The sequence below is a fragment of the Lygodium microphyllum genome, chromosome 10 (assembly GCF_053477565.2).
Source record: "Lygodium microphyllum isolate KBCC chromosome 10, Lygodium_microphyllum_v1.1.10, whole genome shotgun sequence".
In the NCBI taxonomy this organism is placed as follows: domain Eukaryota; kingdom Viridiplantae; phylum Streptophyta; class Polypodiopsida; order Schizaeales; family Lygodiaceae; genus Lygodium; species Lygodium microphyllum.
The window spans coordinates 112,045,603-112,117,691 of record NC_141144.1 but is presented as its reverse complement, the minus strand read 5'-3'; the positions used below and the strand labels follow the sequence as shown (position 1 = coordinate 112,117,691).

The 72,089-nt window shown below is 42.7% G+C and overlaps 2 protein-coding genes and 2 pseudogenes across 4 annotated transcripts; 2 read left to right on the top strand and 2 right to left on the bottom strand.

The window, feature by feature from the left end:
- Positions 1 to 22,019: 22,019 nt before the first annotated feature.
- BLOS2 (biogenesis of lysosome organelles complex 1 subunit-like protein) lies at positions 22,020 to 46,638 on the top strand. Of its 3 annotated transcripts, XM_087687257.1 has the most exons (3): positions 22,020 to 22,167; positions 22,274 to 22,448; positions 46,287 to 46,638. In XM_087687257.1, exons 2-3 carry the CDS (start codon positions 22,275 to 22,277, stop codon positions 46,572 to 46,574), a joined length of 462 nt encoding a protein of 153 aa, XP_087543383.1. In that variant the 5' UTR covers positions 22,020 to 22,167; position 22,274; the 3' UTR covers positions 46,575 to 46,638. The 3 variants fall into 3 exon arrangements, with proteins under 3 accessions (XP_087543383.1, XP_087543384.1, XP_087543382.1); XM_087687258.1 differs by lacking the exon at positions 22,020 to 22,167 and having other exon boundaries at positions 22,174 to 22,448; positions 46,305 to 46,638; XM_087687256.1 differs by lacking the exon at positions 22,020 to 22,167 and having other exon boundaries at positions 22,174 to 22,448.
- Positions 36,115 to 42,623, bottom strand: LOC148030442 (uncharacterized; annotated as a pseudogene).
- Positions 38,977 to 41,394, top strand: LOC148030443 (uncharacterized; annotated as a pseudogene).
- Positions 46,639 to 50,216: 3,578 nt separating the features above from the next.
- LOC148030440 (pentatricopeptide repeat-containing protein At4g21065-like) lies at positions 50,217 to 50,576 on the bottom strand. Its single transcript, XM_087687386.1, has one exon. It carries the CDS (start codon positions 50,574 to 50,576, stop codon positions 50,217 to 50,219), a length of 360 nt encoding a protein of 119 aa, XP_087543512.1.
- Positions 50,577 to 72,089: the final 21,513 nt, after the last annotated feature.

Here is a 72,089-nt window from a genome sequence, read left to right as displayed (position 1 = left end):
GGCATAAGATAGCATCTATGACAGAATGGGGCATGTTTGTCTACATAGTCATGCCATTTGGGTTGACGAATGCACCAGCTACCTTTCAGCACCTCATGTGTACCATCTTCAAAGGCATGCTTAGATGAGAACTGGAGGTGTCTGTTGATGATCTATGCATTCACTCTAGTCAAACAAAACACCTAGATAAACTTTGTGTAGTCCTTAAGCAATGTAGGCGCTGTATAGCCTCTCCTTAAACCCCTAAGGTGCTAGTTCTAGGTGACGCACAGATGTATCTTAGGGCACGTGATATCTAAGAATAGCTTTGCTACCAACTTCTCCAAAGTCAGAGTCATTGTTGATCTACCACCACCCACGAACTATAAGGGAGTTTAGTGCTTCCTAGGATACATAGGGTACTATTGGCAATTCATTTTGAACTATGCATTGATCGCTAGGTCCCTTTACAAATTTTGGATCGTATTCAAGTGGATCGAGGAAAATGCCAATGCCTCTATAAGGAACTAAAAAAGACTCTCACGACTGCATTGATTCTATGAGCCCCAAATTGGAACCTAACATTCCACGTGCATGTTGATGCCTCGAAGTTCACCGTGGGAATTGTTTTGTGTTAACCTAGTGAACATAATCTCGAATATCCTCTGAGCTTTGCTAGCAGACAACTCATAGATACGGAGATGAATTACTCCACAAAGGAAAGGGAAGGCCTAGCCATGGTATTTGATGTAAAGAAGTTTTATCATTATCTTTTGGCTATGCCCTTTGTCTTCTTCGTTGACCATCAAGCCTTGCTTTACCTAGTGAACAAACCTTGCGCTATAGGATGCATAGATAGGTGGTTGCTTACCCTTGCATACAACTACAGAGAAGTCAAATTCTAGAAGTGGCACATTAGTTGAAGTGGCAATGTAGAGCTCAAGACCCTAGAAGAAGAGGGCATAGGCTTCTTCAATGGCAGTTGCCTCAAGAAGTACTATCCCCCAACGCATTCGTTGCACGAGCCTTCAATGCTAGAAACCCTTGTAAATGTGAGAGTTGCCACTATCACCAAGATTGAGGAAGAGGATGAGGAAACGATAGAACCTGCCTATCTACGCATACTAGTGACTGCCTAGAAGACACATATCTTTGATGCACTTGTTGACGAGGGAGCTGACTGTAATATCCTTACACATAACCATTGGACCCTCATTGGTGAGCCCCCCAATTGCAACCTACTAGTACCAAACTCAACCCATTTGGAAGACAGTCCTACTCACTACTAGCGAAATGCAAAATAGCAGTCTCTATCGAGTCTGAAAGCCTACCTATGATCTTCTATGTGATGTCTAACACCAAGGCCATTTGTAAGGAATCGTTATTAGGACGTGCATTCAAAAAATAAGCACACTGTAATGTCGACTATGACTCGCAACACATTCACCTCGCCATTAGCAATGTTCGAATAGTGACAGCTTTTAGCCAAAGGCAACGTGGCTCCATTGCAGCTTGCAGTGCCACCCGTAGAGGAACCAAGTGCAAGGTCTAAGGAGGGGGGTCGTGACTTGTCACACCCTGCCAAGACAAACCACCCACAACCCAGAGGAGACACATCCAAGACCACTGAGCAACAGCTCAAATGGGTGTCCAAATGCCAACTGTAGCCACCTAGAAGCCAAACTGCACGAAGCTGTAACCACAGAACCTCACTCCCTAGGCTGAGGAGGCAAAGCTGGTGCTACCAAAGAGCAGATAAATGGTCAAGTCGTGATGGGTGCCCAAAGACGTATGGCACATTCAAGGCTACTATAAAGGCAATAATTGGATTTGATTGCCCGACTATGAGCAACATGCATGCCCTGCAATCCAAGCTCTCCAACCCATCTCCACCAAAAGATAAGCACGGTGGAAAGAAAGCATGACTTGAACTTCAAAACTTCAAACTGGAAAATGTTCAAAAGCAAAAAAGGAGAATAAATGGAACGTGTACTTGAAGAAAAGCTTTTATGAAATTTATGTTGAGATATCGAGCTCCACTCGTGATATGCCAGGGTGACCGTTGTGCATTTATGTCACCGACGTGTCAGTTACAGATGCGGTTGGTACACCGCCCATGAATAATAGATACATGATAGCTATCCTTATCTACTCTAGTTCGTGGCTCAGTTAGTATGCCACCTTAGTTAGTTGAGTTTGGTTTGAGACCCACATATAGGGTTCTTCTATTTCTTTGTAATAGAGTTCTTTTGGCTTACACAACTAAGAAGAGGAAAACTGTTTTCAGCCTCCACCTCTGTGTATATTCCCCCATTGTGCAAGCAAGAAAGCTACAAGTGAGACTCCTTCCTTCTCTCCCACAATCTTGACAATTTGTGCTTGGAATGTGTGGATTTCTTGAAGTATAAAAAGTTTCCATTCTTTACTGGAACATCGCACCATTTTATAATGTTTGTACTTACACTTTTTTCTTTTTCACAAAAGGTACTCTCAAATGAGCTAATTGTAAGCCGTTGTGCCATAACATAAACTTGAAATGGTAGGCCAACTTCCATTTTCAAAGAAAGAGCACAACAAGTACCGACGACTGGCCATTGCAACGCAAGTCTATAACTAGTTGAAGTACCGTAGCATCAACAATTTGGGAGAGCTGGTAAATAAGGAAGGAGTAGTAAGACAAATAGTCAACCAGTGCAACCTCCGTAGATACATAAAGAAGGGGGCCAAAAGATTGACCATGGCAAGTGTGCAGGGAATTCATGAGAACCTTCTACACAAGGAAGAATAGTGGTATGGTAACTATCAGGATGGAAGGCTCCCCTAAAAGATAGAGGTTGTGCTTAACCCAAAGATAGTGGAGAAGGCCTTAGGGTTGGCCAACACACAGGGGCAGAGACCTTAGAGGGACATTTATAGCATGTTGAAGATGCTGAAGACAAAGGTTCACACCAATGACGGGGTTAGTCTAGCAGACATCCCTGACCTTGCCGTCTAGCTACAGGCCAAGATGGTTCATGCCCTATTCTCTAGTCACCGATACAATACCCTCATGGCTCGGATTCCAGTGCCGATGCTGCTTGAAAGTATTGCAGCAAGGGCCCTAGATGAAGTAAACTTGAATGCCTATGACTGCAAGATGGCCAAGTGAAAGGGGTGCAGGAGACGCGGGAGAGAAGAGCACACACAATGTAGGTGCTGTCAACAATGTTAGAATAGCCTTATTGCACTTTCATATATATATATATATATATATATATATATATATATATATATATATATATATATATATATATATATATATATATATATGAATAAAGAATATGGGTAGTCATTGTACACGGGCAGGCCCAAGGGCCTTTTACCCCAATAACCTCCCACTAAAAGGCCAATGGGCCAGGGAGTGAAAAAAAAAACAAAACAAAACAAAAGAGACAGGGTGAGGAATCATGACATCTCACCCAACGCCCAATCGGAAAGTGAGCTGTGCAATAAGTGGCGGGAACCTCCTCACAAGAAGAGTCAATCATCCCTGAGTCCATGACATCCAGGAGATAAGCAATCCCATAGCTCTAGACAATAGAGCAATCCATGACTGCTTCCCATGAAGCAAGCAACACAACTCATAAGTGCATGGCTATAAAGCATCAGAGTGGTGGCCATAAAGATCAACTGCTCCCTGACATGCACGGGCAATAGTAGCCCAAATAGCATAGATGCCATACAACAGAGAAGCAGGACGGCCATAACTGTAAATCCCAAGCACTATCCAAGTCCACTGATCAGTAAGTATCCCGCATATCAAATGCAAACAAGCAATCACAGCTCAATAGGCAACTACCAAAACAAGGGAGCAGTTCATTGCTCAATACCTGTAATTTCATCCAAGTAATAGCCAAGATCCATAATCAGAGCATCAAATCCAATATAGCATCCAAGGTCGTAATGGAAAAAACCATCGTAATGAAAAAAGCCAAGTCAATGTCCAAGTGCTCAAGTTAATTCTCAAATGAATGTCGAGATGAGCTCAAACAACTACCATCCACAGCCAAAGCATAAAGCATTCACCAAGACATCATAACCCGTAGTACTGGGTAGCCTAGGCATAAACCATGTCATAGATGAAATACCAACTGCAAAGAAGTGACAGTCAAATCCAAATCGAGCTCTAAGCTCAACTCAAAATCATTCCGGAGCATAAACAAGACGTGGCATAGTCCAAATACATCATGACATCATACCAAGTAGTTGGGAGCACCCCGTGACCAATAGGCATAACCCAACTGTAGCATAAATAGCTTCAACCCTGAAGTTTCCAGTAGCAAATAATAGTCCAAATCTGAGTAAAATAATTCTCAAACCAAGCTCAAATCAAGTGCCAAAGCATATGCATACATTCCCTGACATATAGGCACCATTCGAGCATGATCATGCATCAAATGCCAAGACCTATAAGCATAAAATTGAAGTAATAGGTGGCTGCCCTATTTTGGACAGATCTAGGACTGTTCAAAATAGTCAATGGCTGAGCTAAATCTACTCCAAATGGCATCTCACATAAGAGGCATAATATCCACAAGTGATCCGGTACCAATAGACATCAGTAGAAGCATCACATAAGCTATAGGCATACAAATACATGCTGCCTCAGACCTGAAATCTATTGCAGGATATTCTATCATCAAAATTTGGCAAATCCAACATCACCATCACATTTGGAGCGTGCCAAAACCCCAACTTAGACTTACCTTGTTTGAATTGGGTTGCCCGAGATATGACAAAAAGAGTGATTTTTGAGCCATTTTTGCAAACAGGCACAAATAAAACGTAAGCATGCTGCTATACTTGAGGGGCCAAATCAGGATAGGTAGGGGATAAGCAAGAGCCCAATGAAGGCCTACAATAGGCCTACACAAGCCTAGGACAAGTCCAAGCAAGAGGTGAAGAGAACAAGCTTCAATGATGGAAGCTATGGCTGCCTCTTCATGAAACCCTGTTGTTCATGTCAAAGAATGGCTGAGAACCAAGTGAGAAGCAAGCTCTCATACCTCGTGTAGATGCCGAGGAAGGCCGAGAAGCGCTTGCGAAGGACCTGCTCTGATACCAATTGAAAGGGATGCAGGAGACACAGGAGAGAAGAGCACACACAATGTAGGTGCCGTCAACAACGTTATGACAGCCTTATTGCACTTTCATATATATATATGAATAAAGAATATGGGCAGTCACTATACACGGGTAGGCCCAAGGACCTTTTACCCCAACACCAAGGCATTGCCATCAAGCTAGAGACCTGTAGGAGGGGAATCACTAGCCACCATAGCTGAATCAGACCGAAAAACACCTGCATCAAAAGCATCCCTGATAGGGTTTGGAGGGGTGTTGACTGCCATCATCCAAGAAGCTGTGGGAGAGACAAGAAGGGAAGAGGAAGTAGAGGAAACTCCACAGAGATCTCCCATCCAAGAGCAACACCTCTCCCCAATCCCACAAAGCCCATCAACCTCTCCAAAAGTAAGAAAGGTGGGAAACAAAGAAGCGAGCAAGCCATAGAAAGAGAAGGCAGAGTGAGCCTCAAGAAAGAAGGGAGTTCAACCCTGAGCTCAACAACAATAGGAGGAGCCCAATGAAAGAACAATGACTGAGCAAGGTGGGGAGGGTTTGGTGCCATTAGGCCAGCGGTGAGAGGAGAATAAAATCTTGGTGAAATTTCCCAGCAAGAAGAAGAAGCAGGAAGAAGAGGAGGAATGCATGTGGAAGGCAGAGGAAGAATCTCGAAGGATACAGGAAGAACGAAGGAAGAAGCAATAAGAGGAGGAGGGAAGGCTAAGGAGAGAAGAGGATGAGCAAATGGCTCTTGCCATCAGGCTATTGGTCGAGCAACCCTCCTGCGCCAAAGAGCTTGCCAAAAGGAGCTTAGATGATGCACCTAGAACTAGCTCTACATCCAGCAGAAGTGGCTAGAGAGGACCCATGGTGGAAGGCAAATGGAAGGCCCCATTGGAACCACCCCTACTTGTCATGGTCACCATCGCTACTACCACCCAAGAAGAAACCATGGATGCCATAGTGGACCAAAGCAACGTGATGGCTTGGGTGCAATACCTAGTCAACATGGTACGTCTTGAACTAGCACCCAATGGAGGAGCCCCCATACCAGGAAAAGAGGCCCACTGCGATGTGGATGCTAAGTCCAGGAAGAACCCGAAGAAGGCCAGGGTGGAAGCCCCGACCATGTCCATACCCTCGGCCAAGCCACTCACAATACGATGAGTATGCCCAATAACTACTAGGCCAGCTGGAAAGAATAAAAGAGGATAGGAAAGCAGCACTGGCGGAGCTGAAAGCTGAAAAGAAAACATTCTCAGCCTGCTAACTTGAAAAAACACACCAAATAGCCATCCAGCAAAGGCAGATAAGTGACTTGAGGAAAGAGTTGGAAGCCGAATAGGCAATAGAAGGGAAAACGGAGGAGAAAGTCGCAAAAGAGTCCCATGTCAAGGGAAGTCGAGAATATGTGATGCTGGAGGAGGACTTTTTAGTCCTCCTGCAAAGTAGCAATAGGTAGAACGAGCAGATGCAAGAGTACCTCGACCAGCTAAAGAGAATTGGAGATGAGCTCGCTAAGGAGCTAGAAAGGGTTAGGACCCAAGCCTACGTAGAGTGTAAAAAGGAGAAACAACAAAAGGAAGAGCTGCTCAAGGAAGTGCGTGATGCTAGGGCACAAAGAGATGAAGTGGCTGCCAAAAAACTAGCAGACATGGAAAACCAACTTTAGGTGTCCCTCTTAGAACAAGAACGACTGGTAGAGCAGCCGAACCATCTCAAATAGCAGAAAGGGAAAATGCTCAAAATCTAGAAGAAGCAAGAGCAGGTGGTCATGATACTGTCTTAGTACTAGAATCAAGGCATAGAGAGGATGAGCGAAAAGGCCAAGGCATGGGAGGAATAGACCACTAGAAGACTCAGAGATCTCATTGAATGCCTTGCCTTGGCAAAAAGTGAATGAATCATGGCATTGGCAAAGGCGGAAGTAGTGGAGGCAAGTCTTGAGGTCCAACAACAGGCCTTTTTGAACACAATCCTAGATGTGACCCAACCCGAGGGTGAAGATACCATAAAAGGACTGCGGAGGAAGCTAGAACTTACAAGACGAGCCCTGAGATATGGCCTCCATGAAAGAGTACTAAAAGAGAGCACCAGCTTAAGCATGAAGAAAAAGCGACAATACCAGAGGCAGGTTGGGATCTTGATGAAGGAGCTGGAGGAGTTAAGGTTTGGAGAGCCAGAAAAACCAGCTCAACCTTCCACTGTAGCTCCAACAGAATCACCAAGAGAAGAAGGGGCAGACTTCAAACAAGGCCAAGACGAAGAAGAACAACTGCAAGTGCCGAACCCAGCACAACACATGCAAGCACAAATGGAAGAGCAAGGTGAGGAGGCCACCCCTGAGAGGTGTGAAAAGAAAGCGCAAGTAGAGAGAGTAGGTAGAGCTGGCACAAAGGAGACTCCAAGCAAGGCTGCAGCAAGTTCCTGAGGTCTAGGTCCCACAAAGAGAGGAACGCTACCTTGTAAACTGGGCCCAAGAATTGGTTGTTTGGGAGCAATGGGAAAACCAAAGCTGACCCTTTGAGTTCTCCTTCCACTACCCTCATTCTTTAGATAGAGTTCTATCTCTAAGGGTGGTGGACCTAGACAAATTGGGTCCTCAAGGGAGGTAGACACACCCCTAATTAGTGCACTTTCTCTTTCTTTTTCAAGTACACTCAACAACTGCGATCAACCATGTTGCTCGGAGGCCCCCATTACCCACTCAAATCTATCCTCGACCTCTGAAATTTCTCATCCAATTATGTGATGCTTCTTCTCCCCATCCAATCCCCATGAAGCCCCATCATCGATCCATAGGGTAACCCTCTGACTAGCCAAGCCCTCATCAACAAGTGCCCACAAGTGCCATGGGACTCGCACTCAGCTAGGAGGGGGATAATGTTAACCCCAATGTAAAGAAAGCAAAAAGAAAATTAAAAAGATGTAGGGCAAAGTAGAATAAGGTGGCCTGCAGGGTTGAAGTAATAGGAGGAAAATAGGCCAAAAGCGCAAGGACAACCTTAAAAGTTCAGGGCAAGTGCAAAAGAGAAAAGACGTAGTTTAAATGCAAAGGCGCATCCTAAATTTTGTAAGAGAGTGCTAGGCTCCCTCTTGTGCAATTTGTAAATGTAGACGAGCATGGGTGAAGGCACAATGCAAATAGGAAGGAAAGAGGAAAAGAGGACCTAGGCTAAAATGGCCGGGCATGTAAAAAAGGGATGGGTGCCCAAAGAGGATTAGGATTATGTATAAAAAGGCAAAAAGTGAATGAAGAAGCTCATTCTTGTGTGTGGCTAAAACTAGCTCTCTTCCTCTCTTCTTCTTCTTCTTGTTCATGCTTGCTTGAGCTTGTGCTTGAGAGAGGGAGTGTGAGGGAGTGAGTTTTTGAGGGTGAGGGACCGTGGTGGAGAAGCTCTCCATCTTCTCCTCTCTCCTTCTTCTTCTCTTCTCTTCTCTTATCCCATGCATGGCAATGAAGCATGGAGCTTGGAGCTTGAGGATCAAGCTTGCTTGAGTTTGCACCTTGGATCGTGGAGCTACTGGAGTGCTTAAGGGAGGAGGCAACTCGATCGAGCATGGAGGTAAGCTCTACACTCGTAGATGTGAGAGCATGTATGGCTATGTGAGAGGTAGCCATTATAATTGGCTTGAAACGCTTGAAACAATAAGCAGTCCGTGGGTCTTGGCGGTTGAGTGAGAAGCTCCCATAGTCCACAAAAAAATTTGTGTCATAACACTAATCTACCAATAACAATCACGATGGCCAAGGGGCATACAGTAGACTAGATTAGCAAACTTGAGAGAAGACAAGAGTTTAGGCCACCCACTCAAGAAACCTTATGTATACAATGTGTAAAATAAAAAACTCTTGTTCTTATGCATGCAAACTTGTACACTCTTCTTAGACAACATCCACTATGTCAATGTAGTGATTTTTGCTTACTATCTACTTGTTAGGACTTCCTACCCATCACCATGGATGAAATTTTGCAACATCTCATATAGGAATGTAGCACACTACTATAGGCAGCACAAAAAACACACCATATCATATCAGGTAATCAATCTAAAACTCAGAAATACTATCATAGAACTATGAGAATACATTCTAGAACACTCATAACAACAAAACAAAGAGAGAAATAAGAGAATATGTTAAGAATATATCAAAAACACAAATATGGAACATGGCACCAACTATCAAATATCATAGACAATAAAAAAATCTTCTCATATATTAGGTCATGGTCATGAACAAAGACATATGAAAAAGACACCTCTCCAGGCCATGCCTAAAACTGCATACATAACCATACTTTGAGGCATATAAAGTCTGCTCACATATGAAAATACTAAAGACAAAGGTAATGAAACGTGCTAAGGGTAAATATAATGTGTAATTGCACATGTCCTTTCCACCACACGATGAGGTTTCTCTTCCTCTTCTTTTTAGGTCTTCCTTCTACATCTTCTCCATCTTCATTGTTACAAGTTGCCATCTTCAATCTTTTAACCATGCTCCTTCAACTTCTTTTCTCCACAGGCATGAGCTACCATTCCTTTTGCTTCTTGCTAAAGGAGGGCATACTTCAAATTTGCTACTATTGGAACTCTAAAGGCTTCAAAAGAAAACATATTATTAGTTGGTAAACATGTTCTTCTAATCTACCATTGCTTGTGCTTTAAATAACACAAAATTGTTGTCATAGGAAATATTGCTAACAAGAGTGGACAAACAAGAGCCTTCCTCATTCATAATTCTTGAGCAAAAAAAATAGAATTCTCAAATAAAACATGACTATTTAGGCTATTCATCAAATCAATTCAACAGTGCATTCTGTGCATTACAAAAATTTGGCATATTTGTAGAATAGGTAAAAGGTAACGTTTCCTCTTCTCCACTATTTCCACAAAGATAATGTATTCTGAAAACTCTCTCTAGATAATTTGTGCTCATCCATGAATGAAGATTATCCTGCTTCTTCTCCTTCTTCTCCTTCTTTTTGCAATGATTGATGTTGTTGTTGCCCTGCTCACAATTCTTGTGATTCTATAGAATCCATTGCTTCAAGCTTTGTAGGAATTTTGAATAGTTGCATGAAACAATGTCATTTTTTACTGAAATTTTAAATAAAAAATACAAGGAAACATAACTGCATCATCCACGTGATAGAAATGTAGAATTAAGCATTTGAAATGTATATTCTTGCTTCAGGAAAGGTTTCACAGCTTTAAGTTTTATAGAAAATTTAGATTTCAACCTTGAAGGAGGGTTGTCTTTTATGGAGCTTTTAAAATAGAGATACAAGAAAGGATAACTGCATCATCCTACTTCAAGAAATATACCACTACTTCATGTTTCGCGGAAAAATTCAAATTTTGACCATAAAAGAGAGTATTTTTAGGTTACTTTTTAAACTAGAGGCTCAAGAAAGCAATGGTAGGGTACATACATAGAAAATCCTTTGAACTGCATACAAGAAATTTGGTTTTCTTCCATAAAACAATGTCATTTTTAATGGAGATTCAAACCAGAGGTTCGGGATGACAATGGTAAGATTCCTAAAGTGTTATTGCCCTAATCTATGTGGAACACATAATAGAATTGTAATGCCTCATACATGAATATAGCACATTGTTGTAAGCAGCACATAAAACACACCATACTGTATCAAGTAATCAACCTAAAACTTAGAAATACTACCATAGAACTATGAGAATACATTCGAGAACACTCATAACAGTAAAATAGAGAAAAAAACAGAGAATATATAATTTTAAAAAAAGATATGGAACATGGTGCCAACTATCAAAACTCATTGATAATCAGAAAATCCCCTCATGCATCAAGTTGTGATCATGAAAAATGACACATGAAAAAGATATCTCTTTAAGCTATGCCCAAAACTATATGCATAACCATACTTCATGAGGCATCTAAAGTTTACTCACATATGAAAATACTAAAGTCTAAGGTAATGAACCATGCTAAGGGTAAATATCATGTGTTAAGCCATTACTAACAGTACTTTTATGCAACTTCGTTCATGGCTTGTAGCTATAGATAGCTACTCGTGAGTATGGTCCATTCAATGTCTTGATGGCCTAATCATGGCTCGTGTATGGGAGCCCTTACGATCGTGGCTAATCAGTTGGGCGAAAGCTCACCACTCACGAATCAGTGTGAAGGATTAATGGCCAAAGTGCAACATTGGTGGCGGTTGTTGTGAAATATGGGAAAGAGAAGCGAGTTTACAATGAGCATTAGGTCACTTTCTCTCTTTTTGATAACTTTTCAAATTATTCCAATCAAAGGAGGAGCATTTCTAGCGTGAAAACAATCATAGTCCTAGCACAATCATCCACTTAAGAAATCTCTATACCATTGACCATCATGCATTTTCTGATCACAAGGTCTTTTAAATAACCATCCAACTAAGATAGACTGGTGCGCAGATCGGATGGTGTATACTCGCGTAGTGAATGCCGGAAGGTCCCCAAGAGCAAAAGAACTCTACTTTTTGCACAAAACTCAAGGTAAAAAGCATGCACGACATGAACAAGAGACCAATTGGGTGCAATCTCCCCCCATGCCTTGTGTGAGCGCTCCACAAAGCATGTATTTTATGTATTAATCATCTTCAAGCTCAAATAATAGCCCAAATTACAAAATAGCACGCTTTTGGCTTTTGAGTTTGCTTTAGCACAAAATAGAAATAAAGCTAATGGGCGGGCGCCCAAAGAGTCATGCGTACCCAATACAATGTCCAAATACAAATATCATAATCGTGCGCCCATGTGCATACAAAATAATAAATAAATATCCAACGCCTCAATAAATAGGCGCAACAAAATATAGGCGCCATGCCGCCTAAGGTATGCACCCATCAAAATATAAGTGATAACTCGAATACACGCTATCCTCCAATGCTTTCCTCCGCCACTGCTGCTATCTCTACACATCAACTGAAGCATTCACAATCGTTAGTAAAATAATACAATTAAACCGACAAAAGTGAATACCTAGCAGTCTTCAGCTACATAAATAAATCAACTAGTTAGAAATCAATCCTAACCTTAATTTATTACGAGTGCGCACTCTAAACTCATAAACGTTTATTAATTTAATATGTATTTTGCGGAATCACCCGCTATGGAATCACCCATGTACACACTAAATTAATGAAACGCCCGAAAAGGATAGGCGTCCCCATCAACTTCTCACACAAAGAATCCACTTTGTGTATGAGCCCCGGTCAACAAAGTTTACGGAATCCACCGTAAAACCTCATGGAATCCACCGTGAAATATGCCTCCTGGCATCATACCCCCGGGGTGGGATAGCAATTGACCTCAATTGCTATTAGCTCAATGTGGAGCTAACAAAGTGGGGAAAGCATTTAAGTCTCTAGCGTGCATCCATTGGGCTTCCTCTACAGGATGGTTTTTAAACTTGACTAAATATCTAGAATATCTTCGGCCAGTTCTAGTGGTCATAAACTCTGTATCTAGAATAGCTTCAGGTTCAAGTATTTCAGTCTCTTCATCTAACAAAGGTGGGTTTTCATAAACAGGGTGTACAGGTAATTGGCCTCTAAAGGGTCGTAATAGACTAATGCGAAATGTGTTGTGAATTTTTCAGTGAGGTGGTAATTCTAACTTGAATGCATTGTCATTGATTTTGTGAATGATCTTAAATGGTCCATAGAATCTAGGTGCTAATTTCACAACTGGGTGTTTATCTACACTTTGTAATCTACGTTTTTCTATTCTCAACCAAACATAGTCATCAACTTTGAAATTCATTGCTTGTCTTTTCTTATTGGCTTGTTTGGTATATGATTGCTGGGCTTTGGCAATCATGTCTTTAACCTCATCAAAAATAGTAGCGTGCATAGTAGCAATATCATCAGCACTCTGAATTCCATTTGATAAAGATGCAACAGGTGTAGACAATCTATAACCATAAATCACTTCAAACGGTGCTTTCTTTGTAGATGTGTGTGGTATATTGTTATATGCAAACTGTAGTAAATGCAAATGTATGTCCCATGTCTGTGGTTTAGAAATAGTGTAAGCACGTAAAAGATCTAAAATAGTATTGTTAGTGGCTTCTGTTTGTCCATTAGTTTCAGGATGAAATGCAGATGAGAAATCAATCTTTGTTCCTAGGTTAGCAAACAAAGTAATCCAAAAGTTGTTACAAAATCTAGAATCACGATCAGAAATAATAACTTTTGGTAATTCATGATTAGTGAAAACAATTTTCAAAAACAATTGTGCTACCTGAGATGCTGTTAAAGTTTTCTTACATGGGATGAAATATGCTTGTTTACTAAACCTGTCTACTACAGTCCAAATCATGTCATGGTTAGCTTTAGTATTAGGTAAACCAGTAATAAAATCCATAGAAATCTGTTCCCATGGTCTTGATGGAATAGATAAAGGCATAAGTAATCCATACTGTTTACCATGATGTCTCTTAACTCTTTGACAAATCAGACATTCAGAAACAAAGTTAGATACATCAGTATCCATATGTGGCCAATAAAAATCTTCAGTCAATGTATGCAAAGTAGATATGATACCTCTATGACCTTGATATGGAGGACAATGAATCTCATTCAAAACAAAAGATCTAAATGGAACTGTAACACATAATCTCTTTTCATAAAACATGAATCCATAATTATAAGACAGTGAATCAATATGAATCTAGTTATTTCCAACTAATTTATTCCAATCAGCATGAAAAGTAATGTCCTGGTGATAAGTATCTTTCATAGGAGTTAGAGAATCAAATGATATAACATAGATATTATGAATGGTGGGTCTTCTACTTAATGCATCGGCCACTACATTTTCTTAACCTGGTTGATATTGAATAATGGGATGAAAACTCTGAATAAAAGCTGCCCATTTGATATGTTGTTCAGATATTTGAGGTTGACTGAGTAAATGTCTAATACTTTGTTGATCAGTCTTAATCATAAACTCAGAACCCATTAAGTAATGTTTCCATTGTCTTAAAGCTTGTACCACATCTAATAATTCTTTATCATATGTAGAATATTTAAGTTCGGAGGGTTTCAATTTACAACTAGAATAGGCTATGGGATGATTGTCTTGCATAAGTACGGCTCCTATTCGAGATCCACTAGCATCAGTAACTACTAAAAAGAATGGTCTATTAAAATCAGGTAGTTGTAATACAGGAGCATGGGTTAATGCATGTTTCAATAAATCAAAGGATTTCTGTTGATTATCAGACCAATGATAAACAATACCTTTCTTTAAAAGTTTAGTCAAAGGCAAAGCAAGTAATGAAAAATTTCGCACAAATTTACTGTAAAAACTAGCAAGACCTAGAAAAGAACGTAACTCATGCACATTTTTAGGTATAGGCCAGTTCAATATTGCTTCTATCTTCTTAGGGTCAACCTTAATACCATCTGATGACACAATATGACCTAAATATTCAATTTCTGTTTGAAAGAACTCACTCTTTTCCAGATTAGCATACAATTGATTATCTTTCAACAATTTGAAAACCAAAGACAGATGTTCATAATGTTCTTTCTCATTTTTACTAAAGACCAAGATATCGTCAAAGAATACAATAACACAATGCTGATATTTCAAAAATATACGATTCATCATTCTACTAAATGTAGCACGTGCATTAGTCAATCCAAAAGGCATCACTAAAAATTCATAATGACCAAATTGTGTTCTAAATGCAGTCTTGAATATGTCAGACTTATCTAATCTCACCTGATGATAACCATATTTAAGATCTATTTTAGTAAATATAGCAGAACCTTACAGTTTATCCATAAGATCATCGACTCTAGGAATTGGATATCTATTCTTTATAGTAATCTTATTTAGAGCACGATAGTCAATGCACATACGATAAGTATTATTATTCTTCTTTACCAACAAAACAGGTGCACCAAATGGAAAACTACTAGGTCTAATCAATCCTCTATTTAGTAATTCCTCAACTTGATTTTGAAATTCTTTTTACTCTATCTGGTTATGTCTATATGGTGCTTTACAAGGTGGTTGTGTACCAGGAATTAAATCTATTTTGTGGTCTTCAGGACGTGAAGGAGGTAAGCCAGGTGGTAGATCTTCTGCAAAACAGTCTTTAAATTGTGCAAGAAATTCTTTATACCTAGTGTGCATATGTTTTTCTTTAGCTTGCAGTTTATTCACCCAAATTAGATAAGATTTACTACTTTTGCGTAATGCACGTTTAGCTTGAGTATGAGAAAGCAGTGGAAAAGCATTAGATGCATGCATACCATACAATGTAATATGTTTTCCTTGAAAATGAATATTAATTGAAAGCGTGGAATAATCTATATCAAGATTATGCTGATGACGCCAAGGCATACCTAAAATAATATCACTAGACTGTAATGGTACAACTAAAAAATTCATTCTTTCAGTGTATTCACCGATTTGAATTTCTAAGTCATGCACCTCTTGTGTTCCATTATACCTTGTGCCTAAGAATGCTGCTTTAATGCGATAATGCGTAGGAACAGTTTGTAATTTCAATTCTTTCACTAACTTTGCAGAAATAAAATCATGTGTACTACCATCATCATACAAAATGATCTTTTCTTTTCCATGCACTAAACATTTCATTGTCAACAAAGAATGTGGAGTTGGCATACCTGGTAAAGTATCCGAAGGAGTAGTAATGTCGTCTTCATCTTCCATGAAGTCAGGCATTTCTTCATGTTCTTCATCTTCCATTGCTCCAAGATAGTTGATATGTATAGGTGGCTTCTTCAATTGGCAATTGGCTGCTAGATGTCCAGGTTGACGGCATTTGTAACACACTATAGGTTTGGCTTTAGATACATTGTTTGCCATGGCAGGAAGTCTAGGAATATTAGGATTTGGTTGTGAAGTTGGCTTAGGGTTTTGATTGGTATTCGATGGCAAAGTAGGTGGTTTTGTCCAAGACTTACGGAAAGATGATGAAGGAAAGCGACCTTGATTGAATCTTCTAAAATTTGAATTGAATTGCTTAGATCCATAATTACCATTTGCTTGAAATTGTTGTGGACGCTTGTCTCTTCCTCGAAGCTTGTCTTCAGTGTCATGAGCTAAAGAAATTGCATCTTCACGAGTTGCAGGCTTGAACATATTGACTTCAGCGTAGTAATGCCCAAGTAATCCAGACATGTACTTGCGCTTGTGAGTCGCTTCAGGTACGTCTTCAAGCATGCGTAACTGGAGTAATGCATTCCAAAAGCATTTGGTGTACTGAGGAATAGGCTCACGATCTCTTTGCTGAAGAAGGTCCCATTGCTTTATGGCTTTTTCATGGAATTGTGGAGGAAGGAAATTCTGCATGAACTTCTTCTTGAAACTCTCCCAGGTAGTGGGACAATCTATACTCTTACGAACCACGGTCCACCAAAGAGATGCTCTATCCACTAAATGATTAGTGACACACTTGATTTTATCTTTTTCAGCGTATGTTTCCTCATGAAAGTAATCATCAAATTGACTGATGAATGCAAGAACAGTTTTTCCATCTCGAGTGCCATTGAAAGTACGAAATTTGAAATTTCTTTTACTTATCTTTGTTTCTTTGTGGATGGATTGAGCTTTGAGAGTCGCATCGATGGTACGTCGGATAAGGTCTTCAGATTGTGGTTCCTCTTTGTCGGTAGTCGATCTTTGTAAATTGGCCAATTGAACTTGCAATGCTTGCCGGGCCCTTCGTTCTTCGTCCAACTGCATCATAATTAAATCCAACTTTTGCTCCATCGTAGGTTCAGGAAGATCGCCTTCAGCCATCAAATCATCCATATTTTGTTCCGTCATCTTGCAAAACTTCAAAAGATCTCACACTCTCAAAATCCAATTAGCGGGATGAGCGTAGCTCAAGATCGGGTGTACAAGGCTTATATATTTTTGTGTGGCTTTCACAGTTCGTCTTTGGCAATTACGGGATTTGAAATCTTTGAAAAATCTACGTTTTGACCTTCTGCGTGTGCTGAAACTGGTTCAGCAAGTCTGTGTATGCGAACAGTACCTTCCAGGGAACAACTTTGCAGTTTGGTACTTCTGCGCAGGAACATTCCTTATAGGAGTTTTGTACACAAGTCAGTTCGTGACTTCAGGTTACTTGCCAGACTTGCAAAGTTGCAGACTTACGAAACTTGCAGAGTTTGTAAAGCTTTATGTGATTTAGGACTTAAGTGACTAAGCTTTAAGCTTAGTGATCAGCAAAATGTCGAATTGTAGGGGGGGCCGTTTTTTCTGACGCCGATTCCGCCCAGTACATGCTGCGATACCAGACGGAATAATTGAGGCCTCTTAAGCTTTTTAATTAAGCTTATTAAGCTTATTAAGCTTACTTAATCTTTTAAGCTTATGGAATTTTGAGACTTATCTTTGTGTATTGACGACTTGGAGAAGAGGATGTAGGAGTGGTCCTCTGCTGTTGCAGGCCGGTCCTTCGCGATCAGAGGCTGGAAACAGAGGTTCTTGATCGCCAGGAATCCACCCGTATCGACCGTTCGCGATGAGACTGACCGTAGAGCTCGATCGTTCCAGGAGCTCCGCCTTTGCACAAGATGAGTAGCGATTGGACGCTCTCGATCTCAGCTTAGCTTAATACCACTGGTGCGCAGATCGGATGTTGTATGCTCGCGTAGTGAATGCCGGAAGATCCCCAAGAACAAAAGAACTCTACTTTTTGCACAAAACTCAAGGTAAAAAGCATGCACGACATGAACAAGAGACCAATTGGGTGCAATCTCCCCCCATGCCTTGTGTGAGTGCTCCACAAAGCATGTATTTTATGTATTAATAATCTTCAAGCTCAAATAATAGCCCAAATTACAAAATAGCACGCTTTTGGCTTTTGAGTTTGCTTTAGTGCAAAATAGAAATAAAGCTAATGGGCGGGCGCCCAAAGAGTCATGCGTACCCAATACAATGTCCAAATACAAATATCATAATCGTACGCCCATGTGCATACAAAATAATAAACAAATATCCAACGCCTCAATAAATAGGCGCAACAAAATATAGGCGCCATGCCGCCTAAGGTATGCGCCCATCAAAATATAAGTGATAACTCGAATACACACTATCCTCCAATGCTTTCCTCCGCCACTACTGCTATCTCTACACATCAACTGAAGCATTCACAATCGTTAGTAAAATAATACAATTAAACCGACAAAAGTGAATACCTAGCAATCTTCAGCTACATAAATAAATCAACTAGTTAGAAATCAATCCTAACCTTAATTTATTACGAGTGCGCACTCTAAACTCATAAACGTTTATTAATTTAATATGTATTTTGCGGAATCACCCGCTATGGAATCACCCATGTACACACTAAATTAATGAAACGCTCGAAAAGGATAGGCGTCCCCATCAACTTCTCGCACAAAGAATCCACTTTGTGTATGAGCCCCGGTCAACAAAGTTTACGGAATCCACCGTAAAACCTCACGGAATCCACCGTGAAATATGCCTCCTGGCATCATAGACTCAGCCCAAATACATGCACTTGAATACACATGAAACATGACTAACCTAATGTACCAACCAATAAATTTTCAAGCACAACATTTTGCAAGGACTAGTGATTTTTTTTCTTTGGGAGTTTCTAGGATTTTCTCTTATTTCATAATCCCACTCTATCCTAGTTAGTCCCACTCAATCGCAAATCAAGCTTCGGATTGATTCCTCATGAATTCAATTTCCTTTTGTAGCCATGGGTGTTTCAAAGTGAGCGATACACATCTAAAGCGGGAGATTGATTCCTCACTACTCCATTTGACTCAAGTTGACAAGCCTTTTATTTTGCCACTCAGTGAGAATACAAGTAGTTTGGTGGGTTGATTTTATCCTTTGTCTTAACAATGGAACCAAAATGTTGGGTCCAATGATGGGATGTTGGATGGACTCTTATTCTTTTAAGAGGTTTAATCACACTATGGCTCAATTATTTCTTACCTAGTTGCCTTGCATTGTGAACTCTAAGGCATTGCATTGCTACCTTCTCGCACTCCTAGTGCAAGTAATAATAGTAAACAACTAAAGAGGGTATAGTAGACTCACATTCTCACCTTCACATGTTGTGGTTCAAATGCCATCAAAGGTTCATTGGTAGCTTCATGATTCATATGATGCTCCTTGATTTGCAACTCCACTGGTGCAAAAGAGGATGAGATAGAAATATGAAGAATGGTTGCTCTCAAGGTTGCATGCAACAAGAATGAGGTCTACATTTCCTTCTTTGGCTTTTATACATTAGGGTTAGGGTTAGGGAAACCACCCAAAGTTGGGGGTCTTACCTCTCTTTTGGACCTTATGTATGCATATCACTTAGTTAATTGGACCTAATCTAGAAAAAAGTGAATAGAAGTTGCATGCACACAACCCTCATATCCATTGCACATCTTCTAACGTATCTTTAGGAGATATTACAATTTGCACTGAGAGTGAGCGTGACTATCACAAAATGTACAATATGATTTATCATATGTAATGAATAAATGGGATAAAATACAACTACACTTTATGAATGGATAGTACTTAAAAATAACATTGAAGGCCTAAAAATAATCATATTTGAAAATAAATTCTAGCTCTTTGACTATGCATGATATTTCCTCCTTAAGCCCTCCTTAAGCTTAACGCATTACTTGTTTCCTTATATGGCATGTTAACAAATGGATATGGATAGGGTAGTTACAGACACTTCACAATAGGGCTTTGGCCTAACAATCCTAATTTCACTATTATTTCATTAGCACATTTCTTAAAGTATCTAGAAAGATTTGATAATAATTCGATTGGGGATATTATTCATGATGGTGTGCCATGTTTGCAATGTGGCTTGTTAAGTAGCTTGATGCCAAGGAAGGTCCTTGATCTTCACAATGCCTTAACGACAAATTTGACATGTTTACTGAAAAGTCTTTACTTCAAGATGGAGAAACAATACCATACAACCAACTCCCTATGAATTTACTGCTTCAACTTAACAATTGCAAGTTGAAGAACAACAGCAAATAAATTTTTGCTTACTTATCATTGTTAATATTTAGGGCAATATTCAAAACGATTCAGCTAGGGTTCTTAATGGTTGTCATCCTCACAACGAAGATATTGATATAATGTTTTAACACGTTTTTAACAAAAGATAAGAGCTATATAAACATTCACATTACCACATTTGAAGGATGTATTCCCCACATATAAGAATCCAGGATCAACCCCTTGTTTGATGACTTGAATCCCGTACTTTAATCAATATTGTTGGTTACCTTTGTGAAGACTTAGATTGGACATTCAAAGCCAAAATACAACTCTAATTTATAAAAGCCAATTAGAGTTCCATAATTAGGACATACACCATGAATTTAATAAGCACGAACAAAGGGAAATACAAATGCATTGGGAAAAGGAAATTCGAACATGATAATGTATAAATGCCATTATATAAGCATACGTGGTGCATAAATAGTTTACACAAGAAAATTAAATGCGGTAGGAACAATCCCAAGGTGCCTTAAAAGTTGTTAAAATGGGGTTGTGCACACCTAAGTACTTCAAAGAGTCTCAATTTGCAAGTCAAGTGACTTGCTATAGAGGCAAAAATAACCAGGAGAGAAGTGTCCATTCAAGTCAATTTGTTGAGGACCCCATGTGCTAATAAATAGAGAATTCTGAGAGGAATATGAAACATAAGAGAGATGTTTCAAAGTTTCTAGATCACTCTATTAGTGCAAGTTGTGACAATAACCAAAGGACCCCTTTTTTGGGGGGGGGGGGGGGGGGGGGGGTACTTAGTTTATTTTGATGTGTTTCTAGGTAGTCATTGATAGTGACACCTTGCTTGTCAAAATCTCCATGATCATCCATATGTTGCCTAGCTTGTTGGGCATGCAATGAAGCCAAATGTAAAAATGAATGCAAAATAAATTTATTTGAATAAGGGACTATATAAGTAAGAGCTAGGACTTGCACATGTAAAGTTTTACTTGCACAAGTCCACACAATCAAGTTATCAACCATTTGGATCATTAATTTTGACTATGTCGACTTAAATATTAGAATTGGTTAGAGCTAGTGATTTGACTTCAAAAATAGAGGTACTCCATTAAAACTGGCAGATGAATGGCCAATGCATTCTCTTTCTTGGCTTGGTACAACTTCTCTCTCCTACTCGAGACATTCTCTCTCCTACTCAATGGATTCACTCTCCTACTTAGAAGTGGGATTCACAAGTCATTGGCTTGCATGTGAAAGGTGAACGTTAGTTGGAACTAACACATGCAAGATGATTACTTAGGTGTGTCTTGTCTCTAAATAGCTAGATACTAGCCAGGAACTACTAGCTCAAGAGGTATCAAAATGGTGTAATAAACCTAAGGTCATGGGTTCCATTCTTGCAGATAATAGTGCAACACCTCATATGATGTATGCTGTAAGAAGTTGAATATGACTCCACTTGGTTGGTCTTGAAGATGGATGTTGTAATGAGACTTGTATAAATGCACGGTCAAAGGTTTGGATGCCCCTTAACCACAAGTATCAATGTAAGCCCCAATATTCAATTAATACAAAATTGTTTTGTATCTAAGGTTGGTTACACACCAAGTGACAGAAGGCTTACCCTTGCCTAGAGTGTAGGCATACATTTTTTGAGACTGGTTGCGAACATGGGTGCCATACTTTTACACACCAAATGGACACAGTTTGCAAAAAAATAAAAAATAATAAACTTGTAAATTTTTGATTGGTTGGAAATGCAAAAATTGCATCCTTGTCCGCCACTTTATAAAGTGGGTGAGGGAGACTCCTCTTCCAAAAGTAGACAGGGAATTCACCTACTTAGCAAGTAAACAACAAATTATGTCTTTTCCAATGTGTAAAGTATTGTAAACGTCCAACCCTTAAATAAGTGTTTTAATTAGTTAAAGCTTATAAATTGGATGTGTGTAACCAGCTTAAAATAGCTAGGGAGTGCCCAAATAAGAGAACTTAACAAACAACATTCTATCGATGCCTTTCCGGCAGAAAGTCTTGAGGTCTTGTGAGGTTAGTGAAGCTGTCCCAATGGTATGCTAAGCCCGTTCGTAAAACATCATTAAAAAAACCCTTCGAATCTTATTTTGTCATGCGATTGGTGCATCTGTAAAACTAGAATGGCGCTGAAATCATCAAGCAGCGAGACACAGATTGCAGAGGAAGGAGCTGCAGCTGTGGAGGCGCTGAAGAAGAAGAAGAAGGATGGGCCTGACGATGACAATCAACATCTCACCACGGCAATCCGATCTCTCTTTGCCAATATCGCCACGCTTGTGCAATCCCAGCTCCAGGTTTGTTTATTTCCTTCAATGCAGAATCGAGAGACTTAATCATATGGCCGGATAACAAACTTTGCCATTAATATAGGTTCATCTAAAATTTGGATAGGAGAAAGGGCAACCTAAGGATAAAATAGTGCACAGGAATTTAGAGGAGGAACTGCCTGGACTTCACCTGTGTCAAAAGATAATTCTGTGTTTGTCTTCTTAGGCCTCGGTGATCCTTGCCCTATTCAGCTAACTAGTTTGCCTTACAGCCGTCAAATGTGGAACTTTACAAAGAATAGTGGATATCCTTCCTAGACCGTACTGGATTCTCGAATTGAGTGTGTAGACCTCTAAGGATGCTAAATACCTTGGTGCTAGCTCGTAGGTGATTGAAAGATGTGAGAGATTGAGAAATTGTCATTATAAGGGTAAACTTGGGCAGGACTATGCACAACTTTGGGTATTGTTTGTCAAAAGTGGTGTAGCAATCAAAGCATAGACAAGTGCTGAAATAAACTCTTGAACACAAGACGAAAAAGGAGAAAACAGAAGAACACTGCAAAGGAAGAGAACTTAGAGATATGCTTGGGAAACGGAATCCATATACCAATCATGAGAATGATGCATACAATAGTGAGTCTCTCGCTCCAAGGCATTGACACTGGCTACCTCTCTCCACAGAACCTGTAGGTGATGATGTGTCTGAATGAGGAGGAAGCCGAGTATATAAAAAAGAAAATAATGCCAAAAGAGGGACATGTCGGCCTGCATTTAATGCTGGGCCAGTATAAAATGCCCCAAATAAGCATCATAATAACCATAATAAAATGCCTAAATAACCTAGACACGCTGGTCAGACTCACACATGAGTAGTCTGGACTTCTAATACTCTCTCTCAGACCATGGGTAATCTGATATAAGACAAGGATACAATGATAAATGCTAATTATAGTCCACACAACAAAGAACCATCAGAGTTGAACCATGGATATCCAAGTAGTGGGTGATCAAGCCACCACCAAGGTGCCTCAGAGAAAACCTGATGTTGATGTCAATTGTACCAACTCTTGAAAATAGAGAAGAGTCATAATAGATCTCTGTGTCTGTTAACAATGTCTCATAGTGGCATACAAGACCATCTTGTCAAAAATGCCACTAAAGATATGTGACCATGGATTTATTATCTTTGGCCAAGTCCACTAAAGTGTCTCCTCATGTGAGCTCGAACTAGGAGTCAATCCTGCTCTCTATCAAATAAGAGCCTATCATGAACCTGGATGTCAATCCCAACTCTAGGATTTAAACTTGCCAGACTTTGGTTGATGTATCAGGGATGTTCCTCTTTGGTACTTGTGCACTTGTATACCTGTATAGATCAGGCTTGATTGCCTCATCTCACCACCCTTTCATAGTCCCTCTTTGGCATTGGAGAGTTATGAGGGATGATCGCATCACCTGGACTAGAAAGTAGCAGAGGCAGCGGTCACCAAGCCCTTCCCTTGATCTGAAGAAGCAGATTCCTTTTGTGCTCGAGACGTCTCCTTGGCTAGAGGATCATAGTTGGAGTTTGAGAAAGAAAATGACTCGTCAGAGGAGTCCGCATCTTGCTTCTTCTTCTTCTCCTAGAAAATAGGATTTATGAGCATTGACAAGATGAAACCTTGAAGAAACAAAAAATCATGGCTTCAGCTTTCAGCTCTTATCCTAAAAATGGTTTTCAGAAAGATTTAAAAGGGAAATAAAAGAAGTATGATTCCTTTGAATTAACAAAAGATTCAGACACAGACACATCTTTTTCCAAGCTTTAAAAACATAAAGAAAAAACAAGACAAGAGTTTTTTGCTAACCCTTATGATTTGCCTAAACCAGGTACATTGGGTCTAGAAACTAAGAATCAGGCAAATATGTTTGTACCGCATAAGTTGGAAAGCATGCATCAACCAATAACTGCATCACAATTACTACAATCTTTGGCACCTACAACCACTGTCACTCAACAAACTGGTGAAGAAATGCTAAAGGCATTTACTTAAATGCAGCAAGAGGTCCATTCACTGTGCAAGGTATATCGGAGAATTCTCTCCAGTCAGAAGGAACTAGCAGAAGACACAACTAACATCCTAAGAGAATTGCAAGATATACCTTCTACTTCCCAAGGGAAAGCTACTCCAAAACCTACAGTCTTAGTCAACCAAATCAGGCTACACAAGGAACGAACATTCAAGGTCAATGCCCTAGATACTGGCGGTCCTATCCCCATGATATGTGTTCAGCTAAAAAATATGCCACAGTTTTCCTTGCATATAGACGCTCTACGTGACACAGGTTCAACCATTGCTTCTTTTGAGCTTTTCCCCAAAAACTGCATTAAAGCTACTACACCAATCATAGTGGAGCTCTCGAATAATAAGAAGATCACTCTTATTCATGTAACTCGGGCATATCTTCATTTTGGCAAAATCAAAGTGCTAATTGAAATCCAGCTCATGCACCAAATGCGGTATGATCTTTTGATCGGTACTGATATTTTACAACATCTTGTTTCGTGTACTTTTTGGGTAAATAAATTTGATATTACTTATCAGGACACGAAAGCAGAGCTACCTTTACTTCCCAAGATTAATAGGACAGTTTACTCAATAACTGAAACTACTGGTCATGACAAGACAGTAGCAAGAGAATATTGGATAAAGCAAGAAATGAAGAAGTATGAAGACTAAATTGTGAGATGGAAGGATTGAGGTGCAGCTGAGATTCAGTAGACAGTGTGAGAGTGAGAGACAGAGTGAAGTACGACACCCAAGAGAATAGACTGAAAGAGAGTGTCCAGTAAGTACAAAGTACAACCCTTAAACCTTAGGATTGTAGGGGGTGTTCACACCCGACACACACTAAGTGCCCATAAGTGTGTAACATAAACACATAAGAACATACGACAATAAGACTATAAGTCTGGGGAAAAAAACCTCTCCTACCGAGAGTAAAAAGTGCCCTAGTGTCCTACTGATCACCGACACTCCCATATGAGCGTAGGCGTAAGTGAGGCGTGAGTCAAATACCCAACAAACCCCCCTGGAGTGAAGAGTGATCAAGAGTACAAGGATCATCCGCCACCAAAGGATATCAAATTTAAAGCATCGCGAAATGCTTCAAATTTGTCACGAGGAAGAGCTTTGGTGAAGATGTCTGCCACATTACTGGTGGTAGGACAATAGACAAGGCTGATATCACCTGCATGTAGTCTCTCTCTGACAAAGTGATAATGGATCTCAATGTGTTTCGTGCGAGCTTGAAACACTGGGTTCCATGCCACTGCAATGGCACTCTGACTATCAGTGAACAAAGGAGTAGGCTCCGTAACAGATACATCCAAATCAGCTAGCAAGCGTCTAAGCCATACGCATTCAACTATGGTAGTGAAAGCTGCCTTGTATTCAGCTTCACATGACGATGTGGCAACAGTGGATTGTTTCTTGCTAAGCCAAGAAATGCAAGAAGAGCCAAGAAAGAAACAATTGCCACTAGTGGAGTGACGTGTATCATAATCACCAGCCCAATCAGAATCACTGTAAGCATGTAATTGCAGTGGTCCCCCCTTGGCATAAAGCAACCCAAGAGATCGAGTACCCTGCAAGTAGCGAAAAACACGCTTGACAGCTTGCCAATGTGACATACGTGGCTGATGCATATACCTGCTCAAAGCTGAAACTGCAAACTGTATGTCCGGCCTAGTGTTGCATAGATAGATAAGACATCCAACTGCAGGAGCATATGTATGTATATCAAACAAATCACTGTCATCATGTAATGACAGTTTCAGTCCAGGTTCCATGGGAGTACAAACTGGCTGGCAATCCTGTAAGCCAAACTTCTCAGGAAGCTGCCCAATATACCTTGACTGTGATAGCCCAATACCTTGAGCATCATGTATGAAATGGATGCCCAAGTAGTAATGCAAAACTCCCAAGTCAGACATGTCAAAAGTTTGCTGCAAATTTTGTTTGAATGCTGAAATCTGATCAGCATGTGTTCCGGTGAGCAAAAGGTCATCAACATAAAGACATATAATCAGCATAGATCCCCTTTCTTTACATACTTAAAGGGTAGACTCAGATGAGCTGTTTAGAAATCCCTGACCAAGCAAGAAAGCATCTATTTTTGCATACCAAGCTCTAGGAGCTTGTTTCAAACCATATAGTGCATTTTTGAGCTTGCATACCAAATGTTCTGAGCCTTCAACTGCAAAACCAATGGGCTGCTGTACATAAACTTCCTCCTGAAGTTCTCCATGTAAAAATGCAGTCTTGATATCTAGCTGATGCACTGTCCAACCATAATGTGCAGCCAAAGCAATCATAGACCTGATGGTCGTCATACGGGAAGTAGGAGCAAATGTCTCCTCATAATCAATGCCCTTTTTCTGTGCGTAGCCTTTAGCTACAAGCCGTGCCTTGTATTTATCAATGGATCCATCTGCTTTCCTTTTCAGTTTGTAGACCCATTTCGTTCCAATGGCTTTCTTCCCAAATGGCAAGGACACCAAATCCCAAGTTTGATTCTTAGTAATAGAATCTAATTCAGCTTTCATTGCTACCATCCAATGCACACTGTGTTGTGCATCCTCATAACATTAAGGCTCTTCATTATCAAAAGTACTTGCTGCCATAATAAACTCCATGGTATGTGCTGAATCATGCAAACGAGTTTGCCTTCTAGTACGACCAGCCATGGGTGCATCCAAAGGACTATCTTGCATAGTCTGCAAATACCATCTAGGTAACTGTCTAGCATCCTGACTGTGTGCAAGCTCTTGCTGAATTTCAGTTTCAGCATGATGCTGAATATTCCGATCAGCCAATGGCTGAATTTCTGCACTTTCCATAGGAGCAGCTGGCTGAACTTTGGGTTTATTTTCTGAAGCTCCAGCTGAATCACCAAAAGTAATGGGCAGCAGCCCTTCAAAAACATCACGGGCAGCCTGAGATGTGTCCAAACCAGCCAAGGATAATTCTGATTTTTCATCAAAAACAACATCCCTGCTGACAAAAACCTTCTTTGTAACGGGATCATAGAGTCTATAGCCTTTGCTTTCATTGCTATATCCCATAAAAATGCACTTAACAGCCTTGTTGTCCAACTTTTTTCTAAGTACCTGTGGAATATGGGCATAGGCAAGACACCCAAAGGTACGAAAGTGACCAACAGAAGGTTTACGGCTGTTCCAAGCCTCAAAAGGTGTAATGGTCTTCAAGGCTTTGGTAGGGCATCTGTTCAAAATATGGCAAACACACATGACTGCTTCCATCCAAAAACTATGAGGCAAGCTTTTTGCCTTCAGCATACATCTGGCCATCTCCATGAGTGACCGATTCTTCCTCTCTGCTACCCCATTCTGCTGTGGAGTATAGGCAGTAGTATACTGATGGACTATGCCCTTCTGCTGCAAAAAGGAATTCAGCATAGAGGACATGTATTCCCCCCCTCGGTCCGAACGGAGAGTCTTAATCTTGCATCCAGATTGATTTTCAACAAGTGCACTGAAAGCCAAAAATGCATCATACACTTCTGACTTCTTTTTCAAACAGTAGACCCAACGAAAACGTGTAAAGTCATCAATGAATGTCACAAAATAATAACAACCGCCCAATGACATGGTTTGCATAGGCCCACAAACATCTGAATGCACCAACTGCAATCTGGTTGTTGCTCTGAAAGCAACATCACGAGGAAATGAGAAACGATGCATTTTCCCTAAAATGCATCCCTCGTATAAGTGCTCAGGAGGTCTCTCCAAGAGAGGTAAGCCATTTAGCATCTGAGTACGCTGCAAAAGCATCAAGCTGCCAAAGTTTACATGCCCCAAACAAGCATGCCATAACTCCGCCTGTATCATAGTAGGAGTAAGAGTGGATGTCAAGTATGCTGTCTGATCTACTGAAAGAGCATCCAACTCATATAAACCATGACACAAAGATCCTGTCAAGACCAAAATCATGCGTTCTTTATCTCTAACCATGCAACGGTCATCATCAAATGTGACCTGCAAACCACAACGTGCCAAAGAAGAAATAGAAAGCAAATTCTTCTTGATTCCAGGCACAAACAAAGCATCCTGCAGGCGGAGAATAGAGCCATCAATGGCTGTGAGCTGAATCTCCCCAATACCACGAACAGGGTATGATGCATTATTGGCACACTGTACCGATTTCCCAACGAGAGGTGCACTAACTGAAGCAAATAAATCTTTGCGAGATGTAATATGTCTAGAAGCACCACTGTCAAAGAACCAAGTGTCAGCATCCTCTGTAGAGCTAAGTGCTCTATCGGCCCAAGAGATGTCATAACTGCAAGTGTAAAAACAATAGTCCCTGTCCACAACAAAGGACGCGGACTCACTAGCAGTGGAAGGACTAGTAGAAATAGACATTCCTGACTCCTTCTTCTCTTTGGCAATGCGCTTCCTGCACTCAGTGATATAGTGGCCGGGCTTCTTACAATAATGACATTTTCCTTTTTTAGCTTGTGTCCCCCCTTGTGTCTGATTCTGTGATGTGCCCGAAGTGCCAGAACTCTGTGGAGCATTTTTCACCTTGCTGTTTTTGCCTTTCTGTCTTGCCACAAAAGCTTGCTCAGAGACTATAGCATCCACACCACTATTTTTCCTTGTTTGCTCCTCCTCTAGAAGCAAACTAACCAGCTGAATAAAAGTGAGTGGGTGCTCAGCAATCCTCATGGTGAGGTTCAATGCAGTATGAAAAGACAAGTACGAAGGAGGTAAGGAATTCAAGGTGGTGGATATCAACTGTGCATCCGAAAAATACTCATCTACATTCATGAGCTGCTCCCTCAAGTCCTGAATCTTATTTAAGTGATCCTACATAGAATCACCCTCATGCATCTTCAAAGTTTCCAACTCTTTCTTCAAGAAAGAGATCCGAGTCTCATTCTCTCCTGCAAACATATGCTCCAAAGTCAACCATGCATCTCGTGAAGAAGATGCCGAACGAATGTGAGGGATGATGGTGTCAGAGTGCAGCGGTGCGGAAGCGTAGGACTGAGAGTGAGAGAACGCAGAGAGAGAAGGGAGAGAAAGAGACAGTGGACGATGAAGATCTGCTGTATAAAGAATGCTGAATACAAAGATATACACGGGCGCAGTGCGCTGGACTGCGTGTCTCCACCTCGACGATGCGACCTGCTGTCCACCTCGAAGTCTGCTGCAGTCTGCACTGTCTGCTGTCTGAAATCTGTGAACAGAGACAGAAATCTGCACGGCACCGGTCTGTAATCTGCGACAGAGAATAGTGGCCAGACTGCTGAAAACGTCAGCAATAAATAGGCGAAAAATCACCTAGAACGGGGCTCAAAAATGGGGCGCAGCCTGATAAAAATGGCTGCAGGCAGTCGGACTGCCACGTGGCAGTCCGACTGCACAGTCCGACTGTGCAGCTGGTCCGACTGCTGGACCAGCTGTGCTGCTGCCTAAAAAAAAACAGGCTATGAACTCTACACGGGCCCAGCGAGGAGGAGGCCGAACCTCCCCTCGTCGTTCTCCATCAGTAGAAGACTCTGGAATGTCCACCGGTGGTAACTCCTCAGAAGGATCCGGTGGAACAGTAGACTCTGTGTCAGAAACAGAATCATAATCAAACGGCACAGGCTCCAGTGGAACTGTAGAAGGAGCCAAACTCTCCCCTGGATCTCCAAGAACGGGATGCTCCTCACCCGTTGAAGAAGCCGGAACCTCCACAAACCGCACATCACGGCTAGTATATACATCCCGCTTGACGGGATCATACAGTCGGTAGCCTTGGGACTGGGAGCTGTAGCCAACAAATACCTGTTTTCGGGAAGCCGCTTCAAATTTGTCACGGTGAGCCTTGGGAATGTGAACATAGGCATCACACCCAAAGACCCGAAAGTAAGAAACATCTGGCTTCGTCCCAAAATAAGCCTCAAATGGAGTCATCCCTTCCACGGCCGAAGTAGGGGATCGATTAAGGATGTGGACTGCAGTAGCCACAGCCTCGGCCCACAGAACCTGAGGGGTCTGTCGGTGCTCCATCATGGTGCGCGCCATCTCGATCACACTGCGGTTCTTCCGTTCTAGAATACCATTTTCTTGAGGAGTATTGGTATTGGCAAACTCCTGGTGAATTCCTCTATCTGCACAAAACCGAGCAAATTCATTAGACACAAATTCACCTCCCTTGTCGGATCGCAAGGTCTTCAACTTCCGGCCTGATCGGTTCTCCTCAAAGAGAAGCCAATCCTTAAAGTGCGAGAAAGCTTCTGACTTTAGTGCCAAAAAATAGGCCCATGTCATCCTGCTGTAGTCATCCACGATCAGCATGAAGTACGAGCTCCCACGCAGGGACTCATTCCTCATAGGGCCACATAGATCCGTAGATACTAGCTCCATCGGTGAAGTAGACCGCCGCGAAGCTGTGTGGGGAATGGCATCCCGATGCTGCTTCCCCCGTATGCAGGAGACACATGGCTGCTGGCTCACCACTATATCCGGCAACCCTCGAACAAGCTGTCCACGTGACGCCTTCCGAAGATAGTCATAGTTCAGGTGACCAAACCGAGCATGCCATAACTCAGACTGTGACTGTGAGGTAAGAAGAAGAGAAGAGAGGGCAGTGGAAGACTTCAGTTTGTAAATGCCGTTCTCCTCATATCCAGATGATAGAACCTTCCTCGATTCACGATCAAGGACTCGCACAGTAGAACTGTCAAATTCCACCAAAAGACCAAGGGAGCAAATCTTATGAACTGAAAGGAGATGGTACCCCAATCCTGGTACATGCAAAACCTCTGAGGTATGGGTGCCACCTCGTCCATCCGGAATAAGCTGCATCTTACCCCGACCTGCAATAGAAACTGAAGAGCTGTCTCCAATGAGAACCTGCCCACGCGAAGGTCGCAGCTGGGCAACACCATCTGATGAAGGAGTCATGTGCCGTGAGGCACCACTATCAATAATCCACTCTCGAGATTGGGGAGCCGCCATCGCAGCATCAGAAGCATTCGGTGAAGCGTCCTCAATGACAACTAAATGTAGAAATGCAGCTGATGAGGGTGCAGCCACCACTCCAGAATCCTTGGTTTCCTTCTTCTTGGTGTCCTTCGAGTCTTTGTCAGGGCAATCCTTCTTCCAATGGCCAGTCTTTCCACAAATATGGCATGTGGAGTCTTTTTCCTTGTCCTTCTCCTTGTCCTTCTTGGACTTGTTATCCCCCTTCTTCTTCTTTTGGTCCTTCCCCTTCTTCTGAGAGGCTTGATTTGTCAACGCCTCCGTCTTGGAAGCATTCTGTCCCTTTAACTGTTCCTCTTGGTCCAAGACCATAGGAACCAACTCTTCCCACCGAAGAGTAGACTCTCGCCCTGAAGCAATAAGGGCAGAGTAAAATGTACCGAATCGTGGCGGCAACTGGGACAAGAGTGTAATCGCCATGTCTTCGGAGGAAATTGGCTTCCCCGCATTCTGAACCTGCATCTGTAGCTGCCTTAGCTTGTTAATGTGTTCCCGTAGCGAAGAAGACTTATTGACGGACAAGGTCCGCATCTGTACCTCCAAAGAAACCCTCTTCATCAGGGTCATCCGATTGTACATTTGATCAAGCTCCAGCCATATCTCACGAGCCACCGTCAAGTGCTCGATGTGAGCGATCACGGCTGTAGTGCATGATAGAAAGAGAAAGGATCGAATCCTGGTATTCAGTTTGTCCCAATGAGACTGGGCCCTGGCCAACTCCGCACGAGCATCGGAAGAGAGTTTGGACTCATCTCTTACCGAAGGCCGGTCAATATCCTCCTGTACCAACTCCGCCAAATCATAGGACTCAAGGATGGCCAACATCATAACGCGCCAAATGCGGTAGTTGTCGCCGTCGAGCTTCTGATCTGTAGGAAGAGCCGGTAAGACAGGCACCTTCCGGTCCATAATCGCCTGGAACTCCAAGTCCATCTCTGTAGACATCTTCACCTGCAATGCCTTCTCAAACGCAAAAGCAACCCCCTCTGACTGAGTAAACTCAGCCTGCTAAGGCTCTTCCGCGTCCCGAAGCTTCTTCACCCGCCGGAGGCGATGAAAAAGCAGAACGTGCACTTTTAGGTTGAAAACTCAAACTTTCTCCGCGTAAAACAGCAGTAAACAGCAGCAAATCCACCACCTGTACTCCTTTCCTGTGCGCCCACACTCGTTTCAGCCTTGTTCCAAGGCGCAGCCCTCCTGTCTGCCCTTAAACGCAAAAAACGCAAATTTGTGTCGCGATGGAAACTCCTCTTCAGGTTGATTCTGCGCTCAGTCAGCCCTCAAACACTGCTCTGATACCATGTCAGAGTGCAGCGGTGCGGAAGCGTAGGACTGAGAGTGAGAGAACGCAGAGAGAGAAGGGAGAGAAAGAGACAGTGGACGATGAAGATCTGCTGTATAAAGAATGCTGAATACAAAGATATACACGGGCGCAGTGCGCTGGACTGCGTGTCTCCACCTCGACGATGCGACCTGCTGTCCACCTCGAAGTCTGCTGCAGTCTGCACTGTCTGCTGTCTGAAATCTGTGAACAGAGACAGAAATCTGCACGGCACCGGTCTGTAATCTGCGACAGAGAATAGTGGCCAGACTGCTGAAAACGTCAGCAATAAATAGGCGAAAAATCACCTAGAACGGGGCTCAAAAATGGGGCGCAGCCTGATAAAAATGGCTGCAGGCAGTCGGACTGCCACGTGGCAGTCCGACTGCACAGTCCGACTGTGCAGCTGGTCCGACTGCTGGACCAGCTGTGCTGCTGCCTAAAAAAAAACAGGCTATGAACTCTAACAGATGGACCGCTGAACTGCCAGAGGAATCAGCGACAAGGCCTGTGCATCACGTGTATCCCAAGCTTTTTGAGCTGCAGTTCTTGGAGGAAGTGGCTGAGGTGGATCGGGCTGAGGTCCCCGTTATCCACGTGCGCCATGGGGAGGAGGAGTAACGGGAGCTACAATTCTTGGCCACTAATACATTCTTCATCATGAATGACCATAGCGAATAATTGTTTCCGTCCAATCTGTCTTCCTTGGATACATACGTAAAGACATCACCTCCCTGATTTGCCATGATGACAAATTTCCAAAGACAAATGAGCAATGTCAAAGCAGTATGGACTGGAAATCTGCAAATTTCCAGAAATTGCAGCAAACACACTTCTGCAATTAATGTGCAAGGGCGTACTTTGTCAAAAACTGTCTTTTAATACACGCTTCCCAAGGTGCAAACAGTGCTTAGCAACACTATTATATTAAACTCCCCAAAATTTTTGCCAAAATGTCTGTCAAAACATTCTTTCTGTGACTGTATCAGCAGTTCATATGCAACTGTCCTCAAAATACACAAAATCCCCAAAAAATCTGATGATCCAGTCTAAAAATTTGCATCAAATTTATCGCATACCTGTATTCTGTGCTGTGCTTGCCGCGTATGAACCTCCTCTTCCAGAACTTTGTTCTGGACTAAAAATAAAAATTTTTGTTAAAAAATGTACCTGACGTGGCCTGCAGGCTGACGGGGCAGTGTGGCAGGTTGCTGTCAGAGTGGGTGGACGGGATGTCTGCAACTGTCAGAGCGGGCGGACAGGACGGGTTTCGTGACGTCTGCAACTGGCGGCGCAAACTGACAGTCGGGCGCAATCTGACGACTGACGTGGCGCCTGACGGCTGACGACGAGCAGGCGACTGACGATGAGCTGGAGGCTGACGACGTCTGACGGGCGGGCAGCGTTACTCACAGTTGGGGCGTGTAGAAGTTGGCGGGGCGTGTAGCAGTTGTCGGGGCGTCTGGACAGGGACGATGCAGCAAGCGAGGGCTAAGGCAGGCAGGGGCTGTTGACGGACAGCACTGGCGAGTTGGAGGCTAACGACTCCCAGGCCTGCTGGCAACTGACGAGTGGGAGGCTGGTGTCGAGTAGATCTGATGGCGACTGACGAGCGCCCTGTGCACGCTGAGCAGACGCAGGGCTGAGGCAGCTGAGATGGCGGCTCTTGCAGGTGCATTGGAAGCACGCAGGTACAGGGGGAAACTGACGGGGGCTGCAGACAGTGGGAGCTTCAGTCTGCAGACTGCAGACTGCTCGGATACCAAATGTGAGATGGAAGGATCGAGGTGCAGCTGAGATTCAGTAGACAGTGTGAGAGTGAGAGACAGAGTGAAGTACGACACCCAAGAGAATAGACTGAAAGAGAGTGTCCAGTAAGTACAAAGTACAACCCTTAAACCTTAGGGTTGTAGGGGGTGTTTACATAAACACATAAGAACATACGACAATAAGACTATAAGTCTGGGGGAAAAAACCTCTCCCCGAGAGTAAAAAGTGCCCCAGTGTCCTACTGATCACCGATACTCCCATATGAGCGTAGGCATAAGTGAGGCGTGAGTCAAATACCCAACATAAATCAAGAGCATGCAAGAAAGACTTTAACAGTTCATGCATGAAGATCCATTGGTCTACAAAGAAAAAATGCAAAGGTTTGCTATTTCTTTACCCATCCATCCAAACGATGTAACAACAAAGGTTGTTCACCAAGGAATGAAAGAAGAAGACTTAACACTCTGTAAAGAGGAAATAAAGTCTTTGCTAGAAAAAGGTTTGATTGAATTGACAAATTCCCCTTGGGCTTGCCAGGCATTTTATGTCAATAAGCATTCGGAAAAAAGCGAGGCAAAAAGAGAATGGTGATCAACTATAAGCCTCTCAACAAATATCTCATAGGACATGGTCACCCTATCCCTTTGAAGGATCTACTTCTCAAAAGAATTAAAAAAAGCCAATGTCTTCAGTAAGTTTGACCTCAAATCTGGCTTTTGGCAACTATCACTAAAAGAGGAAGACAGGTACAAAACGACTTTCTGTGTTCCTTATGGTCACTACTAGTGGACAGTTCTTTCTTTCTGCATTAAGGTTGCGCCAACGAAATTTTCAGAGTGGACAGATTCTATTTTTGGCAATTTTTCTTTTTGCTTAACATACATAGATGATATCTTGGTTTTTTCAGAGACCATCCAAGATTACCTATATCACATTTCCCAGATCGCCACTGCAGTAGAAGAAGTTGGAATGGTACTATCACCTACCAAGTCCCTAATGTTCTAAACTTCAATTGATTTTCTTGGAATTGAAATAACTCAAGGACAGATTAAATTCCAAGATCACGTCTTGAAGAAAATTGTGGATATGCTAGACACCTTAATTTCAGTTAAATAGTTACATCAATTTTTAGGTTGCTTAAACCGGGTAAAATCATCCACTCCCAATGTTGCCACATATTCAAAGGATTTATATCCTTTATTAAGAAAAGATAATTTTCATTGGGAACAAATCCATACTTTGGCCGTCTAACATATAAAAAGCCTAATTAGCAATCTTCCTCCTTTAAGATTGCCATTTGGTCATCCGCTCATCCTGTATACAGATGCGTCCGACTCCGGATGGGGAGCCTGTCTTTGTGAAGAAGAACAAGAATCTACAACTCTGTACCCTTGTAGATATACATCCGGGATTTTCTCACCTACTCAGAAAACTCTCTCTCCTACCAAAGAGAAATCCTTGATATGTCATAAATAAAAACACCCAACTGAAATATATGAAAATTCAAATTTTTTAGATCTGACTGTAGTCACTAGTGCTCACAGTCTACTGCCTAGGCTCTAGTAAAACTCATGATCAGAAGAGGACGATGATGAGGCTGAAGAGAGCATGTCTCCATCCGCCACAACATTGCCATCGTCGTCAAACTCTGGCTCTACCATCACAGGGCCTGTAGCCTGGACTGCATCACCTAGATCCTCCTCCTCCTCAGTGTGAATGAGACGAACTGCCTCATTCGCACGTCGCCGAGGAGTCCGAATGGGTAGCTTCCCTTTGCGAATGCCTTTCCGTCAAGCACTCTCTGGATTTGCAGCTTGCTCACGTAGTGGAATGCTATAAGCACGTGCGCGTGACCTCGTCACACACCTATCCACCTCCTCCATCTCTCTATGAAGCATACGCAAAATCTCCTGCTCGTTCCTAATATGCTGGTCCTCATCTGTGATTGGATGATTCGGATCAGCCACCAGCTTTATACGTGAGGGATCTGCCTGTTCAAGATGACAACATAGCATACATTTGTTAACATTGAACAATAATGTAAATTTTAAATACTAATATAGAGATATAATATTTCAAACATGTAAATAGCTACTAGTTCGAACCTGCTTGGGTGTCCCCAAGGCATGGTAGGCGCGCACAAGCCTCATATTGGCCCTGCAATACACTAACTTCTCCAATTGAGAAGTGCTAAGGCGATTCCGGATCTTTGTATGAATCAAAGAATAAGCACTCCAATTGCGCTCACAAGCACCCGCTGAGCAATCCTGCATTTGCAGGTATCATTGGCTTGATAATTGCCATTGCTACACTTGAGAGAGTGAAAGAGAGAGAGAGAGAGAGCACAGAGAGTGAGTTACCTGTGACAGACGTAGAGCCAAATAAGTCAGACGTGGAAGACCTTGCCGACCATAACTCTGCCACCATGTGAGAGGAAGACTAGTAGCCTTCGAACGCAATGCCACCGCCCGTGAAAATGATGGTCCCAAGTTATTCACGAAGCTGCACATCTCTGCATCTATTTGAAGCTGCTCCTCCTTGTCAAAGATACGTGCGATGAACTTGTCTTTCAGTTGCATGAGATACTGCTCATGGAACAAGCCTGGGGTCTTGTAGAAAGGATGGAGTAAAGCAGCCATCCCATGAATGGGACGACTCATAAACTTCCACCGACTCTCTACAAGAGTCAAGATATCATCTCGACTGCAAAAATCAGCAACATCAAAGTTTAGACACATTGCAAGGCCAATGCATGTGCTGTACTATATAGCCTATGCATTAAAATTTAATAATAAGTAAATAGCATATGCAACCAGCCATAAAGAAGTACAAGAACAAAATCTAGTACTTACCGCTGCTGGGACAAGGCTTGGCATGCTGTGATATGGCTCTTCATCTGCATGAAGAGGTGATAAACTAGATCCAATGTGGAGCCCTCCATGTCCATGACTCGTAGCATCACATACATGGGCTGCAAAGCCACTGTCAAATCCTGCACCTCTGTCCAAAAAGACTCATCTAGGATACGCCTTTGAATGGCTTTGGTCGCCTCTTTTTGTGCATGAGACATGTCCCTCCACTTTGGGTCCACAACTGTCTACAAAAGTGGATCCCTAAGCTTGAAGAGCCTTTGCAACACCAAAAACATGTATGCAAATCTGGTCTTGGAGGGCCACACCATATCTAGATTACTGTGGCTACGAAAGATGGCTAAAGCCTGATGCTTCTTTCGAAAGAATGTGGTCATCCTAGTAGCATTTGAAACTGTGGGCTGCACCCAAGGTAGTTTGCCTATGTCCTCCATAAGCAAGTCTAGACAATGGGTTGCACATGGAGTCCACACAATGTGTGGGAACTCCGCCTTCACCATTTTTCCCATTGCCTTGCAGTTGGATGCATTATCTGTAACAACTTTGACCACATTCTCTTTACCAATCTCCATGATGGCTGTACGAATATGCCCATAGATAAACTCACCTGTGATCTTCTCTCCTGCCTTCCCTGCATCTACAACGCGCAAGAAGTAAGTACCAAGACAAGAGGAGACAAGTATATTTATGATATGCCGCCTGCGTATATCACTCCATCCATCAGAGATGATGGTGCATCCAAATTGCTGCCAGCCAGCTTTCACTGGGACCAATGCCTTATCTATTAAGGCCTTTTGCTCGTCAAGTACAGTGGTGCGCATTTTTTTGTAATCCAGCCCACACCATGAATCTGTAGCACTAGCACCATAGTGACAGGAAACGGCCGGAACGGCCCCTCGGCACGCAGAATCGCCGTCCCCGGCATGTTTCCGGCTCGGACCGCGTTTCCAAAAAATGGAACGTTCCCTGTCCCGTTTCAGACAGGGAACGCAGCAGGGCGTTCCCTGCTGCGTTCCCTGTCTGAAACATGATAGGGAACGCCACGTGGCAAGTGCCTGCGCCCAGTTTTCGCCCGCGCCCTGTATTCGTCTTCGCGCTGTTCTGTTTCGTTCCGTCTGCATTCCGTCTGCTCCCGCCTGCGTCCCGCCTGCTCCCGCCTGCACCCGCCTGGCCCATTTCTCCTGCTCCCGCCTCAGCTTGGCCCAGTTCTCCTGCCCCTAGGCCCAGCCACCTTCTTCCTTCTCTTTCCTCTCTTCCTTCTTCTTCTTTCTCTTCTTTCTCCTCCCACCTCCAACCTCTTCCTTCTCTTCCTTCTTTTTCTTTCTCTTCTTATTCTTTCTTCTCTTCCTTCTCTTCTTCCTTCTACCTTCTCTTCTTCCTTCTACCTTCTCTTCACTTCTCCCTTCTCTTCTTCCTTTTTCCATGAACCTTCTTCTTCTTCTCCCTTCTCTCCCTTTCCCTTCTCTCTCGACTCTTGAGTGAGTCTTGACTCTTGAGCCTTCTCCCTTCTCTCGAGCCTTCAATAATCAATTTTCAGTCTTCAAATTTTCCTTCTCTCGACTCTTGAACCTAAGGCCTTCAATTTTCAGCCTGAAATCATAAATGGCTTCATCTTCCCGCCCCGCTCGTCGGGTTGGTGGTCGAGGAAGAAGGTCTGATGATTGGTCATGGTGGGAAGAAGTAAATGCTGACCGCCCTTTGAGTGGTGGAGGATCTCGACCATGGACTTGCAAGCTTTGCCCATACAAGCGAACTAGTGGAGCAAACAAGGTAATCCATTGAGCCGAGCATTTGTATTTCAAATTTTTATTGATTTTAATTTTTCAAAGTTACTTAAATATTAGAATATGGACTACCAATTGCCACTTGTTCCATTTTAAATTTTAATATTTATGCATAATCAGGTCCGAGCTCATCTCCTACATGAGCCAAATTCAGAGGTGCAGTTTTGTCCAAATGTGACCTTGGAGAAGCAAAGGGAGCTTCGTGACCGTGTAGCAGGTCAACAAGCTTATCTTGCATCTAGACCACGACGTGTTGCAGTTGACCCTGCAACTTTTGTGACACCATCCCCATCAGATGTATCTAGAGCAGGGTCAGTATCAGGAAGTGCTACCTCCACACCTACTACAGGCATTGCATCGGCCATGGCATCAACAACGCCACATGTTGCACGCAGACAAAGCACACTTGATGCTAGTTGGGATCCCAAGAAGAAGGAAGAGGTGGATACATCAGTGGCACGCTTTTTTTATCATGACCACATTCAGTTTCGTGCAGCCAGGTCAGAGTATTTTAAATTGATGTGCAAGAAGATTGGTGAGTATGGCCCTTCGTATGTACCTCCATCATCAGAGACCTTACGCACCACTTTGCTCGACAAGGAAAAGCGCCTTGTTGAGCAAGCAGCAGTGACTAGAAAGAGCATGTGGGCTAAAAATGGAGTTTCCTTGATTGCTGATGGTTGGAGTGATATACGCAAGCGATCCATTCATGGTATGGTTGCTTATTCTCGTGGGGAAATGTATTTTATATCTTCACATGATGCATCGGGAACAGGAAAGTCAGCAGATGTACTTGCAGCAGAGTGGGTTACAGGTGTTGAGCTTATTGGCCCAGAGCATGTTGTGGGATTTGTTGCAGATGGAGAGCCTGCAAATAGGGCAGCAGGTGCTATTATTCAGGGATATTATCCACATATCACAGTTTCATATTGTATGGCTCATTGCTTGAACAACCTACTAAAGGATATTGGTAACCTGTCATGGATTGCACCTGTCATAGAGCAAGGAGCTCAAATGGTTAGCTTTGTTTTGAATCACCAATTTCTTCGCCATCACTTTTCTTTGCGGTCGAAGAAGACACTTTTAAAATACTCTGATACTAGATTTGCCTTTAACTTCTTGATGCTAGGCAGGTTAAGAGAATGCAGTGGTGCCTTGAGGTAGTTATTTCTTAGTGATGAGTTTACCTCATCAACATTGGCAGATACTCCTACAGGTATCTTATGCTTGGAGAAAGCAAATAACTCCACTTTTTGGGATGATGTAAAGCTGATAGATGCTATGGTATCACCCATTGTACATTTATTGAGGGTTATGGATGCTATGCAACCTTGCATTGGCAAGGTATATGAGGCTATGGACAGGTTGAATGAAAAGTTGCAGGAGTTGGCACCAAATGATGAGGCGTATGAGAAAATACACCATTTAGTTGTGACGAGGTGGAACTCCTATAGCTCACCCATGCATGCAGCTGCATTTGTTGTGGATCCTGAGTTCCAGGGCAAGGGTCAAGAGAATGACAGTGAGGTTATGGATGCATGGAGAGTTATATTGTCTCGTCTAGTGCCTGATCATGGCACTAGACGAAAGATCAGAGATCAGCTTTCATGTTATAGGACCTTTCGGGGTTCTTTTGGTTGTGGGGATGCACAGGAGGATCGTTGTAAGATTGGGGCAGCTTTGTGGTGGGAGGACTATGGTTCGGATGGTCCTGAGTTGCAGCAACTAGCCATCCGTATTTTGAGTCAGTCAGTTAGCTCCTCTTGTTTGGAGCAATTGTGGAGTACCTACGCTCACATTGCTTCAAAGAAGAGGAACCGTCTTGGTGTGGAGAGGGCAAACGATCTAGTATTCGTTAGTGCTAATTTGAGGATGTTATGTAACAGTATGACAACAAAGCCTGATCCATTCACAGAGTGGGAGATGCAGCAAGAAGAGGAGACACATGCTGATGTTGAGGGAGATGCAGCAATTCATGGTACACATGATGATGAGGCTGGCACTTCAGGAGTGGCTAGAGCAGCCTCAGAGCCCCATCATGATCTTTGATTTAGCTTACTTATCACGAGTCTCATGATACATGATACATTTACATTATATATGATATTATGATCATTGATGACACTGTGACACTTGGGTTGTTGACAGTTGTGCCATGTCGATATTATACTTGTACTTGAGTCTTGCAGTCTTGCAGTTGCCCTTTGGGCTATTTTGGCATACGGCATGCCGCATTTTGCTTTAGTCTAGAGATTAGACTTTATATTTGCAGTCTTTTGGGGCAATGAGCATGTTCTTTCAAAGATTAGACTTCAATTTCACATTTGTAATCTTTTAAGTTTTTTGGCAATGGTACCATAGGCATGTTCTTTTAGCTTAGACTTTTAAGTTTAGTTCATTGTTCATTGTTTTATCATTTATGATTTTTGGCATATGTATTATGGATTTTATTATTTATAATTGAATAGCTTATCTCTTGAGCCTTGTAAGTTGTAATTCAATTTCTAATGAGTAGTTTTAGAATAATGCATGATATCTTAAAGTTAAAACTTAAAACTTAAAATGATTTGTCCTTGTGGATTATATACCTTGGTTTTAAGTTTTAACACTCCAGACTCCCAGAGTCCACATGGATTATCAGTGAAATATTAAATTTTTTTCATGAATTTTGATTTTTTAAATGCCGTTCCCGTTCCCACGTCCCCGTTCCCTAGGTTTGGCGTTCCCGTCTCCGTCCCCGTTCCTGTTCCCCGTTCCCGTTCCCCGTTTCATGTTTCTATGACTAGCACCCACTTGGGCAATGGCCCTAACCATCCTCTTCCACTGCTCAGTCCTTAAGACATTGAAACTGATGTTGCACTCAATGAGAGTGCGAGCAATCTCCATCTCAGCCACCTTTTGACGCTCTCTCACCCAAGACTGAGAATGCATACATGAAGGCAAGGTGGTTTGCCTAGGCACATGCAGATCATTAGAACCTTCCTCCTCCTCCTCCTCCTGCATGACACGAGCCCTCTTCCTACTAGCAGATGGCTGCTCTGAGGCAACGGGCTGACACACAAAACTCTCCTCTACTTGTGTAGGAGGATCACCAAACTCCCCAATAAGAGCATCGTGCAAGGCGTCTTGTGTTTTCTGGGATCCTTGGCCTTTTGCTGCTGCCCCCATTGCTGGGAAGTTCTCAGCAATCAACTTTTCTCGGACAGCTTTTGGCACCTTCTTGCACGCGCTACAGTTGTTTGTGCAATTGATGCCCGTCAAATGCTTCACCACACGCGTAATTGTACTGGTCAATGTGAAATTGCAGAATTTGCATGACCACCTGCAACTACCTGAACTAGCTTGCCCGGGAGTGTTGACGATATGGAGTATATTGGTATACTCCTTCCAATAGGGATTGACTGGTTTCGGCATGATGGCTCTTGGAGCAAGATAAGAGAGAAAAACATCAGTAAATATGTGCGCACGCGTGCACAAGAATCAACGCGAGCGAGCGTGCACGTGCGCGAGAGAGAGAGAGAGAGAGAGAGAGAGAGAGAGAGAGAGAGAGAGAGAGAGAGAGAGAGAGAGAGAGAGAGGCTCCAGCATGCATGAATGTGAGCCCACAGAGAGAGAGAGAGAGCGCAGAGAGAGAGAGAGACAGAGAGAGACGAGACGTACCTGGTCTGTGCACGCTGGTGCCTCCTGTAGCTCACGTAACCTGCAAACATTGAAACAGTGAACACGTTTGGGGCTTTTGTCTCAATTTACCTAGGAAAATCCACAAATAACCAAGCGATGCAGAAATCGTTAGGCACATTATGTTTTGGGCCCCAAAGTTTACATGAAAAAAATGATTACGTTTTTTATGTTTCATACGTACACAAAACATACGATCAGTACGTATCGTACGGTAACGATCCGCACGTACGTACTGAACCTACCTTGAGGCAGGTGAACACATTTTGGGCATGTGCATTAAAAGAGAGAGAGAGCAATACTTGTTGTTTCTCTCATAGGACAAATACATTAGCAAAGTACTTGACGGGTTTAATATGGTTGATGCTAAGCCTCTTGGTGTGCCTTTACCGTCACATACAAAGCTTAGCAAAGCTGATGGCCCAAAGAATGATGCAGCTGCCAATGCTATGAAGGATATACCTTATGCATCAGCTTGTGGATCTTTGATGTATGCCATGGTTGCAACTCGGCCTGACATTGCTCATGTAGTGGGAATTGTTAGTAGATTCATGTCTAACCTTGGCAAGTCACATGGGAAAGCAGTGAAATGTATCTTCAAATATTTAAAAGATACACAAGAGAAGTGGAAAGGGTACACTAGAGTTGTGGGAATTTTGTGATTCGGACATGGTAGGAGATCTTGATACTAGGAAATCTACCAGTGGGTATGTCTTTACTTTGGCTGGTGGGGCCAAGGTTATAGAAAATTATGGCACTGAGTACTACAGATATTGAATATATTTCAGCCACAGAAGCTTCTAAGGAAGCTATTCGGCTTGGCCATCTGGTCAAGGATTTTGGTCTTTCTTTAGTACTCCAGTGCTTGGTTGTAATAGCCAGAGTGTAGTATGTCTGGCTAAGAATACCATGTTCCATGTATGTACAAAACACATAGATGTTCGGTACCACTTCATTCGATAGGTCTTGGATGATGATCTTGTTACACTGACTAAGGTCATAACCCAAGATAACCTTGTAGATGTTCTCACTAGGAGTCTCGCAAAGGCTCAGCATGAGCATTGCATCCCATTAGTGGAAGTTGGTTAGCTTAAAGGTACCACTTTGGGCCTTTAAGTGGGAGGTTGTTGGGTGTCAAGTCCCTTCATGTTGGGTGTAACGGGTGTGAATCCACCCTTATTGTACTGGAACATATAAATACATTCTTTATTCTTTGTGTACCATCACAATTTGGTACACATATCTTTGCGTTCACTCTCTCCCACACTCAACACTATTGCTCGTACTTCTGACCTGCACTTCTATTGCGCACTCTACACTTCAGTGCTCACCAATGAGATGCAAAGTAGTGTGCTACATGATGCGAATGCACGTGTAGTAGGTGCCACTTGGATAGTGTTACTCGTGGGGAAAATTTTCACATGCCCAAGTGTCCTAGTGCAAAGATAATGATGATCATGCAATACAAAGGGGCGGTACAAAAGGGAAGGGAGGCTGATGTCGAAGACAAGTGCCGAATCGTGTAGAATACCAAGAAAGGGTAGGAACCCCCTCTCAACCTTAGATGTCGAGGTTGAAGAAGGAAGAGGAGCTTGATGTCGGTCTTCGTGTGGTGCTGAACCACTTGATGATAGATGAAGATGAGGATGAAGCATTCTACCTCGAAGAGCAAGGTAGAAGTCACCGTTGCAGACAATTGGTATGCAGATATATGAAAAATCATTTCATATCTGGCCATTTTTTGGGTTGAAAAAAACGGCTTCTGACTGGTCAAAATTGCTGCATTTTGCCGGTGAAGTCTTTTTCTGTAGTCTTGACACTTTCTCTTACGAATTACCTGCATGTGTAACCTATGTGCTCAAGCCTTAACCTGTTCATGTGGAGCTAGCAAGATCAATCATCAACCTATGCATTGTGCAGAACTAGGGCATTGTGTGTAGAAATTCAAATTCTTGACCCTTGACCCTTCAATCTCTTGGGTTGTTTAGAGTCTAGAGTACTATGATATAATATGAGTCATAACATTTTGTGATCTTAGTGGGCTGATTATAATCTCAAAATTCATATAGCCCCCTTGTAAAATTTCAATATCTTTTATGCTTGTTTTTTGAAATGTGAGCTTTGTTGAAATGTTTACAATTCATATTAAGGTTCAACTTATCGTTCTTATATTTTTTTAGTTTTTGAAGAAAAAAATTAGGGCAGTGTATGATTCAGCCTGGGGGTTTGAATCATACTTCAGTCATACTTCATACCCGTACACATATGGAAGTATGAAATGTATGTTATCAACTATGACCAAAACTAGTGAAGAAAATGGATCTATGGTAGCATGTTTACATCTTATTGGTGAAGCCAAATTATAGTGGAAATAGTAGTCCTCTCCATTGATAGATGTGATCAGGGTGAGCTAGACGAGGGTCTAGCTCTGGCAAAGGCTCTAGACCAATGACTAGGTCCCAAAGACCTTGAGATTCAAGCACTTGTTGCATGAAGGTCAACCAAGTGGTGAAATTCAACCCCGTTAAAACGAGTCTTATTCATGAAGGCATTCTTAGCCATAGCAATAGGAGGGGTAGTGTTGCAGGACAGGAGGTAGGGGAGTGGAGTATACTTGGGAATTAATCCTAGAGTGCCCACCATGCATGTGTGAAGTGTGCACAGTGGATCCAAAAGTGGGGATGGACGGCATGGTGACTGCATGAGTAAATGCAGATGGCATAAAGCCTCATAGGGTGTGCATACATGGAAGGCCTTTTGCTAGACAGTTGTGAATTGAGAGCACTTCTAGATGAATGCCTCCTTGACAGAGTCCTAGATGTCCACTATCCATTTGCTTAAGAGGCATTAGGGATGGCCCATGTTACACTAGTGTGAATAGGTTCCAATGTGAAAGTTAAACATCTTTACAAGTCTCCAATGAAATAACATTGACACTGTAGCCATCATCAACCAGAATATTCTCAACTTCATTCCCATCTAGCTTTACCCTTGGCTTTTGTCAACGGTTCACCCAAATTGTCTTGAGAGGTTTTGTATATATTTTTTGTAGCTTCAGCTATGCTGAGAGCTCTCACGTTTTTTTTGCTCCATGCGTATTGTTGAGCCCATGTATTACCATGTTTTCTTTGAGCAATATAGTTAGACGCACTATTTATTGCATTGTTTCCTTGTATTCTCTTTGAACAGCAAGCCTACCTCATGTATATTGTGGTATTTTTCTTGATTGTTTTTTTGGTACCTTTTTGTGTGAGGTTATGAGATATACAATAATATAGCTTTGGTTGTAAGGCATGTAGGTGCTACTTCCGCACTCAAGTGTTTTCTTTGACCTTCTCCACTTCTGTGTGAGTCAATATTAGCTCAATATACTTGATTCAATTTGTGTACTTTGCTCAGATACTTTGGTGTGTCCAGGGGAACACAGAAACGTTGGAGCTACTTGAAAGAATGAATCTGCGGACAGCAGATGAGTACAATGAATTTGGAGACTTTGCTGCAGGCTTACGGGTGTTTGTAGAACGCCTGAAGTTGAAGAATGATGGCTTTCAGCAATATAGTCAACAAATTGATGCAATTGAGCAGGAAGTGACAGAACTGGAGGCTGTTATTTCAATGTTGGATAAACACACCAGTAGCTTGGAAGCAAAACTTAGGAAGGCTTACAGCGAACGGCGCATGCCTTGAATCTATTACTCAAACTACTGCTTTGTGTAAAATCATATTAATACAGAGACATTTGTATAGTGTTTGTAGTTATTAGCATTAGGTGGAAAGTTAAAAGGGTCTGTAAAATTCTGTTGCCCTTTTAGCACAATGCTGTCACTCAGATTAAGAGAGGAAAGGTGAATGGTCCATGTAACTAACTGAAGACCTCGTAAATTCATTCAATAACCATCAACATGTCAGTTGGTGTGTTTTTCTCTGGTTCATGGCTGGAGAGATTTCTCTTTCTGCTGCTTGTAGGCATTAAGCCTTTGTAATAAATCAACAGGTTTGTAAATAGGGCTGCTTGGGGGCCTTTGTTTAGGAGCGCTCTCGTTTTAAAGTTACTTGCGGTTATTGTGAAGCAGTAAATACATCACAATTAGCTCTTAAGAATAGGAGCTGGTGCAAATGAGGACAATTTTAGTTATTATTGTCCTAACATACTGATTTTATTTTCACAAATATGGCTTGTAATTCTTGATACTAATCATTGTGTAAAATTTGACTAAAAGTGGGTTAGCTGCAGTGTTTCCAATCACTTGATATTGGATTCCATAGCTCTCTTCTTGCTTGGAGTTGGCTTTAAGCTGCTGTTTCTACATTTAATCATCTTGAAATGCTTGTGAAAACCTCATATAATTGGTAGTGTGTAGCTTGTGAAAACCTCATATAATTGGTAGTGTGTAGCTGAGGCAAATTGCAGGAAGTAAAAAGTTGCAACAAGAATTTGGAGGACTCAGATACATATGAGGTACTTGAGAACCTCATATTGGAAGAACAGAAGCATCTCCTTCAAACAATGCCATAAATTGAAGACATACCTAAGTAGCACCATGTTTTCACCTCAACAGCTATCATTGAAGAGAGGGGCACGGTTGTTTATGGAGACATCCAAGGTTTCTTGATACCACTAGTTCATACACTATATACATTGTGTTTCTTTAATTGTGATGGATCACAGCATTGTCTGTCATAGACTTTTGATCAGCTAGGAAGTGGTATTCACTGTATCATCTAAGCCATTAGGCGGTCTCTCTCCTTGTGTGTTTATTGCTTGCCAGTAATGAGAATACAGATTTGATCAACTTCTTTTCTTTTGTGCACCCAACAACCAAACACACGTACACACACAAAACCCTCCTCTGCCCAATAGACTAAATCTGGATGCGATTCCTGGGCATGCTGATACAATGCTACTAACATCATTCCAGACTGGGTTCTCTGTATCAGCTTCCTACCATTGGCTCTTGCCCAGTTTGGTACACCCATGTTTTCGGATAGCCATAAAATGCCATTTATGTCTTGCCCTTTTGTACCTTAATTAGTAGTACGAAGTTCTCCATGAGTCATTTGATGTGGAGCTTTCTCGTTGCTGTTAAATTCTTAGATTGCAGACATTTTTGGGTCCACTTCCCAAATTTCTTTTGCATCTGTTCTTTGTACTTCCATACATTTGACCTTCCATTCGATGGCAGTTGGAGCATCTCAGCAACTAGGACAGCTGGCAAGTCTATCCAACTTGTGGTCTTGCTTTGCTGTAGCACAATGAGTGGCACGAGAGTATACATACTGGATGCCCATGACTTCTAGAGTAGATTAGTGCAATCCACAAGTTGGTTTTGACCAACCACTCCTTTGTTTCATCCTCCAAATCTAAAATGATAATCCTGGAATGGTGTAAGCTAACTGAATACAGAAGGTAGTACTGCAATCCCCTGTGGTGCCCCATTGGCCTTGTCATCGGTAGATGGTGTGGAACAGGGTCAATATTCCATGTCATAGCTGCTGCAAAGGCTTAGAAAGTAGCTTAGGTGAGCAAGTGGTACCAGAATTACTGTGGATTACCATAACATAGTAAGTCCTAGAAAGATGGTTCGATTGTGTGATACATGCCATGCAAGATTATCATTTGAATGAAGTGTTAAACTACATTTCTGCTTGCTGAGCCTTGGAACTCTATGAAACCGGTGTCGTACTGCTGCGCATCCGAGGTGTGGAATCCACCAAAAAGTTGTGTGTGTGACATTTGTTACTTTGTACATAGTCGTTGTGTTTGCACTTTTGTTCTGCGTGGGCAGTATAGTGAAGAGGGTTTGGAGCAAGAGGAACTTATCTGTAATGCTCTAGTTGGCATGTATGCCAAGTTTGGTTATATTGAGGATGCATACTCAGTATTTTCCATCTTACCTCGTCTTTTAGTCTGGAAAGCTGTTCTTGGGCTTTTACGCATATGCCAAAGGTTACTTCCTTACAAAGAAGAGCTTTCAGAAGAGCTGCTTCGTTCAGATGCTAGAGTTGCTGATGTGTTTTGTGAGAGGATCACATTGGAAGTAATGCAGCTTGTTAAAGCAAATGCCAGGCATATTAAGTCATCCACAGGCTGGAAGACTGTTTTGTCATTGCTGTCAATTACTGCTTGCCACTAAGAGGCATCAGAGGCTGGCTTTGAAACATTGGCTTTCATTATGGTAGATGGTGTGCACTTAACATCTGTGAATTATGTGCTTTGTTTGGATGTTGCACATGCTTTTGTAGAGGTATCAATTGGTGCCCCTGAAAGGTCTTTCCATGCACTAGACCTTATGATAGAATCTGCGAAATGTCTTGCCAAGTGGTCAGTCAAGCTAGACGAGGAGGTTTTGACCAACAGCTCACAGGAGCTTTGGGAGATGTGGTTGAGACTAGCACTGACTCTGAGAAAAATAAGTGGAGACCCTGCATGGATTGGTTATGTGTATGGTGCTTCAATATTCGTAGGTGTGGTTGGTGGAGTTCTTTGTGAAGCTCAATATTTTCAAAATGTCATGCGTGTTGGCTTCCGCATTAGATCTTCTATGATTGCTGCTGTATTCCGTAAAACACGGCTGTTGACTCATGAGGGAAAGAAGAAATTTGCTTCTGGCCATATCACTAACCTGATTACTACAGATGTTGAAGCTCTTCAAGGATTCTTTTTAGTTGGATGACACCACTAATGAAGCTAGGCTACAAGAAACCCTTGGTGGATTTAGACATTTGGCATTTGGATACATGGGATCAAACAGAAACACTCCATGTCAGTTTAAAAAAAAAAATGTTGGGATATGAAATTAGAGAAACCAAAACCTTGGCTTCTACGAGCTATACATGGGAGTAATGGCCTCAGATTCTGGCGGGGTGGCATTTTCAAGTCGATGCAAAGTGGAGGCCGCTTTTTTGGGGGGAAAAAGGGGGAGGAGCGTAGTGTATGAAAAAAAAAAAGCCTGAAGAAAAAGCAGGGAACGGAAAAAAAACAGGGGTTTTTAGGAACTGTACTCTGCCTGTGATTAAAAAAGAAAAAGGGGAGATAACTCAAGGGGAAGGAGGAAGCAATTGAAGGAGGCATTATTGACACAAGAGCAGAGCATATTCAGTACCCTGCATCTATGCGTGGAAGGGAAAGAGGGCGCATATTCACTGATCCAGGATGGAAGGAGCTGAAGCCTGAAGACTGTTCTGCTGTATATTCTGCTATAGCTGAAACACTTGAAGAATTATTGATACACCATTCTATGTGATGGAATATGTGAAAGGGCGCAGATGTATGAGTAGCTGTTGATGAAGTCGGCGAGTTGGCCATCAACAGCACCATCTACACCACCATCAGGAAGAAACCGAACGCCCTGTAGCATCAACCTGTGGCATATAACCTTCCGTTTTGACTTGCCTAGACAATCTTTGGAATTTTGCACAAAACATCCCATCTGGCACAAGCTTGGACTCATCACCAACAGTAAACTCGTGTACTTTTTCACCAATCCATGATTTTCCAGCCTTCTTGTAAGAACCAGCATTTATCTTCAGTTCTTCTGTTCTCAAAGAATCTTCCCACATTTGGAGATCCTTATAGACAGTTGACATAAGCACATATACTGAAGCATTCACTGAATCCGGTTCCACATTCCTATGAAATTTACAACCTGCAAGCAAAGACCTCCATACAAGATCTGGCGAGTTGGGCATTGTGTGCACCAAATCTCTTGCCACCATCAGGAAGAAACCGAACGCCCTGAGGCTCAGCCCGATGTGCAGAATTCAGACAATCCATACACTGGATTGAACCCCTATAATAGTTTCAGAAAACTGATTGCGTCATTTGCATAACCGATGGATTAACATGGGCTGGCAGACGATGATGACTTGACATGACTGTTAGCTCTGTATCAAACGCATCCTTACAAAAACAAATATATATATTGAGACAGTGTAGATACTCTAAGGACTTCTCCGTGACATGGGCCACAAAAACATCAGATCACTCTATACTGATCATGTTTGGCAGATGGCTCTGAACAATGTCACTGCTTCAGGGTTTGCATCCAAAAGGAGCTATTGACATGAAAAAAAAGACCGATCATCAGCTGCAAGATAGTACCCAGACTTGGCAGCTTCAACAGCATATTCTATGTCTTCATAAAGAGGTCCAGCTACATAAACGCCCTGTCATCTTACCCTCAATATACATCCCTCTACGACTGCTAAATATTGGAATCTCTGGCTGACAACCATCAAGTTGTACATGGACATTGTGCTCTTTAGGAATGTACCCAAAGTAATTGAGAGTTATGGTAATTGAAGATCATAAGCTATAGGAGGAAGCAATTGCTGTATTTCTGAGTGACTTTGACTGTTGCTTGAGTTGTAATGCCATTTCTAACAGTTGTGAAAAGTCTTCAGCTATGGGAATTTTTCAGATTGAGATAGGTATAACAATGACATGAATTTTCTTGTCATCATCTCAATCTCTTCTAACACCTAAGACGTGAAAGCGCTTGCATTTAAAGACCTTCGGAATTGAGGAATCTTCTATCTTGGAATTTTTCAAGAACCTCTGTGGTCATGACTTTGCTTTCGAAACCCTTCGACACTGGGATTGAGACTAGCATATGATGGTTAAACTAGCTTTTATATGTAAAGGTATGGATTGCGGTTTTGAGAACCTTGATATGCACATCTTCGAGAATAAAAGATCACTAATCTACATCTTTCAGGATTCAAGATTACCTTGAATACTTGATGTTAATTTCTCTGCATGTTTCCCAAGCTTCGAGTGGTAAAGCACAGCTCTATCACGTTCCTCACAAACTCTCTTTTGTGCATGCCTGTTTACCAATGCCTGCCTTCTTTAGCTGGCCAATTGTTCCATCCTGCTTTGAATAAATCCTTCAAGAGATAGCTCATTTTCCATTGCTACTGCTAAATTAGGCACAACAAACTCCATGAGCTCTATTGCTTCCAATCCCTGAACTAGCATACTTGTAGTTACTTTTATACTAGCATGGATGCTTACAAAGATGAATTTGATTTACTATCTCAATCCTTTTATTTCATTGATGCTTTTTTTATATAATTATCATCAAGGTCTTGTTAGAGTTCAACACTTGACCATTTATGTGTAATATGGTGTAGACATTTTATGTGGTATCATATTCTTAGTTTAACGACTTTCTTGATTGAATGCTTACCTTAGTCACTTACAAGCTCGATTGGGTGGCTAAATCATATCACGATGTCAGAATACAATGACTTAGCCACACTTGTTGCTATATTATTGTCCAATGGTGTATCTATCCTCCACCTATTTTGTATAATAATTTGTGCAAACCAATATGCATCTATTTTGGGTGTGCTAGGCTATTGGTTTAATAGGCTTCACAAAATCTATGCCCCACTTTTGGAAATGGTCCAATGCATTGAGTAATTTTTTTTGATACATAGCCCCCCACTTGTATAACATGACCAACCCTTCTTCTCTTGTAGAAGCATTACCCATTGCTATACTTGATTGCTATACTTGAAGCATTTGTGTACACGTCTCTTAGTTTAATGACTTTCTTGATTAAATGCTTACCTTGGTCACTTACAAGCTCGATTGGGTGGCTAAATCATATCATGATGTCAAAATACAATGACTTAGCTACACTTGTTGCTATATTATTGTCCAGTGGTGTATCTATTCTCCACCCATTTCGTATAATAATTTGTGCAAACCAATATGCATCTATTTTGGGTGTGCTAGGCTATTTGTTTAATAGGCTTCCCAAAATCTATGCCCCACTTTTGGAAATGGTTCAATGCATGGAGTAATTTTTTTCATATGTAGCCCCCCACTTGCATAATATGACCAACCCTTCTTCTCTTGTAGAAGCATCACCCATTGCTATACTTGAAGCATCTGCATACACGTGAAAAAGATTTTTGGGCCATGAATGAGAGGTGGAACGAAGCCATGTGCCACCTAATTGAATTCTTAAATTAAACCATTGGATGCTTGGTTGCCTCTTCCTAACGATTGACATTCATGAAAAGAAGCACAATAAGGTGAGCAAGGGTGCTGCCTAATAGGGTCCCCCCTCTCACATTGTGATTATTTGAAGCGACTCCACAATTCGATTGTAAAAATTTTGGGATGCCGCAATCCCTCACCACAATCCATACCATGATCAATCAAGAATAGTAAATATAGTTATGGGGGGCATTTGGAGCATAAGACTGGTGCCAAATTTTTGAAGTGCCTTCTTTTCACCCCCCAAACTAAACCTTACATGTCATTCTAGTACATTTGAGCACCCTCTTTATCGTCCTTCAACTTTTGCACTTCAATATCTTCCACTGATAGGACCTACACGGGAAAGCATAAAGTCCTTGCCAATTTTAGTATGAATATGCATGTATATGTTAAGACAACAATTAAAGATGGCTTCATTGAGTGAAAAGTGAATAGGTATTCATAATCCATGAATAGCTATTTATTTACCTCTTGATTGAGGCATGAGAACTTGCTATTGAATTTGTTAGAAGACATCTTTGTTGCTCCATATCAAGTAGGAATAATGAACTTTAGGGGAAACTACATGATTTGAGAAAAGTTGTAAGATTAAGCATTGGACCAAATCATATAAAAATTTGAGGGATTATCACTTACCTCTCATGTTAGGCAAAGAAAAAGAAGTGTAGGTATTCAAAGTCCACATAATTGCTAATCAAGTACCTAGACATAAAAGTGTCTAGTACACATACATTGGTTTGTACAAAAATTGAAGATGGTAGCAACAATTGTCCTTTGGTATGCACAATGCGGCATTCATGTTGATTTTGATAGATTTTATTGTTTGTACAATAAAATGCCTCATGCTAAAATAAACCCTTTCTCTTCATAAATTTATAACTTCTTTTTGAAAGGCTAAAAATAAACCCCTCTTTGTAAATAAATTGTCATAACCTTCCTAAATTTCCCCCCTTACGATGGTTTTGCTGCTTTATCCTTCCAACAAACCCAAAGTTTGAGTGAGCAATAGGAAGCTATATCGAGACATCACTAGTCACAATGAATTTCCTCGGTGGTGAGCAATAGGAAGCTACACATACTGAGATGTCACCAACAATCACAAAGAATTCCAGTGTATTTGTTAAATAGTCTTCTTGGAAGGAGAAATTGAGTGAATCCAATTTTTAATTTATAAGTTTTAGACCACGTGATAAGCATGTATCTTTTTGAGTGATCTTTGGAATCTAAGCATTTTGGGTGCCTTAATAGGATAAAGATGCAAGATATTATTGCCTTTGTATCATAGTTGCTAATTCTTTGAGAGGCCCTCTCAAGTATGGTCATGATGATCGAAAGAGACAAACACTTAATAGAAAATAATGAGCCAAAATCATTACAATGTGAATGAAGTTGCTCCTAAGGTTGGGGATAGATCCCCTTATGCAATCTATGGTTATCCTACCCAAGATGCAAAAAGAAGGGGCGAAGAAGATAGTGAGAAGTATGTTGTGTTTGCTTGAATCATTGCATCATGAAGGATACCTTGTCCTTAAGGTAACCCTCCCTCTTTGCATTGTGATGGATTTTAGTGCCCACCTCATTTGGAAACTTTTTCCATTTAGATATGTTGCTCAAATTATCACAATGAAAGGAAGCACCCTTACCTTCAAAGGAATCCCCTTTGCCTTGTTGTGATGATTTGTTAATGCAAAATCTCAAGGAAGATGGAAACTTTATGATGGGTGACGCAAACAACAAGTATGTTGCCCTAGACTTGTAGAAAGATGAAGAGCTTTGCGCTAGCCCATGATCTTGCATGATGCTACAATGCATGAGGAGGTAGATCTCCCCGTAGATGAAGAGTTTGTAGAGCCTCAATAGAGGCTCAACATTTCACACATGGTAAGGAAATATACCTATGAAGAGATGTCAAGCATACGAGGTTCACTAAGCATAAATGTTTGGAGTGACCTTGATCTTGTTGCCTATAAGAACGATCGGTTCTACCCTATTGTTATTTGTAGGCAATAACAAACACTTTTGATAGTTATTCATCTTCAATGATAATTTTCTTCTGTAGTGAAGGCAAGCATGGGGTGGCTTTGGAAATGACTTTGTAAAGCATATAAAAAATTTCGAACTCTTGGGAGTAGACATTTTCAATAAAAAGTATTCCAAAAGACATGCCATTTTCCCTCTGTTTGCCATGCAGATTTTGTCACACTATCTTGGCAACCATCAAATCCGATAGCATTTCTAGAGAAACAAGTAGCTCTCTAAACTTTAGTCCAAGGACCACCATCCACTCATGCCCTTTGAAGCTTCTACTACTTGTCACATATAGCAAGTGTGAGGGATTTGAGCACTTTTGGGTTATGAAATTCAATTCTTCATTTGAGAGTGAAAACAAACACCTATTTCTAATGCTGATGCAGGTGATGATGATCTTTTTGCAAGGAAGAGAGTTAGGGTTGGTAATGAGAATGCCTCTCCTATGGGGCCCTAAATCTTGTAAAAATTGTTTTGGTAACATGGCTCCTCTTCAAAACCTAAGAGTGATTGAATAAGTTATTTTTCAATAGATTCATTAAATCAAATAAATGATTTTTCAATAGATTCATAGAAATGCATTTTGTTGGAAGACATTTCGTCTTTTGAATTTCATGTTCTACACACAAGTTTTATCTCTAATCATGGAAACTTAAGGAGTAGGACTATTGCCTCTATTTTATCACTACATGATCTTTATATCTTTGCATTATCTTGTGTTTCAATCTTAGTCCTCAAAGTAGTGGACATATAATTGCTTCTGATATAAGCACAACTACTTAAGCTATGAAAGTGTGGCAAAATTTAGTATAGATTGATGAATTAGTAGATTGGTATATACAAGCTTGCACTTAACGTAGTTACATACATCATCCCACAATCTCAAGAATATGTGGCACTTTACAATGTCAATGGTGTTATAAATCTCATCGCTAGATCCAAACTTTCGACCGCTTAATCTGATGTAAAAGTCCTTACATGGATAACAATATATTATTTAAATATCATCTTAGGAGACTAATTGGTCTATTGTAGATCTTAAGGGTTTTTGGTTCATGGCCTTGCCAATGCATTACGATGTAGATGATGGTGAAATGCTCTCCATCCTCATATCTCGGTCCATGGACCACTCTTAAGAAATTTCCACCTATAATTATAGAGATTGTACAAACTTTGTCTCACAGTGTAAAAGTTACATCCCATGCTGTTTGAATTCAATAATGTCGGTCCCTTGAAAATTTTAGATATTTAAATTGTCACCAAATGTATAGCACATCCAGCCTTTACATCTTCACATGGAGGAAATAGATGTAAAAAATCTCACATGAAGTAAAGAATGTGAAAAATGCTGAAAAGGGGACAAAAACTTAAATGCATGTCCTTTGAACTTATTAAGGCTCTCATGGCCACCCAAGTTTCTATTTCTATTTTGATATTGCATCCTTGAACGATGTCTTTTGGAGACATGTGGTAAAGGAATGTATTGAGGCCTATGTGGCAATTGTAGTGAGCTAGATGTAGAGTTTGGAGACATGTGGTAAAGGAATGTATTGAGGCCTATGTGGCAACTGTAGTGAGCTAGATGTAGAGTTTGGCCGAGAAAGAGAGAGTAGCTAATGACTATGCTTTGGGCCATGTTTAAATGCAATGTGTGCTTTATTTGCAGGGGTGATTTTCTCTTTCAACAATGGGGTTTTTGTCATGGCTCTTTGTTCTTGGCATTTTTGTTGCTTTTTCTGTAATGGCTCTTTTTGGGGCTGGTGGTCTTGTGGTGACTTGGACATTGAACACATTCATACAAAGACTTGTGTCGTCCTGCATCCACTTGACAACTTGTGAGATTACATGCAAGTCATATGCTTCAATCATAATGAGCAGGTGCAATGCAAAAAGACATCACTTATCTAAATCTTATGGTGTTGACTTCGATGCATATCACTGGCGCTTGATTATCTTTTTTGTTAAAGATGTGAAATATATTAAAAGTAGGTAAGGAAAGTTTGTATAGTTGGGGAATCTGCCCCTTTCATGGAAAGATAGCACTTGGTAAGCATCTTATACAAAATAGGGGCTATTCCATTTTTATGAGGCAGGGTGAGTTTGGGTGACCAGATGATTGGGGCATTAGTGGTGGTGAGCTCCTATTAGGCAAGGCAGGGAAGACATTGGCTGGAACCCAAATGGTGTAGTCCCTGGCCGTTGTCGTATCAAGAATGCTCTAGAACAGTTCAACAATTTCATTCTTGATTTTTTCTTCTGTTTCCTCTTTCGAGCATCTGGTGCCCGAGCGTCTAGGGAAGGTCTACATGTTAGGGTGGTTCGCTACCCTCCGGGCATTCCTTTGAACCATTCTTTTCTTGGTTTGGGGAGCGTTCAACTTGCGTCCTGGGCGGTGTCTCTTTGGACCTCATCTTGGCAAGTACCTCTTCAGGGTGGGCACGTAATGTTCTAGCGGCGGAGCCTGCACCATGTGCTCCCTTCTGCAGAGGAGAGCTTCCTTGTAGGCCAGTGGCATGGGGTGCTTCATGACTGGTGACTGTTGAGGAATCTACAAAATGTAAACCAAGGGTTAGACCCTAAGGTAGGATAGAGCTAATCGCATGAGAGAGATTACACAGTGGGTTAACATGCACATATAACGAGGAGGGGTGAGGCAAGGCATGCAATATTTGTTGTAGAGGGACGGCCCCGATGATGATACTCATCCTACCTCAAGTGCGGGACAGATTCCAGCCAGTAGTAGATCTTTGCTCATGCCAAGTTGTGTGGACTGGCTGTGATGGGATGGAGTAGTCCCCAGAAAAATCGACCGAAAAGGGGGGAAGTCTATAGAGGGGGCAGTGCCCCGCCCACACCCTTAGAGGTATTGGCCAGGGCTTCCAATGGTGGCAATGAGGGCTGCATGCCCTCCACCTAGAGGTGGGAACGGTCACACATGACTTCTAGACACGTGGTGAGGGGAGGACCTGGGGAGCTCAGCCTGTCAAACCCAAAAATTTCTTCCTACGCTTGACTATCATTGCTTGTGTGTGTTGGTATTATTTATACACAGTCACAAATGTCATTGTTTATTTATGTACACATTTATGAATTCGTGTCACTTCGTGAGGATAAAAACCAATTGTAGAACTCAGGATTGTACTGGAGTGTGGCACACGCATCCAATACTCGTGGCAGCCGGGTCAATAACAACAAATATTTTGCAACATCGAGTAGCATGGTACCTTGTCCGAGTCTACTCGCAATATGTAGCTCCTCCTCAGTGAGAATCTTATCAACCAAAGAGTTCTCTTGGCTACTTCCCTCTAAGTCCATACCCCAAATGGCAATCAAAAAGTACTTCTCAAAGGAAGTTGGTGCCACATAAGTTGGGTCTCTTTGAGACTGCCATTTGGCCAATCGCTCCTTTGAGATTATCATAATCTGGGCTCCAAGTTTGGCCATTGTAGCGCAGGTTTCGAACCAACATTTTTCAAATTGACTTTGACCCTTTGATTGTCTCTTTAATTGCTCTATCTCTAAGAGCTTTGGTTGGCAAAGCGCTTCATTGAATGTCATAGTTAGGCGTAGTTTGTCGGCCTCCTCGTCAGAGATGAGTTGCATGCGTTCATGTAGAAACTTGTCATAGTGGTCATTAAGATATTCCTGCTCTTCCCAGGATAGAGGGTATGGCAAGTGTTTCTCAAGCTGCTCCCTAGGGAACGTGCCCATGTCTGCAAGGACGTAAACACGTACAAATAATTTGAGTTTAGTATCCAACTCAATTAAGCATTCTGTGACACTTCTATGTTCAATGAGGGCTTGCTCGGTTGCTATCTCATGCAAGGTTATGGGAGTTTTCCTAGGTTTTAGCATGGTTGGGGGCTTAGGCCTAGATGAGCAAGATTGGTCAACACTAGGATTGCTTATGTCCTCGAGGTTTTCATGTTTCTTCTGAGGCTTTACTGCTATTGTGTCATGGTTCTCCTCGGATGTGACTGGTATAATTTTGTCAACCCGTTGTGATAGTGTTGTATCCACTCTTGATTGGTCAATGCAAGTTCTGTTTGTCGATGGATTGAGTGTTGCAAGCAACCATTAATGGTAATGGTTTCTTTGACTTATCAGGACACATGGATGTGTCTGAGGTTTCACTACTGTTAGAAGAGATAGCAAAGGGTTCATTCATCGGTGGACTCGATGCTTTCTTCCTCAGCTCTTCAGCACTCTTGGTCTCGATCTTCTTAGTGTCTATATCCACTAGCAATTGCTGTTGTTTTCGTTGTTTTCTCCTCTTTTTCTTGGGCAATTGCAGTGTATCCTTTAAGGATTCAAGACCATGAACTAGGTCAAATATTGATGTGCTTGGTTGGGCCTCAACATTCTCTTTTTCTGGCTTGTCCTTATGGAACATAGCCGCGACCTACTGAATAGCCTCGCTAGGTTGTGAGGGTACAACTGCCTCCTTTCTTGGAGAGTCTAGCTCTTCAACTAATTCTCTTTTGTTTAGCCCCTCATTCGTTTGCACTGGCAGTTGCTCCTAGTCGGTGTTTGATCTAGACTCTTGTCCTTACCCATTGGAACATTCCTCCATTGCTTCTTATCAGTGTGCCGATGTTGTGTTTAGAGCTGTTTTTCTCTTGCTCAGGAGGTTTGAGTAACTCTAGTGTAGAACCAAGAGATGGTTTAGGGTTCCTGTCATGTAGGCTTGGATGAAACCAACTGAAGAAGTCAGGGTTGTATTGATGGGAAGCATAGAGATCTAGGATTGTAGGGACTTGAGTGAGGAAGAAGACATATGCACTAACATCAAGTACCATGCTCCCTACTCCTAGCCTGCTAGCCACGTGTAGATCTTCTTCTAGAAGCAATTTATCGTACAAGGGATGTTTTTGGACAGTGGCAGAAAGCTGGACCTCATAGATTGCATCCAACACTTATAATGAGGTTGGGGCAATGTACGTGGGATCATGTATTGATGTCCAAAGGGCTTTCCTTTGCTCAGCAACGAGTGTCATTAGTCGGTGGCCAATTTTGGCTGCCACACTTTGATTGGAGTACCATTTCTGCACAAACTCACATTGTCCTTTCCCTTTTCGTTTGATTGCTTTGAGCTTTTCCTTGTTTGTCTCACATTGAGCAATATAGAGTGAGGGTATCAAGTGCAATTCTTTAGCTATGGCCTTTGGGATGTCCTTTATGACTTCCTCAGCAACAACTATATAGTGGGAGCAAACATGTTGTTGCTCATCCCAAGTTAGGGGTTTGACTATGAGCTTTGTGTGCTCTGGTGTTGGCCTTCTAATGTCCACATGGACTTGCACATGTGTGATGGCTATCAGCTTGTGATCAAGCTTCATCATGCACTTCATCTCTGGTTCATTGGTTAGATGCGCCATCTCATTAGCCAAATCTTTGAGAGGTTTCTCCTCAAGCCTAGGCTTTAGGTGCTTTGGAAGTGCTGGAGGTGTCAAGGATGTTGGTTGCGACATTTGTTCTGTAACAGTGAATTGCTAAGGACACATTCTACAAGGGGCATCATCACAGCCAAAGGCTGTGATTGCTGTGATTCCTGATTGGAAGTAGTAGCGGCTAGTTCATTGGACTGGCCACTATTGGTAGATTGCAGTGTCAAGTCCTTAAGCAGATCAAAAGTGGCCATGCCTTTTGTTTCCCTTTGTGCATTCACTTGTGTAGATCGAGCATCCATTGAGCTAGTCACAATGGATTACACAAGCATATCCTTAGGCTGAGAGCTAAGGGTGGTGTCATGTCCCACCTCTTGGACATTTGGAAGCTTAGATGGAGATAGAGATTGGGATTGAGCAGCTGCACTTGACAACTATTGTTGTGCTTCCTATGTCCGTTTAGAAAAAGAGGGTGTAGGAGATTTGGAACTCCTAGGTGAACTTGGCACTGGCTAGAAGATTTGCTCGTGGTTGTTAGATGGTTCTGCCATTTGCTTTGTTGAGCAATTAACCTTACCACGAGCGATGTTGCGCCTATGATATTTTTCATCCCCTTGGGAAATCAAAGGCTCCTTGGGCACTAGTGGCTCTTGTGCACACTCGATAGGTATATATGATATTCGCTTGTTAAGCACGCTAGATTGAGGATCTCCCCTTCCAATAGTCCCGTTTGGATTCTTAATTTCAATCACGAGGGGCTCGGTCACTCCAATGTTTTTGACTCGAGACTTGCTCTTTTGTTTAGATTTCCTCTTGCGCTTCTTTGCTCTTGATATGTCCTAGCCTTCAGCTGACAGAGGTGGTTCAGTAGGGGGTTTTGGTATCCAAATCCATCAGTTACCTGCATAATACCCTTGAGCACGTAGCAACACTTTGGATATCCATCACGGCGTTGTGCTGGCTCTCCATCGATACCTTCATCTATAAGGCTTGGGCTTCTTTTGTGGTCTTCTACGATATTTGTAAGTCAAAATCTTGTCCTTGGCATTGTCTCCTGACCTTCTTGTTTCAAGCATGGCCTCGCTCACTGGTTCTCTCTGTTTAGCTTGCGCTTGTATCAACTCTTTCAACAAGTCCTTGCTCTCGCTACTAGGCTTGCCTAGTATGTCAGAATGTTCCTTGCCTTTCCCTCAAGGTTTGATAAGGTCACCCTTACTAAAGGTTGTGATTATCCTCACCCCCAGTAGTGTCAAGTGTATCCTCTGTGCTACATAGTCGGCCTCACACTTCATCGCCCTTTTGAAGGGTCTTCCTAGGAGGGTTTCCTTTCCACGGTTAGCACTATTTGAGGGAACATGGAATACGATAGGCAAGCTTTCCGTTTCAATAGTTACAAGGATTTTGCACTTCCCTTTAAGGGCTTGTGAGTGTCCCCCATAAGGACTAAGAGTTGCATTAGTCTGTGTGAGCTTTGGTTGGCCTAGTAGGGTCCATGCTTCATAGGTCAAGATATTAAAATCTGGTCCCTCATCAATGAGAGCATTGATAGTCTGTTCTCTTTTTGTGGTGAGTTTGACCCTAACATAAGCAGGCGATACCATGTCTTCATCTTCTGGGTCTTGGCTTATAAATTTAAACCTTCTGATACATGCCCTTGAGTCCCCAACTGCACAACTAGATGTGGATTCTCCACTAAGGTATTGGGTCATTTGTGCAGTGTCACTCGAGGTGCATATATAATCAAGACTGTCATGTCTAGTCATCCTCGCAGTTGTAGCTTGATGTTGTTTCATTCTGCTTTGACTAGATGCAGTCCGAATGCAACATATATATGTTTCTTTGGTGTGGCCTTTTTGCCCTTGTTGGTTGGATTGACCCATTGAGGTTCTAGGTTCTCTGTTTGTCCTTGTTTGGGTATGGGCTTTTGGTTGCTGTTTTGCAAGTGTGGTGATAGCTCTATGCTTGTGTAGAGCCATTACCACACTAGGATCTAATTTGGAAGACCTTTCACGGCACGTGTTTTCTCTCCAGCCTACTTGGGGGAGGTGTGGAGGGGGAGAGACCTCAGCCTGCAGGGCCATTACACTAAATACCATACACGATTTGAAGGACTGTCCTCCGTAGCCAAGTTTTGAACTACTTGCTCTGGATTTCAATCTAGTGATAGATCTATGATGTTCTTTTGGCTTTGTATGGTCTTTGGGTTAGTTTCAGGAGAGCAATAAGTGGTCCGTAGGTCTCGGGGTAGAGCTTGTAGTTCCCCTTCATTTTGGTTCCGTTGCTGGGATAGACGAAATTGAGCCTTGAGCGCCGCGCGCATCAAATCGAGCATAGAAGTAGGGTTTGCAGCCCGAACCGGTGCTCGAGATAGCTAGGAGATTTAGGAGGTTTTAATCCGTGAAACAAGTAAGTGTTTTGGTTTATTGGAAGCATTAGTGTAGGACTACCATTCTGCATCTCTATTTTGCATTTTGGCTGCACTAGATTAAGGTTAGATTAGGTTAACAAAAGAGAAAATAGAAGGTTTTGGCTGCTGCTGGAAACAGGAAAACAGGGGACCAGATTCAAATTTCTGGGTAAAACAGGGAAAAGGGAACTGGCTTTAAGGTTTTGCAGTGCTAGGAAAGGACCTTAAGAGGCTTGGGAGGCCAGGGCAAACCTCATTTCACTGGTTAGCTTTGTGTGTGTGAGAGAGAGAGAGCTTCTGGTTGCTAGGAAGAGGGACCACTATCACGATTCTGGGTGCCATCGATTTGTGCTACTCCAAGTGAGTCTGGTGCTTCTTAATAGTGTCCTAATCATATCTAGAAAGTCTCTTGTGATTGTGTGTAGCAGGCGTCAAGTGGGATCGAAACGCGTCAAAATCGCGCCTTCCGCCAGACGCAGTCGGACCAGGTCTCAGTGGTCCGATTCCCATAATCGGACCACCCGGGTCCTGGAGTCGGACCGTCTGATTCCAAGAATCGGACCGTCCGACTGAGGGAGTCGGATTGCGTGCTAGTCGGACCATCCAACATTCAGATCAGACCAAACAATTTTAAAATCGGACCCCACTACCGGATCGAACAGTCCGATCGGATGTGCCACGTGGCACTCGGACTGCCTATCATAGTCCGACTACTAGAGTTGGACTAGCCCTGTCCGATTCCCAGAATCGGACAGTTTGATTCCCAAAATCGGACAGTCCGATTCTGGGAATCGGACCATCCTGCCAAAAGGAAAAATAAGAATCTTTAGTTGACCCTACCACAGACCTGACCCCCAGGACACAACCCTGAACACCCCCAAGACCCAGTTTGACCATTAGAACCTCAGAGACCAATCGAACTTAGAGCAGAATAGAAAACGCAGCACAGACCTTCAGAAAGACCATAGAATAGCCGGGAACCGAGCTTAGAACTCAAATCAGGCTAAGAATGTGGAGAGAAACAGAGTGGAGTTCGCATTAAACGCTTTCTGCATCAGCACTTCACTCTTGTGTTCCACTAAGTTTGCACTGCAAGAAAAGAGAAAAGCCTATTTTCGCACCAAGCACCACGAAAGCACTAAGCATAACGTGTGAATAAGGATTGCAGCTGCTTTCAAATAACAAGGAACACATCAGGATATCTAATAACATAAGGAACCCACTAGTAGGAGAAGACCCCAAGACTTAGACAGGTGCCTGAGTGCCCTACTAGTAGGACCTGGAGAAGACACGAAGACACGAAAAGCAACAATATAGAGGATTGGACGCTGCTGGAGCTGCTTGGATTTATTGATAACCTCGTGGAGCTGGAAGCAGAAACAATGTTGGGATCAAGAGGCAAACGAGGAGAGGACCAATTAGACTTAGGAGAATTTCCAACCTCAGTCCAGGAACTGGTCCACAACTACGATCTACTCACTAGGACCGTGATCCAGGGCAGACCTGTAGAGGAAGTGGTAGCAAACCTGGAAGAAGAGAGAAGAGCAATCAAGAGAGCGCTAGAAGGCATAATTGCCTACAACCATGAGCAAAGGGCTAGAAGGCTACAGCAAGACGTAGATATGTACGAGGCTAGACGAGTGCTAGACCTAGCTGGAGCGGCCAAATCTGGACCGAATGTAGAGAGGGAACGGTTAGTAGAGGCTAACATGACATTGAGCGAATTGGTAGCAAAGCGACTCTTGGACAATACGTCCATTGAACAGAGCGCTACTGCCCTAGCCACCGCGCTACTATCAGGATTGGGAGTCACGCAAGGGGCTGAAGGGCAGACTAGAATCCCCATCGTAGCAAAACAACTAGCTAGATACGAACCTAGCAGTGACCCGTACAGCTTCGTGGAGCAGTTCGAGCAAGTATGTGAAGCAAACGGTCTTACTGACCCTGCGCAGCGAGCTCAAGCTTTCGGCCTGTGCTTAGGCGATAAGGGGAGGACCTGGTATTCTAGTCTAGATGACGCAGAATGTATGAACTTTGTTCGCCTTAAGGGCCTCTTCATCAAGAGGCTTTCGGAGGTAGGGTATTCGGATAACCTCATCGTTAGGTTGATGAATATCAGTCAAAGGGAGAAGGAAGACGTTAGGGATTATGTCACTCAGGTGCGTAGCCTCTACAAGAGAATCCCTGCCAATGAGCGACCTATCGAGAAGGTAGTGTCTACAGTGTTCATGAACGGGATTTGGAGTGAGGAGCTCTACAAGGCTTTGGCCAGTAACTCCACCTTGCAACGAGATGTGCTAGCTAGAGTTTTCGAGGAGGCAATACGCGTAGATGATCAACTGAGGGAACGCAGTATGAGGACTACCAACCGAGAGAGTGCAAGCCAGAGGGACCCTGAGAGATCAACTACTTTGGGGAAAAAAGCAACTGCTAGTGTGCAGGATAAGGGAAAGAGTGTAGACCACAACCAGGGGATGGCAGAAATGAGAATGGAGATTGCACGATTGCAAAAGCTGGTAAGGAAGCCTGTGAGATCGCATGTACAATGTATATACTGCGGCGGCAATCACCTCCCAGTTGAGTGCCAAGATCCTAGATCTCGGCAGTGCTCAAATTGCGGTAGATTCGGGCATGATGCAGTGCATTGCGCGCAGCAGTACAACCCTCCATACTCAGGTAATAGACCACCCAATTTCTTTGGGAGGGGAGCCCAGTTAGCTTTCCCAGCACCGACTGACTCAAGACCTGCCGTACCTAGGCTGGAGATGAATCCAACTGGTATACCCAGACCACCAGGGCCTTTTGTAACCCACCCATCTAGTGATGCTCCTATTTACTTTGTGGAGGAGCCTAATGAGGAAGAAACATATGTCAACCCGTACATATCCTATGACGAGGAGGGAAACCCAGTCCTAATGGACTATCGGTTGGTGCCGATGATGGCTTTAGGAAGAGGAAGAGGCAGAGGCTTTGGAGGGCCAATCCAAGATCCAGTCACATGCTAGACTTGAGGCCACCCAGGCCACATTTCATCATGCTGCCCAGAATGAGAACAAGCTAACAAGGACAAAGCAGATCTCCGATGCATAGAGTGTGGAATCACACATCTGTTTCCTGATTGTCCTAGGCGAAAGCCATCAACCAGCTCTGCCAACATGCCATCGGTGCCTTTGGGGCTTTTTGGAGTGGAAACCTTTGACAGTGAGGATACACCCATCCCACTACATGTTATGACACGAGCTCAAACAAAACAGGCAGGCATCTCTTTGCCAGGGCCAAGTAACCTTGATTTAACCTCAATAGGAAGAAAAGCCGGAGGAGACGAAAAAAGAAAACCGATGCAAAGATAACTCTTAAAATTGAGGAAGCGACTACGTTAGTAACGGAAAAGAGGGTCACAGACACAGAGGCAGAGACCTCAGCTCCTAAGACAATCGAGCTAGGGAGTGCTAAGGTAGGGGAATATCCCCATCCCAAACGACAGCTCGAGGCTATAGCTAAGGTCAAGGAGTGGGTCAAGGATGCCCAAAAGCACCTCAAGGATGCTGAACCCATATTAGAAGATCCTATTGACGATTTCTCTAGCGTGAGCACACCAGTCTCACCTTCAAAACCACAAGCTGCGAGCATACCTACACCACTCGGGGCAACTCAGTAGCAAGGCCAAGAGGAAACTTGCAAGGGCAGACAGAACGCATGGCCTAGAAATGCTAGCCTCAGGGGAAGACAAGAGCCCAATAGCCTCCTCACAACCTTGTTGTCTACTCCAGTAACTCTAAGCTTGGAAGACCTGCTTAGGCAGAATCATTCCTTATGGCAGGAGTTAAAAGGCTTGATGGAGGGACACACAAGACTTGCGGGTGCTGATCCGCAAGATCATGATGCGGTTACACAGATCCCAAGTCTAATTCTACACTCAACTCCTAAGTCTTTGCACATCAATGCTTTTTGGGAAGGCACTGAAATGCATGTAGTTTTACCCATCCTAGCCTTAGGAGATATGACGCGAAAAGGAATTGTAGACACAGGCGCAGATGTTAGTGTACTAAGCCATGCAGTCTTAGAGGCATGGGGAAACCCTCCTGTGGAGACTGCCAGGTTTAACGTCACGTTAGCAAATGGAATGAAGGTAAGACCATTCGGGGTCTTAAAGAATTGCCCAGTAAAGATTGCCGGTGTGCAGTTTTCCGTAAACTTCATTGTCATGAAGGGAGTGGATTACGACATACTATTAGGCCGACCTTGGATGAGGAATGCGCGTGTCATTGAGGACTGGGGCAATGGTTTGATTTTCCTAGGGAACAGAACTAGTGCAGTAAGGGTAGAGATGGACACTTGGAAGACGACCCCTGTTGACCTAGATGCCATCTCAGCTATGCTGAAAGGCGATACTCAAATGACCAAACCCTATGGATCACTCACTAAATATATTCCTTACCCTGAGGATGAGAGGGATTAGATGCACGTTTTGGCAACCATTGACCTATCATTCTCGGATGAGGAAGAACTATATCGGCAGGCTGCTAAAGCCGCAACCATGCCAATTGAGGAGCCAATTGTGCCACTCTGCATGATGGCAGGAAGCTCACTCAACCCAGGTAAACCAACCTCGTTCCATATCCCCAACAACAAACTAGAACTTCAGAAATCATAGAGTATCTAACTAATAAACTGCAAGGCAACTTGGCTGCTAACTTAAAACCTCTACGTGATCTATTAGCTAAGCCATAATGGAAATGGACCAAGGTCCACGACCTAAAATTGGTTATATAACTGGGCTTTAGTTACTGATGACAAGGAGACGGGAGAGGAAAGCTTAGGTGATGATGAGCAGTCAGAAGGACATGACTCTGATGACAAGGAGTATGAGGACTGTCGCTCTACAGGAGAGGAGAGTGAAGAAGAGATAGATACAATAGAGTACGACACAGAAGGAAAAGCGATAGAACAAATCAGGGCAGACTCGAGGCCTAGGAGAGGAAGGACCAGTCAGAATGAAAAAGGAGTCATGGTAAAGAAATTTAGGCATTACCTGTTGGCCACTCCCTTTGTCTTCTTTGTTGACCATCAAGCCTTGCTATATCTTGTGAACAAGCCTTGCGTTACGGGACGCATAGCTAGATGGTTACTCCTTCTACTGGACTTTGACTTCTCTGTGGTTGTACGCAAAGGAAAGCAGCATTACATGGTTGACCACATGTCCCGCATACCCACAGGAGAAGCCGCTGGACAAGGCATACCTGACGATTTACCGGATGCTCATCTCTTCAACCTGTCTAGCGAGAGAGAATTGTTTAAAGCTGATCTGATGCCGTACTGGGCCGATGACATAGTGCAAGTGCTAGAGAGCGGACTACCTGAGAGACCCATTGAGAAGGCCAAGCTGAGAAGACTTATCTTGAAAATTCAGCCATACCAACTGATAGTCGGCCAACTCTACAGGTTGGGACAAGACGGTTTATTGTGCAAATGCGTATGTGAGCACGAGATGCATGATGCATTGAAAGAAGCACATGGCGGAATTGCTGGAGGACAATTTAGCGGGGACACAATAGCCCAAAAGGTGCTACAATCCCAACTATGGTGGCCCACCCTTTTCTGCGATGCAGCTAAATTCGTAAAGCACTGCGATGAGTGCCAAAGGACCAAAGTGCCTGTGCGGAAAGACAAGATGGAGTTGACCCCTGTCATAGCCCGACAACCCTTTGAAAAAAGGGGCATCGATTTTATTGGACCTATCAATCCTGTGGCACAATATTCCCAAGCTCGCTACATCATAGTGGCAACCGATTATCTAACGAAGTAGGCAGAGGTACGAGCCACGAGGAAGAATGATGCTAGAACCACTGCAAAGTTCTTGTGAGAGCAAGTCATTTCACGGTTTGGCTGTCCAATCGAACTTGTAAGCGACCAAGGCACGCACTTCATTAATGAGGTGATTTCCCACCTGCTCTCTACCTTTCTAATAATTCATCGGAAGTCCTCTCCCTATTGCCCTCAGGCTAATGGCCAAGCCGAATCCACGAATAAAATCTTAGTCAACGTGCTTACAAAGGAAGTGTCTACTTCAAGAAGTGACTGGGACAACAAGCTAATGGCGGCCTTGTGGGCCTATCGCACAACTTATAAAATGGCTGTAGGACAGATGCCTTTTAGGCTGATGTACGGAACTGAAGCCATTTTACCCTTAGAATTCTTCATCCCTAGCTTAAGGATAGAAGCCCAGGAGCGTTGGGAGGGAAGAGAGGCTTGGACCAATCGCTTAGTGGAGTTAGAGTGCCTAACGGAGACTCGATTCCTCGCCACTCACTCTCTGATTTGTGAGAAGGCTCGACGAAAGATGTGGTTTGACAAGCATGTCAAATAGCGAGACTTTGAACAAGGGGACATTGTTCTGCTATACTTTGTAAAAGGACATAAACAGAAGATGAAGTTTCGGGGGCTAGGGCCTTTCAGAGTACGCATGATTGGTAGAACAGGGAATGTTGAGTTAGAGACACTTGAAGGCAAAGGAATAGGCTTTTTTAATGGCAGCCGCATAAAGAAGTACTATCCTTTTTCCCATCCATTACATGAGCCACCCATGCTAGAACCCCCAATGAACGTCTGCATGGCTAATATAACCGACCTTACAGATCAGGACGAAGAAGTAGGGGCACCGGCGTATCTACGAATCACAGCCAGCAGGAGCGACGTATTCTTTCGATGCCTTGATTGATGAAGGTGCCGACTACAAGATCTTGACGCATGACCATTGGACACGCATTGGTCAACTGAAACTACAGCCCACTAATGCCAAACTCACCCCATTTGGGGGTAATCCTTATTCACTCCTAGGGAAGTGCAAGGTAGTCGTTTCTATCGAGTCTGAAAGTTTACCAGCTTTTTTCCATGTGTTGCCTGACACTAAAGGAGCCGGTAATATGTCACTATTAGGTCGCACTTTCAAGAAGCAAACGAACTGTAATGTGGATTACAACCTAAACCGCATTCATCTTGCTATAGGCAATGTGCGTATAGTGACGACTTTCAGCAAGGGCTATCCTGACTCCTCCACCATTACGAAGCCACTGGTAGAAACCCCTACGATCACGCTTCAGCCCAAGTCTAAACAGAAGAAAACTAAGGCCTCATGCCAGGCTCTCGACCCTAGGCCCAAACCCACCAAGAGTGCTCACAAGGCCAAGGAGTCCAAGCTTATATGGGTGCCAAAACGGCAAAGACCACATTCGAGTAGACCACCCAAACGTGATTCTAAACGCTAAAATAATTAGCCATCACGGCCTAAGAGGCAGTCTAGACGCTATCGACGTAGACACACAACCATGCCGCGATGGATCCCCAAAGATCTCTTGCGAGCACAAGGATACTACGAGGGAAACCCCTGGATTTGGGTGTCTAAAAATGGCAAGTTTAAAAGCTCATCTACAAGCAATCTCACCCCAGTGAGGGAGGCTTGCACACATGGTGCCCATGGCATAGTCAACAAACCATTGCCCGCTGTGGCTAGTAAGCCCCAGCTCATCTATCGACCAAAGCAAACGCCACAAGCCTTAGACTTACCTAATCCAGAGAACTTAAATACCCCCATGACTGCTCACTCAGAACCCATCACAGCTCCCACGCCCCCAGAGCTTCCTACAGCACCTCAAAGTGCTTCGGAGTGCAAAGCCACACCTGTGACACCAATGATGGAGTCACCACTATCCAATCCATTTGCACCATTCCCACCAGCAGGTCTTAAACCTTCCTACGCGGTACGACCTTTTCTTTCCTTGGCTAAAGACCTCGCCGCGACTTCTGGGGATGACTTAGTAACCTGCATCAAGATGTTGGACAAAACTTTCACTATATTCGCTAGAAGTTATGAGAGGCTAGACCTAGGTCTTCTTGACAAAACACTTGCTTCGGATGTTCGTGCATTACCATGCACTTGGGAAGAATACGAACTTATGACCGGTAAATTCCCCAAAATTGCTGCTGAACTGATAGCAAACGACAAAATCTCAAAGGAGCAAGCTACCCTCAGAAGACTAATCACTTCATATCGTAAGCCTCCTCGTTCTGTTCCTAAGCACGAGTTGCAAGAGCTCACGCAAATGGCAAGCTCGCCTTCCACGTTCTTGCAGCAGTGGTTTGCTCTGAGAATCCAATGGGAGAAAAAAGGTTGCCGGATAATGACCAATGCTGAGCAACGCAGGGCAGTTAAAACCATCAAATATGACCCTACTTATGTGGCACCTATCTTGTTTAGGGTTTTGGCCATCACCCGCAACCAGCATTTAGACGACCATGTGCTTGCTCACCCTTACATTGACCAATTCCTTTACGGAAGGGGAATTACATGTTGCAAGCTGCCTTAATACTGGAGATCTCTTTCACGATGACTTGACCTACATCTCCCAAGTCTCCATCCAACCATCTGCTCTTGATTGTCATGCCCAACTCAAATATAATCCAAGCTTCTATGATTGGTTATTGGCTAAGTAAGTCAATCCACGAAAAACAGCATTTGCCTCGTACTTCCTGTGCTAATCCTAGGAAGGATTCCTTGAAAGATCCAAGACGGGGGGGGAGGGGGGGGGGGGGGAGGGGGGGGGGCAATGTGAGCAAGAGCAGAGCAAAATGAGAGTCAGCAAAATGAGAGTCATGCTATCTAGCAGAATGTTATGATTAATTGAGTTTCAATGGAAGATACTGCAAAGGGAAAACAATAGCAATTGCTGCTGTGAGCGTGTCTCTAAAATTCAAGCCTCTAAGCAAGTATACCAATTTTTGACACATACATTTTTCTCTCAAAATTGAGTTTTGTTAGAAATAAGCCGATTTTTAAGCATTAATGTTGGCATGGTGTGTTGACAGGTAACCACCATGGCAGGACGAGACAAAGGGGGCAAACTCCCATTTTCTGAAGAAGAGATGACCAAGTTCAGCATTAGCGTCGAGACACGAGGATTTAGTCAATTCACCTTCAAGCACACGTTGGAACCTGGATGAGGCCATCTTGGAGGAACCTGCAGTCAAAGAATCGGTGGACAGATGCCACCTCCACAAGTATGTGGAAAAGGTGGGGCAGGCCATGGATTACGTCATGTGTGCTGAATTTCTGAGGAACTTTGACAAGGGCAGAAACTGTGGCACTGTCACAGTGAGGATAGGGGAGCAGGAAAGAAGAGTTAAAGTGCCCCTCAATGCGGAAATCGTAGAGAAGGCCTTGGGGCTCGTACCCAAGAAAGAGAGGCAGCCGAGAAGGGATGTTTACACTATGCTGGAGGTAAAGAAAGAAGAGGTGCACACAGTGGATGGAATCAGCTTGGCTGACATCCCAGATCCAGCAGTGAAGATGCAAGCGAAGATGATCCACA

Coding starts and splice junctions, on each gene's coding strand:
- BLOS2 (XM_087687257.1), top strand. CDS start 22,275: ATGGCGCTGAAATCATCAAGCAGCGAGACACAGATTGCAGAGGAAGGA. Junction 22,449..46,286: donor TTGTGCAATCCCAGCTCCAG/GTTTGTTTATTT, acceptor TACTTTGCTCAG/ATACTTTGGTGTGTCCAGGG.
- LOC148030440 (XM_087687386.1), bottom strand. CDS start 50,576: ATGCCCAACTCGCCAGATCTTGTATGGAGGTCTTTGCTTGCAGGTTGT.